At 41.6% G+C, this 72,089-nt stretch overlaps 1 protein-coding gene and 1 long non-coding RNA gene across 2 annotated transcripts; both read right to left on the reverse strand.

Annotated features, from left to right (window-relative positions):
* Positions 1–1,972: 1,972 nt before the first annotated feature.
* LOC118795652 (prothymosin alpha-A-like) lies at positions 1,973–6,305 on the reverse strand. The gene is made up of 5 exons (XM_036554288.1): positions 6,151–6,305; positions 3,341–3,409; positions 3,001–3,091; positions 2,706–2,782; positions 1,973–2,594 (listed from the first exon to the last, which is right to left on the reverse strand). Exons 1-5 carry the CDS (start codon positions 6,193–6,195, stop codon positions 2,550–2,552), a joined length of 327 nt encoding a protein of 108 aa, XP_036410181.1. The 5' UTR covers positions 6,196–6,305; the 3' UTR covers positions 1,973–2,549.
* Positions 6,306–10,983: 4,678 nt separating this feature from the next.
* Positions 10,984–50,793, reverse strand: LOC118796040. Its single transcript, XR_005005836.1, has 4 exons — positions 50,710–50,793; positions 46,512–46,618; positions 11,915–11,993; positions 10,984–11,105 (listed from the first exon to the last, which is right to left on the reverse strand). It is a non-coding gene; the product is annotated as an uncharacterized LOC118796040 (long non-coding RNA).
* Positions 50,794–72,089: the final 21,296 nt, after the last annotated feature.

The raw sequence follows: 72,089 nt of genomic DNA on the forward strand, positions 1-72,089 counted from the left end.
CCATCTTCCAAAACAGGCCGCCAAACTCAGCAACGGGAGGACGACAGCACTGCATGCTGGATAGTGGTTTGGCTTTGATGTTGCAAGAGATCTATCTTTGTTTTGGATAGACAGTGCGACTGTAACAATTGGGCAGCAGTGGCGGAACCTCCTCTGTTCTTTTTCACCTGGTGCAGTCCTGAAAGATGCAGAGGACCACCAACATTCTCATTTGGAAAGGAGAGCGAGAATTCTGCAACAGACAGGAAGTCCTGGGTCCCAGTTGTGGTGGAAAACAGCTCCAGAAACTGGAACACAAGCACACTCATGTATTCAATAACATTGGCCGTTTCACATTAATCTCACGAAAATATCATGTTTTGCTGTATGAAAAAATGTTGATTTTTTTTAAACCTAGATATGTGGCTACCACCAGAAAGCAGAACAGCAAAACATACCTGAAAACATGTCTGAGCATGACTCTCTAGCCCCCTCTCTCAAAGACAGTGTCATTTATCAACCACATTTGAGAAAACACACATTCAAAATAAATCAGATTCTATAGTGTGACTGAACATTCCTATTTAAGAAAACTACAGCAAAAAGTGTTTTATGGAGGCTGTTTTTTCCCTCAAATGTACAGATGTCCTGTTTGTATTTAATAAGTGAGACTTCCATACTTGTGTTGAATTTAAGATCCGGCCATTATCTTAGTGGCATTTCTCAGAACCGGTTGAGTTAACTTTGATGTTCTTACGTAAGAGGGCACTTTTACTACATGTAATTGTTTTTGTTTTTTTTGAGAGTGAGAAATGCCATCAGACAAGAAAGATCAAAGGTGACAGGCTTAAAACAACTTTACACTAAGAGGATGCTCCATTAAAAGTTTTTGTTACTCAAGTTACTGATATATATCCACAATGGGGTATATTTTTATGTTTGTTTACAATGTAAGCAAGCATTGTGTATGGATGCTGAAAAAGGCTAGGATCTTCCTGCTTGACATGAATGACTGCTGATATTTACAAATCCTGCAATAACACTCCAGAAAAAATTAAAAGTGAAGTAGACCTTCCCGTGTTTGCCGATGAATATGTCTTACAGCAACATAAGAGAAAACCATAATCACAGATCACAATTACAGTGCTCTCCAGTGATACCACATGATCAAAGCTAAATTTTCAACCCTGTCAAAGCCTTGTGGTGTGATCAGGGAAAGCCTTAAGGTGGTGCTGTAACAGCCAAAGTTATAAGAATGTTCAGCACTCAGACCTGGGGATGCAAGAACATAGGTATAACTCATATTTTGTTGAAAGGGGATACAGGGGTGAGTAATGAATTGGGTTGGAGCCAGGCTAATGAAAGTCATTCAACTCCTCCTTAAAACGAGACTATGGAACCAGAACATTACAGCCCTGCAGAGCGTGATAAACAAATTATCTGGCCGATATCTGGCCATTCAGCGGCAGGATGTGCATGTCAGTCATATTCAAGGAAAAAGCTTTTAGGATTAATGTCAATTAAGCTGAATGATCCAGTGGTGGCATCATCAGTCTAGTCTCAAAATAATAAAAAAAAGCTCTTTGCACTGCATGCCAGTATCCCACAAAGCAGAACTTCATGTTCCCCAGCTACCTTTGACCTAATTAAACTGGACGGTGTAATATTGCAGTGAAAATATATTACAAACCACAGTAAGCTGTTCTCTGGGTTAATATTGATATTGAATTTGAAGCAGCATGTAGTGTTTTGACCTACTGGCATGTTTTTTGTGGGAGGGAATAAAATTTGTTTTGTTTTTATGGTTTAAAGACGTCACTGTAATTTGGTAACATTTATCATAAATTTCAACCACCAATCCAGTAATGTTCACTAAGAGTAGAAGGAATATTGATGTTGCGTGACTTGCCATGGATCAGTTCTTCTTCCATTTAAAATTTCATGACATGTCAACAATGTAACATGTATGAACAAGAAAAAAATGGAACTCACAAAATAAAATTCCGGTTTATTGTTTGGACAACAAACTTCACACATACAAACAGGCCACAATAAACAATTTTGTAGACAAAAAAAGAGAAGAAAAAGAAAAAAACCTCCTTTTCTTTGGCCTTGCCATCCCATACAAACCAACTACTTATGGTACAACTAAAGTACATACACAAATTTACTGGAATGCTCTGAATTCAACGGATTTTGATTTTATACATGTTTTCTGTTGAGATAATGTGACATGGTCAAACAAGTAAAATCTATTTTATAGAGAAGCATCAACTTCAAAGCACCGTTTGGTCACCAGAGATCACTGTCAAAAATGGCTGACCTCCTAACAATATGTACAAAAATATAAAATGTAAATAAAAATACAAACAAATTCTCCTTTTAAAGTATTTCATTGAGAAGGTAGAGCCTTGAAGTCTTGTTTGCGTTCTTTAAAAAATTTGCAGTTGGGTGTGTGTACACGGACGTTGAACTCTACTGAATGATGACCACGCGTCCCTCCTCTCCTCAAGGACGAGCTGAGCAGGGGGAGGGTTAGAGGGGGTTTCAGCAGGACGAGGGACGGCCTCTTAATCATCATCGTCGGTTTTCTGCTTCTTAGTTTCAACATCATCCTATGGAGATAAAAAAAAACCGAAAGGATGAGAAAAGGTACTTCAAGTCCACTGCAAGCATCTTTCTTGACGTGCACACTTCCCTCCCAAAAGGTAAAGTCATGGCCATACCTCGTCGTCTTCATCGTCATCCTCAGCGGCCCTTTTTGTGCCCCCCTCAACTTCATCATCATCTTCATCATCATCACCTACAAGTGTGAAGAAAATTTTAATTAGTCTGAGGGCTACACAGACAGTTTCTTTGCACTGCTCCATTCAAAACATGGATGGAGCTACTAGAGAGCATAGCATGTGTATTAAATTAGCCATCGAGTGGCACAATGCGGTAAAATGACACATTTTAGCGTCAGAGGAACAGCTAGATAAGCAAGTGTTGAATTAGTTAAGACGTGGGTCCTCCACCAACCTTCTCCATCATCTTCCTCATCCTCCTCTTCTCCCACTTCGTCATCATCTTCATCATCATCTACTTCTGGCTCTCCGTTCTCCTCATTCTCCTGGGGGTAACAGGAACCATTACCACAGGCTGGGGCAAACACACTCTGCTGACCCTGCAGTGTCCTCCATGCGTTCTGATCTTAGTGCTTAGCGGATATTTCTGCATCCTTATTATAGCCCTTCAACCACAAACATTATGCAAAACCTATGAAGGTGTCAGAATGGAAAGTGTGAATAAAATTAAATGAATGTCTTAAATATCTTTCAGTCATCTTTTAGACAGAAATAAAACCTGGATAGGTACTTACTGCCTTCCCATTAGCTGGTGCATCCTTTCCATTCTCTGTCTCTTCCACAAGTTTCTTCTCCTTCAGATCCTAAAGGGGTACAAAAGACTAATTACTGAAGTGCAATAAGGGTTTCACATACACCATAAATGTAAGACCTTGTGTTATAATCAAGTAGATTAAACCATGATTACTGGTTCTGATTTAAGGTCAAAACTGTTAAATTTGCTTGTAAACGGCAGTGCACCTTCAATTATATTAACTGCGACTTATGTGAGGATTAATCAGTAGTACTTCCATGGATGTGTCAACGCCCCCGTCACCAAAAAAGCATGCTTTCATTTTGCATTTGAAATGCGACACCGCCGTCATGAGCATCCCATTGGCTACCGTTCCATCCTAATTCCCGCCTACTTTAATGGAGCTCAACGTGTTGTAATCTGATACTTTGATGTTGAGGAGACGCTCTGGGTACTGTAGTCCAATCATGGCGCGGGTGTCATATGCATTCTAGTAGACACGCCCGGGGAAAACACTGCAACTCCCAGCGTGCATTGCCCGATTATTTAAACATACCAAATGACTGCCTACTGATGCAGACAACGAGAAAGAGGCTGGCTAATTTTGCTACAGTGAAAGGGGACAATAGCGACATTGGGACAGACACATTTCCCTCTAAAACGGGCATTACAGCTTGCACACTATATTGAAAGCAAAAGCTTTTCAGACACCATGAGGTCCAAAGGATCAGGCACGTTCACCAAATCCCATCTAGCTATTTAGGTCGCACCCAACCCCGTTGGATACACCTTCCTTGGTTAAATACGGTGTCCTTTAATCGGGTAGGCGAGCGATGATGCATACGCAATTCTTTATGTAAAATTTCTATCCAGACCTTATACCTTTCATTCGTATATGCCGAATATGTTTATTAACGAAGCGAATCGTTTCTATTAGTTTATGTAATCTTTAGCCGTTAAGCCGTTTATCGGCAACATCACGCCAGCACCGCCTCCTTAAGTTACACCAACACCATTAGCTACATTTGTAGTGCCGGGTAGCGACATTCTATAAATAGGCTACAACATTGGTATAACCGGCTACCTACACCAGGGGTGCACAGACTCGCTCAAGCTCAGGAAACGAACGTTCTCCGCATCCATTCAATTGGAACAACTCAGTAATAATTATCTACTCGTAATCTGAATTTATGAATAAAAAAATCACGTAAACGTGATCATAGTCACATCGTCCGTTAAACCACGCTTTTGGAGCAGCAAGAACCTGATAAATGAGAAGTGAGTAGGGTTACGCTATCATTCGTGTCTCCGATAAAGAGTCCACCCCCTCGGAAAAAGTAGGCTACGGAGGTACAAGGCACCGAGGAGGCATAAGGACACCGACGATCCAACTCTATTTACTTGAAATTGAGCGAAACTGCCAGTTTAGTCGCATTTTGTAGACTACTGGAAATCAGCTCCAACGACGAAACCTTGTAGACTGGCGGTTCTCACCTACAAGTCGCTTGCTAGCTTAGTCTAACTACCGAAACCCTAAACAAAAGTGCGGCATGAACCATTGCAGTATGCCGCAATTTCGCCCAGAGCCGAATTCCAATTACCACTTTGAGTGAAAAGACCGTCATCAACTGCTTAGGCATCCTTTGTGCGCCCTTTGGATGTCATTTGGAAAGGGGAGGGAAAAGTGAGTCAACAGCGGAACTGGGCAGCTGGAAAAGCTCACCCAAACCTAGCCAGCCCCAAACGCCTGGAGTCGCGCTTCATTCTATCAAGCTAGCTACAGGCAGGTACCGTCTGTGAAGCCACGGAATACAAAACCTATACGGTAGAGGTTAAGAGCAGAATTGCCTACTTGATCCATTCAGCGCATTATATATCCTAAATGTGTCGTATAAAAGCAGACATCGGATTAATATAAATATTTAATAATGCTAATATAAACTGAGTAAAGCACTTCAACCGTTGTGGCAATCTCGGAACTCCGCAATTGAAACGCTAGCGTATTCATCAGCCCACATGAAGCCGGTTATCTTTACGAAGTTTTAATCTCCAAAAGTAACTAGCCCGGCTATATAGCCGACTGTATCATAAATTCTGCATTATAAATGGCCTGCCATTCAAACCCATAACTTGATTTATTTTTATTTCACTGCAGTTTAATTTAATACAATCAGAATATTTATAGATATGACATAACCTCCTCCGTAAACTTCGCTAAACTATTACTGTAAATGTGAATAATTTCAAGATTTACAAGAATAAAACGGAAAAATAATCATTTCCTGACACGAATTCAGGCAACATTTTTAGACGAACATGGTAGCTGTGACAAATTGCTGTGTCCTCTAAATAAAAAAAATACTTGTGGGCTAAGAAGAAAACACAGTGCACCCAGAAAATTAACTTTCACAAACAAGTAAAAAATGTAATATGGTGCTGATGGCCAGTTAACAGCTCCGGTTTACGTTGTTGGTGTTCAAACAGGAACCGACACGCTATAAACAAAGAACCCGCGCAGACTGTTACACTCCTAACAATAAGCTCGGCAATACATTCCTATTTAGAGCGAACGCAAACCGCTCTTTATATCTACATTTACATATATTACAAGTTATTAGAATGATCGCCAGTTTTAAGTCCAGATTGAATCCCCAAATATATAAATCACAATGAAAAATGATTTTGCGCGGGTCTCCTCACCGAATTTCTATAACTAGTAGTTTCAGTTCTAAATCCTATATAAATCAACAAAATGTACTGAATTCTGAAAACTGTACATCCCTACTGTATAGCAAAAGTTTCTCCCCTTACCTTGGTGGAGATCTCCGAACCGGCATCTACTTTTGTGTCTGCCATGTTCTGTCTTAACGTCTGATATCTTATGGAGGGCAGAAAAAATATAATAATAGCAATCCACTTGCAGTAATATTTCGGACACGATTATTCAGTGCCTGTGGCAAATTCACGCGGCGAGAGCCTTTAATATACAGTTATGGGCGGAGATAGGGGCGGTAGGTATAACGTGGTTGGTCAACTATTCCAGAAACGCGTCTCTCTGATTGGCTAGACTGGAACAATGGCTAGTATGTCTAAACCAAGAGGCCACGCCTCCCTGCTAACCTCTGACTCAATCCTGTAGCTACCAGCTAGCGAGCTGCTGTACGGTCTCAGCAATGCTGTGCCGGATTAACCCCCCCATCCCCCCCCCCCTCCTCCGCCTCCCCGTACACAAACCGATGCTTTCTGACAAATACACTTGTCTTTTCTATATACGTCATATCAAAATAAATACTTTTGTTTGGTATGACACCAGCTATTAGTTCGATTTCGGAAATCCTCACACTCCAGCATACAGTTATGCTTGACCGATTTAGCGAGCTACATCCGAAAAGAACTCTAAAAGATGTCAGGCAAACCAGCCACCGAGATATAATTTGTTTAAAACAGGATTTAAGTATTTTTAGCAGCTCGCTACCTAACATTACTTGCACGGACCAGCGTAACCAGGGTTTTGGTTTCAACGCCATATTCGATTAAACCCGAAATGAGAATTTGTTCCGTCCTTGCACTTGACTCGCCGAACTCCGTAAACTTCGGGCTATCTCGCCGTGTTTACTCACACCGTTGGCAAAATACACAGCGACGCGGTAAAATGTGGGCTGAAGATAACCTGCTCTCTGTTTTTGGTTTTCTCGGTATGCGTAAAATACTATGCTATGTGGAACACAGTCTACTCAGCTAATTTGATTTCATGTATATTGTAAAACATTGATCTAATCGTTTACTGATCTAAAACATGGTATTATTCAGAAAGCGCTTATCTCCCAGGCTTGCTGTCTCTGAAACGACTTAGACGGACCGCCCCTCCCCTCTCCCTACCATATCAGATTGAAAAGTCCCGAGTGCAAAACTGTGTGCGCATGCCCCTTATTGTTGTAAACTTCGTGTGTAGCTAGCCGACTGGTTTAATAGATAGATACTAACTGAATGTGGGCGCCTCAAAGACCAACAAAAAGAGAAAAACTGCGAATATGAAACTACTTTTTTGATGTGGTAGTCCCAACTATATTTATTATTAAATTTTTTTTATGACCGTTAGCTAACTAACCACTTAGATTTAGTTTGCTGCAGCCGTCTAGCTATATTTCTATAAGCCTCCGAACCCCCTAGCGGTAGATGCAGTGCCACAACAAAAATGGAAGTGCGACTCGAAGGCCTACGCGACTGTGTAACGTCTGAAAACAAGTTCCGACTCAGCTGTTATTGTCTCGCATATTGAATATAGACTACGTGACCAATTTGATATTAACATGAAATATTCTGGCGCAAACCATAAATATAAAGAAAGGGGACGACGCAACTACACTACCCTACCAACATGGCTAAGCAAGAGACATTTCATATTAATGGTGACAAAAGATGTTCTACAAACCGTCTTTGAGATACTTTGTAGATAACTTCTGTCATTGGACGAAAAACTGGAATTTACGCAGATTTGACGCTTTGCGTACATTGATTGGTTCATATGGAAGTCTATCAATTCAGTTTGTTCGTCACGGTCACAGAGAAAACCTGGAAAGTGGATCATTGTGTGGATCTTTGAAATACAGATTCGTGCGCACATAAATGGCGCCTACTCTAGTCCCCGCTGAAATTAACTAATGGTGCCACATTGCTTAAAGCTATAACCATCAACGATACAAATCTAATACTACAGTCATGGATGTATGTGGAACTTCGATGTCGATCAGGGTACCATTTGAACCATTGTAACGCTTGACCAGAGTTCAAAAGAGGGAGACAGTCCTGTTTATTCCATTGCACACCTGCCTCTTGAGGAAAACTAAAACTGAATGTTTTTGTAATAAACGTGATTAATTGCTGTATACCAGCCTATATGTATAATTACACCCAGGCTTGGTTTTGAATTTAAAAAGTTGTTACAGCATTGATGTTGACCTTATTACTATTGTTTCTGGACAGATGTAATTACATTTGAGACAATTAGTGTAATAATGAACAATTGTATAATTACAACTTGCAGTGTTTTAATTTTGGACTAAAGCACTGCTGTAATTTTATTTATATATGAAGTTATTTCAGGTCCATTTATGGGGCCCCACATGAATGTGTCAGCACAATACTCCCTCAAAACAAAGCAGGACGAAGGGTGTTCCATTTCATGTTGTTTTCACCTCTATCAATAATCTTTATTTAACAGGTCCATAACCATATTTCTTTGTTAAACGGCTAATACTATAAAGAGTCAAATGAAATAATTCATTTAATCCTCAATTTTACTTATTTTTGTTGTATACTGTAATGGACCAAGTTTGACTGTTGTATCCCAATGTAACATAAACATCAACACAAGTATACTTGTAAACGTTTCTGAAAAAAGTAGTGTATATATATATATACACACACACACACACACACTACTTCACTACAGCACTACTTCATTCCATTAAAACAAATATGCTAATATCTGAGGAAGCATTCTTTCCATATACTTTCACACTCAATTACGCATAGGCCTACATATAGCATGCATACTGAGCACACATACACCAAACTGCAACTATTAGGCCAAACAAGCGTGCTCACAGCAAGTTACTCAGTAGAATGGCCTTGTTTTTTGTTGTGTATAATTTGCTGAAATCCAATATTAATAATCTAAATACAAATCTCACAAAGCAGGAAGTCTGAGAAGTTCAGATGTTTGAACAGAATACATCATAGTTGCTCCTTCTAGCCCTTACTCAAAGGCTTTGTGGTAGCATTAGCTTGCAGATCATGAGATCAACCACCAACTTAATTCTGATGTGTTTGACCTCATTCACACAGAAAAGAATCCAGTATAAGACTGAAATCTTTAAGTTTGCTTTTCACATTCAGGTGGGGGGTGGAAAGAATGACAGAGGCATGTGTACAAGATTAGAGTTGTAATGGATGACACAAGGCTTTTCTTAGCAAGGCATCATCATGCTGATGCTTTTTCTTCTTAAATCAACAGGTAATTTGTCTTAGACTTGCAAAGTTCATCACTGTGAATGGAGAAAATGGAACCAAAATGTGTGTATTTATGTAAAGTAATTGGGTGACCTTAAGGGAAGCAAAATGTGTGTTACATCATTATTCCTTTTGAAATTAGATGACATACGTAACAGAACTTTTACACTGCTTGTCTAGCTGATGCCCTTGTCCAGGCCTTACATATAATATAATTTACATACAACTTCTATATAATTTCATACAGCTGGATATTTTGCTGAATTACATACATCTTGCTCAAAGGTGCAGGTGTGATTTTCTGTCATTATCTGGATATTTCCAAATATACTTAAAACCGATAAGATTTGAACATTCTTATTGTTCAGTGTTGGGTTATGATAGCTAGTATGACTGTACTGCTTGCGAGTCATGTAAAACTAAAAATAAAAACAGGCATGTTACTCATTTGAAGTCAAAACCCAGGTGAGGTCTCGATATAATGCATAGTAGCTAGTTAAGTAGCTAGTTAAAGCAAATGACACTGCAAACTATTGATGAGTGAGCCTTCATACATATGAACCTGTCAACCCAATCTCTGTGTGAAAACCATAACCTGCTTAATGACCAACTTCTTTATACACTGCATTTCTGTAGATAGCTAGCTTACTTAAGTCATCTCTTTGTTGTTGTTTACTCAGTTGTTATTGCTATTCTTTATACTGAACATATTTAATTTTTAAAAATTAATGTAATTATAATGTCAAGTGTATACTTTTACACACAAGCAATTTCAGTCATACTTCTTATAAAACATGAATTTTATGTTCATACACCTTACTGAATTCCAGTAGCATGTATATATTTCTATATATTCTGTCTTTCATTTTCAGGAAAAAAAAAAAAAACATTAAATGTATATTTTTTGATGTGGCAAAAATTGCATAAGTCAAATAAAGGTGTTATTTCCTGCTGACTAAGTCTGTTTCAAATCTCATTTTGACAGCTGGGGATGAGTAGGACATCTTTACATAATGTAACCTATTCTGTAAAGCAAAACTCCAGCTGAGAAATAAATTATACTATATTTAGTACTTCATAGTAGAAAATCTGTTTTGCCCAGTATCCACAAAGCAGAATGGTGGAAAACATACTACAGCACAATGGTCATCACACAACCATTTATTATGAATTATGATCTGTTAAGGTGTCCATTAATGAAATAGGCTACAGTATACACCATGTAACACATTTTGTTTATATAAAACTGTAGCATACAATAAAGCTTTGAGTTACAACAAGCTACAAAGGTAATAATTGTAATGAACAATTTACTTCCTTACTTTGATCAATGGTTTACATTTACATTTATTCATTTAGCAGACGCTTTTATCCAAAGCGAATTACATAGGTTACAGTTCTTTACAATGTTATCCATTTATACAGCCGGATATTTACTGAGGCAACTGTGGGTTAAGTACCTTGCCCAAGGGTACAGCAGCAGTGTCCCAGCGGGGATTGAACCGGCAACCTTTCGGTTACGAGTCATGCTCCTTAACCACTATGCTACACTGCCGCCCAGGTTTAGAATATGACATACATTTTGATTGGCTATGGCCCTTTAGAAGGGTAACCATTTCTGTTCATAATCTCTTGGCCTTGTTACTTTTACTGTTAGTATATGAAAATGGGAAGTGCAGTCCATCTCAAGCTGTCGAGGGCCTTGAAGACGTTCCCAATCTGACAGAATGTTGAGTTCTGCCCTCATAACCCAGCTGCAGTAGGAAAGAGTTATCAGTAGGTTGGAGTTGTATTTCATGAGCTCTGTGTCAAGAAAACATACTAATGTTTCAGATATATTTGATTTTTGGTACTGATCACACCAATTAACAAAATCATGTAGCATAGAACCATAATGGATTTCATCATTATATAGAAGATGAATGTGTGCTTGGTAATAATTTTAAAATATCCTCATCAACACCTCTCCTGGGCGTTATGAGAAACTGCAGGGGGAGAATGAGAGGAATATAATTTCATGATTTCCTCTCCAGATTTAATGACAAGAGATGCAAGTGAAGCCGAATGAGATTTATCTCATTTAGATACAACAAAGTTTTCAGAATAGCTGCAGTAACAAAATTATCCTTCCTCTTGAAATCAGACTGTTACAAAAATCAGTGATTTCAAATGAACCACAGTTTGGGTATAGAAAAGCTTATGTGTCATTGCTTCTCAAGTCTTTGAGCCATCATTGAAGACATTAAATAAATGGGTTATTCAGGATTTCCGACAGCTGCTGTATTTGAGAAAACTGCCTATATAACAATAGTGTTCCAATGTTGGAGCAAGGCATCTGATTTCTTTATAAGAATAACTGAGATAAACTGTATGACAGATATGCTCCATATGCAGCATCAGATGCTGAGACTCTCTCCAGTTCTTTGCACATTTGCTGCATATTTAATGGAAAAAAGGGCAGAACATTAACTTGAGAGAATGGGAACATCTACCAGTTGTATTGGGTTTTATTGTTAGGTAAAACACTTGCACAATAGACCAGAGCTCAATGACACATGTTCACCTGTGGGAGATGTCTGCTGTCATTTTCCAGAGTCTCGTTCGGGTAATGGAACGTGATGCCAGACATTTGAACTTCAAGACTGTAGGTGGGAGACAAAATAATAGAAACAGCAAAAAATATATGAATATGTATAACCTAATAAGGAGTTGGGCTACCCTTTGCCTTCAGAAAATCTTCTTGGAGTGCTGTTTAACACATTTTGAATGGTTTCTAGTTAGAATAGACTGTTCTTCAAGAGGGGATGCCTCCAGTTCTTTGAGAGATGAAGGAGTTGGAAATCTACTCCAATGATTCAAAGGTTCAATGATGTTTAGATCTGGGGGTTGGGGGGGCCATGGAAGGTGTTTAACTTCATCCTGGTGTTCATGAAACTGCTCACGACTCCATTTAGCAGTGTGTATTGTGGTGTTATTATCCTGGAATATAGGAACATCTTGAAGAGGCAATTTTGGCACCATAGGGTACAGATGTTTGCCAAATATGGCTTCCTATTCCTCAGACATAATTCTAACCTCCAGAAAAATAATTACCAATAGCCAATGACTCCCATGAATTGCTGCCCATACCATAACAGATCCACTAACAGCTAGGAACAGGCAGTGCGGGTTTAAGGCTTCCTCTGGCTTTCTCCAAACATAAACCCATCCAGGAACAACACATCAGACCATATTACCTAATGCCACTGCTCAGAAGTCCAGGTTTTGTTCTCATTACACTAGGTTATATGTTGTTATGTATTGGCCTTGGTTACAAATGGTTTCCTTTCCTCCTCCTGACTCTTCTTCACTCCCCACTCCCCTTTTCAGTATGTGAAACTAGAAGTGTGAGGCTCACAATGTACCCGTTTCTGAGACTGGGTCACAGAGATGTACATCCAGTTCTGTGGTCATTTTTGAGGCAGTTGTTGTATGGTTTTTAGCAACTACCCTCTTAAGTGCTTGACTATACCTGTTGGTGAGATTTATCTTGCATCCACTGTTCCTCATTCCTGATGCAGCTCTTCCTTGTTTGACATATGCTGTCATATTTCCATACATGAAGCGCCAGCAATTTCAACACCAACTATCTGACCTTCAAAACCTGTTAGACCTCTCATATTACTTTAGGAACTCACATATTTATATGTTCATTTTAAAATGTCTTTCACAGCAGAAACACATTGACAATTAAATTTAACATTAATATGAAACACATGTATACACTTTATAATTGCAATTTAGTTCATTCAAAATACAAGTCCTTTTCATTTGGTGTTTCCATTATTTTCTCTGCCTCATGATTTGTATTTCCACTGTGATCAGCATGTATTAACCTACTGTGCAATATTTCAATAGCATAGTACCTTGGTATGCAATAAAGAGTGCGCATGTTCCGAATTTCTCATTCTTTTTCCTTCCCGTTCAGGATATTCTGTATGTAAGGAGAGGAGTCTTTGAAGACGCTTCCTTGTGAGGAGGTGTTAAAAAGCCCTGCATGTGGTGACCTGTCTCAGAGCTGGTGGTGGAGGGTGCACTGCACTGAGAGCAGTTCCTCTAGATATTCTGCAGCGTGCAGTGCGTCAGGTCACGCCTGAAGATTGCTCCTCTTCCCGCCTCATTGGCTGATATGTCTGTTGGCTCTGTTACGACCCCGTCTAGGGTGGGGTGAACATAAACTCCCTTGGCTGTGTAAACAGGTCCCACTTCACCTGTGCCGCCCGAATGGCAGGATCGTGGTGCCCCAGCATCCGCAGTATCTCGCTAGGTCTGCCTGCCCCACGTAAACTCCCAGAATCCACCACACTGTGCCCTTTATGCACTGTTATTGAGGCCTTATTCCAGTCTGTCCGCTCATCTTTCTGTCAACATCTCCCTTTGCTTTAAAGTGTTATTAAAGCACATTTATTTTAACACTAAAAAAAATTAGTCATCCACTATAATGAAATGGTTTCAAAACATTTTTGGGGTGGACTGTTTGTACATTACGGGAAACCTTTACATAACAGCACTGTTTAATTTAACACTAATTTTAGAGAATGTTAAGCCTCGCCACATCATGAGATACATTTCCATTCATAGATTTCCGTTCATACATATTTACACAATGAACTCTGTTATGTGTATCAGCACCCAAGTAATTGAGTTCATTTTTTTTACTCATTACCATAATTATGAACAGGCCACAGTCTGAGAACTGCTGGTATAAAGGCAGTCTAGTGTACAATACATGACTACCGCAGAACAGATACTTGATGGAGTGTTAGCCTAAGAAGCATCAGCCTACATGAATTTTGACATAGCATGTCACTGATCAGAAAGCTCTGCCAACAGAGATATAATCCAGCAGCAACCTTAACCTTGTTTCCCTTGATTACTGTGTATTATGCTCTGCATCATACAGGGGTGCTGCCGGACAGGGCTGTATTGCACACTGCTGTGCCCCGTGGGCTCATTTTAAGAATGGAAAAAGTATGGTTCCCTCTGTCAAAGCATGCAGCAGCTTCATATGCCTACAGGTGCACAAGCCAAGCATACTCCGAGGTTCGAACACCAAGGGAAGAAGCAACAAAATCCAATAAGAACCCAGTAAACTCAACGCCCGTCTCAGTGAAAGCTTGACAAGACAAAAAAGCAAAGGAGGAATGGAGCACATGCAGTTTCCAATGTGAAACACAGCATAAAAAAAAAGATGCTGAAAAGGATCAATGCTCAGAGGGTATCCCAGAAACTGTCCTTGAAAGATTCCAGCAGGCTCATGGAGAGCTAGTCTGAGCCTGAGCATTGGAGCCAGCTGGAGACAAAAGCTTTGGACGGATTCTTGTCCAGCGCAGCCTTAGACAAGGTGGCAGCTACAACAGGCCAGCTGTAAGGAGAATCCATAGCTCATATTGCTACTGCACTCATTTATCAGCCTTGGAGTTGCCAGAAAGTTCAGGTTTATCATGCATAGGCCGTGGAGTAGCAGTGTAGCATAGTGCCACGGAGCAGGCCTCGTAACCAAAAGGTCACTGGTTCAATTCCCCTGCTGGAGCGCTGCTGCTGTACCCTTGGGTGAGGTACTTAACCCAGGACTGCCTCAGTTAATATCCAGGTGTATAAAAACAGATAACACGTAAAAATGTTAACTTACGTAAGTCGCTCTGGATAAGACCGTCTGCTAAATGACAATAATGTAATGTAACAGGCCACTGGTGTGCCAGTCTGCACCAGCCTAAGACACTTCAGTCTGTTTTCTGTGTCAATGCTGGAGAGACAGAGGTCCTGTGATCGGCACAGATCAGCTAGTGGTCGAAGTAAATTGGCAACCTCAGTTCCCACTGACACAGGAGCTCTGACTCAGTGTACACGCTCTCTGTTAAAGTGTTATCTGAGGCACGGACCAAAGGGTGGGATCATCTGAGACTGGTGCCTGCAGCCCCGAGACTGGAGCTCCCCATTGTCCCACCTCTGCGCTGGCAGCATCGAGCCTGAACTTGGAAAGCATAGGGGATATGTCTCATTGTCTGGCAAATCGTGCTGTTGGCTTCATGTCAATAGCAGCAGAGTTCATAATTTGTTGGTGTTGGTGTAGAGTGGTAAACATTGTACATTTGCACCAAATAAATTGAACAAAGTGGACATGACACGAGTATCAACATTGCTGCCCAACTGTCTGGCAGAAATTTCAGCTGAGCATAACGGTGTTTATCAACACTGCTGAAATGTTTTGTTTGAGAAGTGAGTTTTATTCAAACATGTTGATGCTGCTCATTAGCTTAACCATTTAAACGAATGAAATGAAGGTCCAAATGAAAGCTTTCGCTGGAGCCAGCGCTGTGCTTGCTTGATCTGTAAACCCTTCAAAAGCTTGGCTCAACCGTAATCTTACGGCACATTAAGCCTATGAACACCAAACTCAACATATTACAGAAAGACAGACGAAAAGGCTTGTAGCCGGTTCAACTGAGCATTCTAAAATTTTCAGACTGAATGGTAAAAATAATTGCAAATTGCTCATATGTCAAACATATACCAAACTCGGCCTGTTTTCACTGAGAGTCCTTCACCTGGGAACATACAACCTTGATGTCTATGTCCTGCTCATTGCTGAGATCCAGCAGTCCAGTGTGGTAAGCTGTGTCATGTCATGGGGTCAAGACAAAGTAGCCAACATTAGCTCCTGTAAAATGCATTACATACAAAAAGGCATGAAATGTGTCTTCATTAACAATTAATTAATTAAATGTTTCGTACTACTGTAAATATGTTCAGTTAGCATATTAGATGGGTTCTCATGAAAAACGTGACTGATTTCAATATGTCTTTAATTTCAATATTAAGCCGTAAAAGATCAAATAGAGAGCTACCTTTGCTTCAGTAAACTCATACGTCCATATGACTAACAGTCCCCTTATTTGACACTCTTCTGCTGGAGGCCTTCTGATTCTCCCAAACAAACTGGTAAGTTTTTGGGGTACTCAAAGAATACAACAGCTGAACAGTCACCTTCATTACTTTACGCTACATGGCTTATACGATTCACAAGATACATTTAAAACCACAGCAAGGATAAAAGTCACAAAGTACAGTTTCACTCTTTGCTGAAAAAAAACATCACCCTATTACCACAAATGGAATATCATTCCAAAGGTATGACAGAACTCTCATATAACTAATTTTTCACATTTTGGTGCATATGTGGTATAATAATATAGCAAATATTAAAACACATAGCACATTACATTATTGCCATTTAGCAGATGCTCTTATCCAGAGCAACTTCCATAGGTTACAGTTTTTACATGTTGTCCACTTTTACAGCTAGATATTTACTGAAGTAATTTTGAGTTAAGTACTTTGTCTGAGGGTACAGCAGCAGTGCCCCAGTGGGGAATTGAACCAGCAACCTTTCGGTTATGAGCCTTGCTCCTTACCACTACACTACATTGCCATAGCACATAAAGAATTAGTGAATTAAATGATTCACACACATCTCATTTGCCCCTCCCCCCCCCACCAATAGTTACACAACATTTTATGATGGCTATATAGCCTATGAATTCAAACCGAACTGCATTTGTCTGACTTTTGGCATGATTTGTTTGTATGATTAATGCAGTGAAGCACCCCCGGTGTACAGTGGAGCAACAACAGTCAATAGTCAATTCACTACCCATGTCACAGACAAACCTGTGGTGTGACCCAAAGGGCTACATTTGGTTGTTTCCTTCTGTTCTTGTAAATAAATAAGTGAATGAGAGAAAATGTCAATAGACAAACGGCTGCTTAATATGTGTCTGTGTCTCCTTTTTTCCTTGTGTCTTTCTTTTCCTCTCTCTCCAACAACATGTCATACTCTCTCCCTCTAGTGGGGCACTAGGAATATAGCAATTTTCTCTGAAAGGCTTGGGGCTTTTCTGTCACTTGAATGATTTGATACTGAAAGCTGAGTTATCAAAGGTGTGTGGCAATTTTAAAGTATATCACACTATAAATTGATGCTATTAATTATCAGAACAATAGCTGGGTATATACTGAGTTTGGACAGAATACCTTCCAGCCATTTTCAAGACATGTTCCACACCTTCTTGTGATGATATGGTGCAATGTGTTTTACAAATGCAAAGAAAAATCAGTGAAGACACAGTGTATAGTTACTTTAATCACTCTAATGATTATGATGATCTAATGATCTTGTGAAAATTACACACTTGAATACACTATGTAATTAGGATGCTCTCATTCCAACACACAAATTTATGGCATATGACTGCACAGCTGACAAGAAAAAGAAGAAACTTTTTTTAAGCAAATAAAACCATTTTTAAAAAGTACTAATATGAGTACATTTGTGAGTATATTAATACTAATGTGAGTCACCCCACAAAATGGACTTTACTGTCACACTGAAGTAGACTCCAGAAGAAGTGGGAGGTCTGTCCTTGCGGCATGCCACAAGTATCCTGCTGGTCCTTCATGCCTTCAACACTGGGGCAAAAACCACATCAGACTTCCTTTTACTGCAGTGATTTTATTGTGCCCCCCCCCCCCCGCCCACTCCCCATTCTGAGTTAGCCCAACTTCTATTTAAAAATATAGGCTTTCCAGTGATGACGTCACAGTTTCCATGCCCTCTGTTTTCCACAGCATGAAATGAAATCACTACATTTTGACTCTGTCATTTCGTGGCTCTCGGCAATTACTGATGTATCCGATTGTGATTGCAGCCAACAAGACCGGCGAGAGAGAGAGAGAAAAAAAACGGATTCGTTTCAAAAGTGCGGCATCAAAATTTCATACAGTCCATATTCTTATCACTTCAAGTGAATAATTTAGCACTGATTTAAAATGTTAATGAATGTCTCGTATTTGCTGAAGTTGCATGGTTGGAGCCGCCAATTACTTTTTTAAACGACACATCCAGTGAACACTAACACATTAAGCTGGCTGCGCAAACTTACAGACACAGAAATGCTTTTGTCACCATTGAGCTGAGTGTTTTCAATCTGTAAAATCCATCGCAGTTAATATCCATAAACAAAACAGCTAAAATATACAAATATGTTCTGTGCTGTGTTCCTCTTTCACACAGTAACTATTCAGCAATGACTAGGAAATGATTAGCCAGGGCTAACAAAATGTATATTCCCCATAAGATGCATAAATCTGTTTTGGGTTTATGACAATCACATGGGGCCCATCAGGAAGTGACAGGAAGTACAGTGGTTTGATTTACCAAAACTTTGCTATGACTGCAGGAGGAAAAGTGCCATATTCATAATGATAGATTTAAAGAAAATGTTCCGGGTTGGAGTACAAGACTACCTCATCTCCCTCTCTCTGAAGAACGGTCGTTAGTCAGTGCGTCAATTAGAGCTATTCATTTGGTGTGCATTGTTCTGACATTGCCGATTCAAGCCTGCTCCCTCTCCAACACTGTGCTCTTTGTTTACTATTGTAATTGGAAACACTGGAATAATGTTTTTGGAGGGGGGAACGTAACCATCACCCCCCTCCTCCCCCAGCACACACACACACGCAGACACACACACAGGCACACACACACACACCCACAGTGTCTCATACACACAGTCTCTCTCTCTCTCTCTCTCTCCCTCTCTCTCCCTCTCTCACACACACACACACACACAGGCACACACACACACACACACACACACCCTCCCATTAAGGTGCACATTGCCTCCATGCGCATGATTTCACCAGAGATTAATTAAGTTTTGTGAGGAAACGCACAAGATGGTGTGCCCAAACTCCTTGGATGAAATCTGCTTTAGTGTTTCACCATTCTGTGAATATCCCCATGGCTTCGTCAAACACAGCGCAACTGAAAAAGGGTAGCAGTGTTGGGGTGGATTTGATGGGTAGACTGCAGTGACATAGGGTTTGAGGGCTATACAGAAAACTTTCTGCATTTCAAATGATCAAGATCCAGTTTGTCATCACATTTCAGAAGCCATGCTCCCTTCGCAAAGGTTTTTCCATTCATGTTTTGTTCTGCTGATAAGATGTGTCAAACCTCACATACATACCAGAAAAATATAGATTGTAAAGTTACAACATTCACAGAAACACAGAATTTAAGATGTTTGAAGTGCTGCCATGTCCAAATGACATACATAATACTTTCAAATGCAAAACAAATGACCATAACTGATATTTAATGAGATCATTTTTAAGTTTATGTAAGGACTTACATTGAAAGGAATATCTTTTCAGATCTGCTCATGAGAATGCATGCATTGAGCTACTACGTCACAGGAGAAGTTCCCTCCCTGTGATTGGCTAGCAGTTACCCTAATGCCGTAATTACACGGCTGATTAAGAAATAAGCTCGCTCGGCAGGGAGCTAAAATATAGCTTTCATTCATTTGTTTCTACTTTTCTAATTATAACCACCTTACTGAAAACAAATCTCAATTTAGTTTGTGTGTGTGTGCGAGTGTGTGCATGCATATATTTATATATACAGACACATATTGTCATACATATTTAATTATACCTCTGATTAAATATGACAACAGTATCATCATAGATTTACAAAACACTAACTTACAGGGGTAGGAATAAATGTGACCTTCTTGTTTTCTGAAAAAAGTATTATTTGAGAAGCAGTAAATTGGTAAATTATAAGTAAATTAAAAGCATGCTTACAGTGTAACATTAAAAAATAAACAGTAATACACCATCAGTGTTTTCTGTAATGTATTTTTGTTTCTATTTAATCTGGGGTATAAATAAATATGGAGGGCACCGTATATACACATATACATGTGCAAATTTCGATTTGTTTACACACGTACACACACACACGCACGCACACACACACACACACACACGTGCGCACACACACACATAAAGACTAGACGAAAGGCTCTGGCTTTTGATGGAAGGGCTGTGCATAATATCTTTGTGTGGAAAGAATCAAGCTCTGTGTGGGCAGGGGCAAGATGCCAGGCCAAATGGAGCTTAGCTGGCAAGTAACCACACACACACACACACACACACACACACACACCCTGCAGTTCATAGTGTCAGGCTGGGAGTATTTCTGTGTGGGGTGCGCTTTCTCTCAGTCTCAAACATGCCTGCATATTATGGGCTTGTTTTGTCATCCCGAGCAGCTTGTGTTGCTTGGCAGGCCTGGCAAAGCTACTGTAGCTGAGACAAACAATAAACAGGCCCCGGAGAGCAACACTGAGCCCTTCAGCAGAACCCACCCTGGAAAACACATCAACCTCCAATATAAATGCTGCTTCTAAAAGTATGTTGCATGCTTTTTTTTTTTTTCAACGTGAAGAAAAGCTGATATTCACTGGTTTTCATGCTTGCATTCCCTTGCAATAATAAAGTCAGGAAACAACCCGTGTCCACTGTTAGCTAAGAGGAAGCAGGGGAACTGTGGATTGGTGCGACTTCAGCTTCCTCTCACGATCGAGATCGAGATGCAAAGACCGGGGGGCCTCACTTTAACCTAGTGCGGTGAGCTGGTGTAACAGAAATTCCACTTCTACCTTTCAGCTGCATGTATATGCAATACACTGCAAAGGGTGGCTGCCTTTAAAGCTTAGCAGAAGCAATTCACAAGTGCTAGTAGCAAAACAGAGGGCATGCTATTTAAGTGTTGCACAAAATGAAGTCTGTGCATTGGGAAACATTCATTGCTTCTTTGAAACAGTAAAACAGAACTGAAGAAATGTTTTGGTATGCCATGTCAGGGATTTCTGATCATCTACTGGGTGTGTGCTTGGTACCTGCAATACTTCCAACTAAACATTGAATTTTTTCTCGAAAATGCATTTCAAGCTCCAATTTAATGCTGAATGAACATTTTAAGGCAAACTACTGATTGTTTTCAAGTGCATCAACAAATGAATAGCACACTGTAGATATGATGTAGATCCAGCTAGAGGTGTTTGGCTAAAGGTCACATGAGCATCTTCATTCACTGGCATGCTAGCACAGCACTGGAAAACACAAGACAGCTTACAAAATGGTTACATTTAAATCCAGCAGTGATCAAATTAACAGAAAACATCTCTTATTTATCTAATATATCTGTTTCATTAGAGGCTGCATTTCCTCAAAAATGGGTTGTGTGTTGACTATACTTTAATTGCTTAAAATGCAGTTTCTCACCTGTGTGTGTGTGTGTGTGTGTGTGTGTTTGTGTGTGTTTGAGGGGGGGTCTTTACTGGAACCTCAGACAAGGAGAACTAGACCCACGAACCATGACCTATGAGTATGAACAAAAGCCTGCTTCCTATTTCCCTTGAATCTCCTGTTATAGAGCTACTGCTACTCTGGCCAATCGCCAGGTGCACCCAGTTAAGGCAGGGTTTGGGAACGATAAAAATATCTATAAAAAAATGGCAGACAATTGACCAGCACAAGAAGCAGAAAATTAGTTATTATAAGAGATGTTATGCTGTTAGGCTGGGTACAGAGTGAAGTTCTTATCCTTGTTCTGTCCTCATTATCCAGTTAAAATGTATGCTCTCAGCTTGTTAGAACTGAAAAAGTGTAATCACTGCAAGATTCCCATTTAAAGTGTTTAAACTCTTCACTTGCCCAAGCAAAAGCTAAATACTAAAATACAGTAAGTCCCTTTGTCATTCTAGCTACACCGAACAAAAGATATATCAATCATTGGTGAGCTTTAGAGTGAGCGGCTATTTTCAGATTCTAGCAGGCCGCAGTATATCCACTGTGGCTAATCTGAGAATAAATCAGATATGAACATCAAAGCTTTGATAATCAATATTTTAATAAATAGATCCAAAACCAGCTGTTTTCTTCTGAGACTTTACTGGTAGACAATGTCTTAGGAAAATTTCATAATCACTCTTGCTTATACCTGATTGGATGGGTATGGAGGTGGGCAGGATGACATTGCCTAAGGCTCCTGGATCCTCTCATTGAGCACCAGCTTTGCTGCACAGTTCTATGCTGTGTGGTTTCTAGTCCCACCCAAGAGAACAGTGGGAAAGCATAAGCGACCAGAGCTGCCTGGTTCTTACAGTGGACAAGCTTTAGTGAACAACAACACATGCGCATGGTATTTTAAGACAATGCTGCCATGCCGAAAACCTCTCCCTTGATTGTGGCTGCCTCGGGTGCACTGAGAATGGTTGTAGACCCCACCCCTCAGCTCCAAAACCGCTGGGCCCCCCCTTTTATGGCTGCCCTCCCTGCCCCGTCCCCAAAACCCTCAAGGCAGGGATAGAAAGCTGACTTGAAGGCTTCTCTTCTCCGCCTGGCATTTTCCTGCCTGCCTCGATAAGGCCTGTGCTGGAAATCCCCCTCGCTGCTGAAGTCGGCTGGAATCACGTGACCACGCTGGAGTCCCCTGGGCCTGCTGCTGCCTACTGTCAGTCAACGCCCCAACCCAGAACGTCCTCTCACCCGGGACACCACGCCCTTCCTCTCCCAATCTCCTGAGCCTCCCCGAAATCCCCTCTGCTCACACACCAGAGAGCCTGCGAACCCTTTCAGTAAGAATAACCTGTGTAACTGGGCGTACTTATTACATCGGTGATAGAGTGTGAACACTCACGGCTTATGCTGTTGATAACGGCTTAGCCAAACAGCGTAATCATGTATCAACATTATGTCTTTCCACCTGGCTTTGACTGAAGGATAAAGAAGGGGAAAGAAATTCCCCACAGTGAAATAACATGGATGGATTAAGTGGATATGAGAGGCTGATTCAAATATCAAACTGTTGAGAAAGACACCGTTTTAGTTTCTGAAGTTTTAAGGAATATACAACAGGCCAAAAAAAAATCCCTGCAATAATGAGGTAATGGATGGCCAAATTATGTACTTTACATACCTTAGTTATGTTTTTTCCTATGTATTGTTGGTATTGTTACACTTGTGTGTCAAATACATGAATATGCACATCCACATTTTGTGTCACATGACTGTGCGCCCAATGATCTTCAGGGTAAACCCCCACATTTGTGGCGGCTGCATGGGACAGCCAAACACAGCACTGGAGTAGATATCTTTGTTATTGTTCGAAAGCTGAATCCCCCCTCCGCCCCCCCACCTCCGCCCCCTTCCTTGTACACTGTGGCTGTGTGGCTGCCAAATCCCATCCCGACTGGCTGCTCCCCTCGCTCATTTTTCATTTCTATTTAAATATAGCACTCCCCTTGCAGCAGCCCCTGCACTTTTCCCACAGCCCTGGAAGTGGTTTGGAGGCCACAGCAAGGTTTGAAGGAGTGTCTCCTGGCCGCTCACAAAAAAACTGAGAAAATGACCAGCCTCTGCCACTCTCTCAGTTACACAGTGATCACTGCATATTAAAAATAGCCCTCCGGAGTGCCCCAGTGTACCAGTTCTAACCCTTAATGCCGCCTCTGTGTTCTTTAACTCCAGATAATAAAGCTCTCTTTTTTGATATGTAACTTTAAATATTCGCTAGAATGTGCTACTCACAAAATGTGTGGGGTGAGTTAGGAGAAGGTGACCTGAAATGCTAAGGATTTGAGGGATGCGACCACTTACAGTGAAACTCAATACGGTCTTGCCCTCTTCGCTACCGGCTCACACGTCCTGTGAAGAGTCATGTCATCAATTAGGCATGCTGCCCTTGGGGGGTGATCGATGGAAGCCAGCAATGATGCTGATGCGTACAGGAAGAAAAAATTCAAGCCTTGTGTGTGTGTGCACACGTGTGTGTGTTTCACATGTAACAGCAGTGGCTAAAAGGCTCACCTCTTTGTCTTACTACAGATTACATTAAACCCAACACCTCACTTTAAGGAAAGTCAGCCTGATACAGCTACACGGTATCAGTTCTGGAAAGAATCTGACCTTTAGAACAGAGGGGCCTTTTAAGGTGGTCTCAAGATACTTGAAAATACAGTAAAACAAATTCTATGAACAGCCGGCTCCCTCAGGGCAGAGCTCAACAGGTTGTAACTGGTCTGTAGTACAGCAGGTATGAGAGTTGGGAAAAAAAACCTGCAGTTCTGCGTTTTTTTTTTTTTTTTTGCTCAGAGTTGCATTTGACTGTTCTTGAAACAGTTGAGTTTGGGTGACTGAGCAGTTTCCTTCCTTTCTGAAGGTCCGCTTTCATTAACCACTGAAGTGAAGTTTGTGTGAAGCTAAACAATTCTGACTGCTGAACAACATTTCAGCTCCTGGAAGTTGGCGGTGGTTGAAATCAGCACAGTTGGACTTACTAAGCAACATTACTGAACAATTACATTCCAGCTGAGACAGACAACGGTCTCAGGGCCACTGTAGTAGTCAACTACAGGAGATGGCCCTCAAAGCCTCAGGCCATCAAGGTCTTTGGAGCTCAGTTTCCTGGACTTGAATATACTTGAATGACAAAGACTTCACTGTAGCTATTGTAATTTGGATCCTCTCCCAAAAAGGGATATGGCTCCAACATTGTTTGTCTGAAGGCCATTTTAATGACTATATATACCCTACTGTGCAGGGCTGTTGTGTGAATTGTGCCCTGAAGGTATGTGTAATCATGTTCATTTCCCTCTTAAAAGAGAGTGTCCTGGGAAGCCTACCATGGCCTAATAACCTCATGTTAAATCCTTTTCTTTACTGTGACACAAGCTGTAGATTGTGAACATGAGATTAGAGTAACCACTGTCATTTACTTTGGTAAACCCGCAAAGACTTTCCGTATGTTCACATTCCCTGATGTTCAAATGGTCAGAACACTGCATTTAATACACACATTACTTCCCTTGGTTTCTTACCAACAGAGAAAAACTAAAAACTCACCAGCTATGGTCTTTTTTCCACTGTTACAGGAAATTACTTTCATGGACTATACACAAGTGTAAGTTATTTTGAGCCCGTAAACAACTCCCAAATGCACTCTAACACGTCCCACGAAAAGCACCCCCCCCCCCCCCCCCCACGCTTCACAAAACAGATATGAGTAAGTACACAGAAAATATTTATGGGCCAGCAAATTAAATGCTTCATTCCTCTGCCTAGATGGCGCTAATGTGCAGTGTGTGAGCACCGCGGAGCAGAATAAAACTGCGGCACACACAATCACAGGCTCACTCACACCATGGCCCAGGTAAGCAGACTTCTCATGGCAAAGAGGGGAAGCCCAGCCTGGACTGAATGGACTATTTATGCATAAACGGAAAAGGGCCAGCTCGCACACCAGACGGAAACACAGGGTAAGTCACTCTGGCTTTTGTGCTGTTTGATTGTCACCTTCTGATAGATGGATGGTTAGCCGACAAATACAATCAGCGTTCACAGTTGCCGGGGGAAGACTGAGATAATGAATTAAATGTGTATTCCAGTCAGATTTGGCAAGTCTTTATAACAATATTTGATTAAATGAGAGTTAGATGTGAAGCACTACATTGATTAAATGAGCATTTTGCCATTTGTTAATATGAAAAACAAATAATTGAACATATTTGACATTGGCATGTATGGGGTAAACCTAAGTAGACGTGTATATTAATTATATTCAACATTTAACATTAACATTTATGCATAAAATATGCTTCTGACTATCAAGTGCATACCTGACCGAAAGGCAAATCTACATACGCCACATCTAACCCTATAGAATATTTTTCAATATTCACATTAATTTTTTGCATATATTGCAAATTGCATAAGCATATATTGTTGATTTTTTAAAGGAATGAACAATAATAAACCTCTTATATTTTGTGTTAAATAGTCTTAATCATGGCTGATTTTAACAATAATAAACTACTTATAATTTGTATTTAAGATATTAATATATAGTTGATTTGTAATTTAGTGCTTATTAAAGGGGACTGCTTTGCTGCAGGATCTGCAACTGTGTCTGTGCATGTGTCAGCGTGTGTATGCGTTTTGAGGAACGCCAACAGGCTACGTTAAGTTTTCAGCGTCTATGCAAACCATTCTGCTGTATCATTTCCTCTATCGACACTGCTGCTGTCCATTCCGTTCACAGGTGCCTGCAGCTGAGACCAGTTAGCAACAGTCTGAGAGCAGGAAGCACTCTCGCTGCAGCATACCAACAGTCATAAACACAACCAGCGCAGTCATGTATTACGCAGGCCGGCACAAAAATGGCTGGAATACTGCCACTAATATCAGTATGCAGGCAAACAGGATGCTGGAAACATTTGCTTTCCAATTTGTTTCAAGCATCTAATGCCCCATTGTGTTTGACTTCCACTTTTTAATGTATTCTATGCTGTATTTTTAATGGCGTTGAAAAAGAGGGTGTATTTTTTGAGCGAATAAGTGTTATGAAAGGTCTGAACGTATTCTCACTCACTCGTAGAGACTGATCTTTGAAAACTGAGATGGTGTGGAAAGAGTCAGGTTGCGTGTTAAAGCAAACAGAGAGATTCGTTCACTTTGTACAGTTTTCAGTCAGAGAAATGAGTGGAAGAGACACCAAAAACAGCTCAGATGGCAGTCTTTAACACAAAGTGTGTGTTGTGTAAAGGATTGTTCAAGATAGCCCTACTAGATGCGTACAGTATGAGGGGTGCACACCTCGCAGAAGACCTTTAGTCAAGTATTTTGTTCATCATCTGGAAACTTAAACCTTTAATAGATTTCTGAGAAAAAACTACACATATTAAACAGAAATTCAGAAATTATACAGAATATCACTTGAAACAATAATTCCATGGGAACAGACTCTAATGAGAGGAAGCTCATGAAATCCAATCCTTTTTTTTGAACCCAGAATCATACCAGGCTCTTGAAAACACAGCCTTCTAAAGATGTCAGATCAATCTTTCATGGGGCATGCACAGCTTGGCTCGCCCGTGCCCAGCTCTCTTTGTGATTGCCTGAAATTCGAATTCATTAGGGGAGTCAGGAACAAAACGCCGCCAGCGCTCTGGCCCGCGCCCGGCGCGGAGCGGCGGGGAGCCTCATTGACAGCGCCGCTGACATTCCTTGTAAATGGAAACACCCCACCTTCCCTTCCCAAACCGCCATCTGGAAGTGGAGAGAGCGTGCCAGCCAGCTGATAATTCATCACCCAGCGGCCTCCCCGCTGCAATGCCAAGCTGCACTTTACCCCGAGCGCTGCTCCAGCAAACACTAAACCCGATTTGCGGCCCGTTTTGCAAATGCGCCCGCTTCATCAGGGTTCAGGCTGTGGTCTGAGGTCAGCGGATGACTGACAGAGAAAAACAAAACACACAGCCGTGTATGTATTGCGCAGATGTCTGCTAAACTGCTATAACAATGTTAATTGTATTATTTCTATACAAACTCCTCCTCTATTCAAACTTCTTTTTTTCACAGCTAATTTGTGTTTTTACTGATTTTCACAAGCATAAAATGAACCTTTTCTGTCTCAGCGGCTAAAATAAAGGCTTGTTTCCACAGCTGGGTTCTGGAGCGTCATACAGACAGTCTGCTGAGGAGTGCAGGACGGCCTAGTCCGGCCAGGGCTCAGACAGAAGAGAAGGGTGTGGCTTTCTCGCTCCCGTTCCCCTCTCTGAGCTGCGCTGATCCACGCCAAACCCCTCGATCACAGAGTCCAGCCCATCCCTCCCAACTTTTCCTGAATACGCTGGCGGGGGTCCAGGCTGGCGAGCACTCACTCAATTTGTTTCCCAGCCCACTGAAGTACACAGCAGCTGCTGAGTCCTCTCAAGTGATGTAAATGCCTGGACACTTTGTCTCTGAATATGAGGAAAAACACCCCAGTACATAGCCAAGTTGCTTTTAAATATTATCATTAATAATAACACACACTTGTATATGTACTTAAACACATACCTTTGAGAATAACAAGTTGAATCGCAACTACCAATTCCCTTAAAATCTGGCTGTAAGAAATCTACAGCGCCACATTGCTAGTGTAGCATTGTATTCAGAATAGACAGGAACTTAAAGTGGTGTCTCCATAACTTTCCTGAACTGTAGGAGAATGTAGAATGTTCATACATGCCAGAGAGTTCCAAAACATTGAGTAATAGCCGGTGTTTTGGTACTCTAGAGAACACACTTATGTGAACATCATGTGACTGGCCCTCTCTAGATAATCATCACATCTGTTCCAAAAAAGCATACAGACAAAATAAACGCCAACTGGAGGGAGAACACACTAGTTCCCCATGCTATTCTGACCTGATAGGTGAGTATGCCCATATGTTGTGAATAGCGTATCAAACAACGCAACGTACAAAATGAAAGCAGTCCACAGTCAGAATGCCATTCAGGTAAATTGAACATGTACTCAGAAGTCTGTTTTCTGTTTTTAACAGCTCAGCCCTCACAGAGACCATGTTAGAAATGGCACATCTGTGCCGGACCATAAGGTCATATCACCCTCACAGGGTGATTAAAAAAAAAGCATAGCTGTGAATCAGCTTGTACAAAAGGCCTGGTTATATCACAGATGCTATCCCCAGTGTAACTCAAGCCAGAGGCCAGAATCTGTCAGTGCACAGGGTGGGAGTCTGTGTCCCTCCCAGTTCTTCCTGAACAACCTGGCACGGCGCCAGACTGTGACTCCCCCAGCCTGTTCCTTGAGACAAGTAAATACTCCTTCGGGCTGTGTAAATGTTATGAACCTCCATACTCTTGCTTTTCTCAATTCCTAGCAACACTAACACACATACCTTTGATATGCAAAACTGTAGTTGTATTGCTCAGTATTATTAGAATCACAAAGCTTCACATTTCTGATGAGCTTGCAGAGACAGAAATGAGAAGTTTCCCCTGCCTATTTAATCACGGGCTGTTGGGAGCAGTTAGAGCAAAGCGAACTTTGACCTCTGTCTAATATGGGCCTTCCTTGAACGGCCTGGCCACATTTCTTCAAGATTCCTCTCACATTTTCCCTGCTGACAGACCCCCAGTGATTTTAAGGCCTATCATCTTTCACTAATGCAAAAAAATATAGAGAATCAGGAAACATCAGTAGTAATAATTTTAAATGACAATTTGAAGTTCCTCCTCCACCCAACCCCCATCCTAGGTCCCTTTGTTATACACGAGTGAATAGCAGCAATCAACCCTACCCCCACCGAACACACAGATCCATGTCTTTTGTGACCATTTTGAAAGGAGGTTCATTTTAATTTCTTTCAAAAATACTCTATGGAATTGCCTCTATAGCTGACCAGGCTCTCTCCATAATTAGCCATCTAATTTAACATAATCAAAGCACCCATGCTAAATTGCTTGTTGATATAAGCGCCTTGATCTCTCAAAGGTTTAGCTATTCTTATCTCAGTACGGGAGACATTTGCTACAGTACACATTCCATTTTCCACATCTTGATTGTGAAATTGCGGGAAACATTTTTTTTTTTACCATATGATATAAGAACCATAATCAGCCTAAAAAATTCTGAAGTACAGTATAATATTAAGCATGTGTTAACACAATGATCACACATTTGATGCAGTGTTTTCCCCACCACACTATGGCAGTGCTGTGTATGATTTGACTGCACATGAATATAGCTGAGTGTGATATTAAGAAACGGTATGAATAGGGAAGTTTGCTCTATCTTTTGTGTTCACAAGCACACGCCTCTGTTTGAGGAAGTTCAGTCAGTAGCCCTGGAGTACCTCTGCAGCTGGCCTTAGACAGACCTGACACGACTGCATCACGCACACATTCACGGCCCCTCAAAGCTTGTAGCACAAGCGTGTAAAGAGACAGGGGGGGCTGCACTTTACAACACTTTACAACTGCCCTGTAGTGGTGGAACTCAGGTGGAAGAAACACGGCCATTAAACTCCGGTCCTGGGAGCAGTGGAGCCTGAACAGCGGCTCATTGTGCGGCGCGGCACCCCCTCACTGGCGGCCCCTAGTGCACAGAGTCTACAGCACCGGTCTTCTAGGCTTCCCAGCATGCAGCTGGTCCTGGAAATTTCCTCCCAGGTGAGCAGAAGTGGGTACAGGTGCCAGGATGTAGACTCATGGATGCTCAATTTGTTTCATGCACAACTTGTAGCAGCACTTGGTATCTTCCAAAAATTCAGTGTTAGGCACTGTCCACTGTACATAAGAACTGAGAGAATCTGCACTAATTAAAATGCTTATGATTTCATTCTTCGGCCTCTTGGAGATCTTCATTCGGAATGCAAGATGTCACGTGGTGGAAAGTACTGTTTTTAAAATTATATTGCAAGACTTTAAAGAAACTTAAGTTATCTGAAGAGGAAGTATCCTAAAAATAGAATGAATATTGAAGTCGAAGTAATTACTTATAATTTATTGTTCAGTCAGTACGTTTTGGATGTAATACTCTCTTGATAGGAACCAACATTTATATATAGCACATTCAATTTTTCCTGCCCTGGGAAAGTACATGCTTTTCAGTCTCTGGTTGGGTCAGGAGGTAGCAGCCCTAACAAATTCTACTGCCACAGATTCACTGCCTCCATATTTGACAAACTCAGTGACTCACATAGTGAGGTTGTTTCACCACTAGAGGGCAAGAGCTGGTGAAAAGTGTCTATTTTTTAGGTAAATCATCATACAAATGAAACTTCCCAGATTAAATGCTAAAACAGGTTCTATAAGCATGCTAGAGATGTCGCTTAAATCCCAAACTCCCCCACCAAATTGAAAAAAACTCTTTGAATGGATATGAGGACACCACTAGGCTGAGATAGTTACACCAAGCTTAGGCAGTCCTTGTGAGACCACTCATCAGCACACAGCTCAAGGTCTCTGCTCACAATGGTCTTTCCACAGTGGCACCCAGGCCAAGAGCTGCCTACTTCCATCAGTGGTGCTTAAAGCACAGTATCTACATCAGGCCTTCTTTGGAGAAAATGTATTAATCTAAATGGGATCCTCTGGGAAAATGAAGGCTAAATAAAATCCAAATAGATATATGCCCCATCAGTGCTTTTAGTCAAGGAGGGATGTCGGCATCATCAGGTCAGTTTACAATCTGACTTATGGCAAAAGAAGCCACTAGGTGCCACGGGTATCGTGACCTTGAATTCAGGCCTGGTTGGTATTCAATGAAAGTGTCCATCAGGGTTATCCTGCAGGTTTCAGGGCTGAGGCGGATTGTGGAGCTCCAGCTGCCTTGATTCCCATTCGTACTATTCAAATCCCCCTTCCCCCCAACCCTCAACCCACCCACACATTCACCATATGTCAGTAAATCCCCTCCCTTCCCCCAGCCTCCCCCCCCACCTCCCTCCTCTTCTCCTCCCCCTTGTATCCAAAACATATAAAGACATGCGATTGGCTGCAGGTTTTTCAAATGCGGGCCGTCTGATTGGTTGCCCCCCATGTAAAGGGAGATAGTGGGTGTTCCCTGTAATGTGGCACCCCTCTGATCTTTGGGCGCGCTTGACCCCCGCAGAAGAGCTGTGGATTTCGGGACGGATTACCGCTTATCCGCACTAACAGCTGCAGCTCTGCTCCAAAGCCTTTTGGGCAAACAGCATGCAAAGTGGAATTCATTATCGCTCTCATCAGAGGGCCACACCACAGTCGCAGAATGCTCAGTTCTCACATCGAGGAGGGAGAGGGCCAGCGGTGCTTCAGCTGGGAGGAGAGAGGGAGGGACGAGATCCGTATCTGTCCTCTGTCCCTGTTCCCTACCTGTTTTTCATTCTGAGTGCGGCCGGGAGGCATGGTGCCGAAATGCCGGTGTTAATACTTTGTCCTGCTGGATCAATCTCTGCCCCCGCAAAGTGAGTCAGTGGAGCTGGACATGAGGGGAGTAAATCAGGACGGGCCCCCAGCGCTCTGATAGACCATGACGGTGCCTTTAACCCCGCACACACGCTGGGCTTTTGAGCCGCCCTCAGACCAGCTGCAGCCAGGCAACTGCAGTGTGAGGACCGGGTCCCAGTGCAACCTGGCCTCCTTTCAAAGTGTGTTACATTTGATATTTATGGCAGCCTCCACTGAAGAGGTCTATAACATAAATTACATTACATTACATTCATTTATCAGGCGCTCTTATCCAGAGTGACTTCCAGCACATAAATGGCAGGTATTTCAGTGACTTGATTAGGACTGAATCTCACATCTGGCCAATGAAAATATCAGATATGCATGATAAAGTACATAGCATTCAGAATGTGTAAACAGCATTTTGTGGGACATTCTCTACTATTCTGTCCCTTGTGCTACGTGAGCATGTTCCTCAGTCTTTGAGTATGTGTCAGACTGTCAACATAAAATGGTAGATTGAAGCTTTCAAGTGGCTCAGTCAGCCAGACAATCATCTTGAATGCAAACTGAGCCCTATGGTTCAGGTTTGATCCTGGCTGTGTCATCCGCTTACAATGACTTAGAGCTCACAGCAGTGGAGCAAGTTGGCTTTGGTGGGTGTGTTGGCAGGGTTTCCTTGTACCTTTCAGATTGCTCAGATAACACTGGTGGAATAGCACCTATCATCCAACTGGTACCTAATTCACTGTGGTGCACTGAGGGACTTGAAGTGTGGAAAATAGCCGTTCATTGTATGTGAGTGTATTGGAGGATTGAATTCATCTCTCTTCAGTGGCTGTCAAGGTGAGCCAACTCTGGTGGGCAACTGGCTATTCTGAAATGGAGCTGCACAAAGAAAAATAAAAATTAAAATCTACGGATAATGCAGCATGCAGACTCAGATTGGAGAAGATAAGTCATCCAATTAAAGTATAACCTGCTTTATTACTGACATGAAGTAACCATGGTATTTCCTCAAACAAGTGTGACCGGACAAAGAAAGTGCTGGGTATGTATTTTGATTGTAATAATGTAATTCCACCTAAAAGAGATTGTCTTCCCTGGAAACCGGTGCAGGTTTAAAGAGAAGTCAGGAAACACCGGGGCACATCAAACTCAGATAACATGAAGCCACAAAAGACCTGCAAGGCTAACCACATCAGAAGTTCCCATTTTATACTGTGCCAGCTTCATGCAAAATCAATATGACACATCGAAAAGCAATGTGAGCAAACTGATACCCACCACCCATCCGCAACACCTCTCATGAGCAAAACATTTGCTTGTTTAACTGTCAGCCCAACCGGCCAACACACCCAGTTTCTGTTAAACCAAACTTCACATTAGCAGTCAGTAAAGACAAGGGGAATTTTCAATCCCCTGCTGCTCATTGGTTTTGTCCAGCCGAGCTGATCATTCCAAATAATCATAGATTTGATTCACAGCCAGTTACCTGCAGGGACACCAGTGGCTTTTTGACTTAATGGAAAAAAAGTAATGCTTGTTTTAAAAAAAAAAAGCACAAATAGGGCCAGAGGAGTCCAGGTGTCAATCACCTCACATTAGATACATTATTCATTTGCTTAGGAGACACCCTTATCGGTACAAAGTAGACTGATTACATTCTACATAGTTGTTCTACAAGTGGATGGTTACCTCTTCATGATAGGTAATGTACTCGAGGCTCAAGGGTACAGCAGCAACTCCACAGGTAGGATTCACACCCGCAAGCAGCTGATTACAAGCCTGTCATCTCACCATTACACCATGTGCTCACCTGTGTCTGCGTATGCACGTGGATGTGTGTGTGCGCATGCGCATACCTATGCCCATGCTGTGGATTATACTAAACCAGCCAATCCCATTGAGAGCGTAGTAGAGTCTCCTTTCGTGACTAAGAATAGGGGTGCATACAGGAGGCCTCCTCCTTTCACAGCACCTTAATCCAGTCTGTCGAGTTCCCCTAATTCCCCTCTATCAAGGAGAAAAGCACGTCCTCTCCTGGCGGGAAGCTTATGATTACAGGTCCTCATAAGCCTCTTACACTGACCCATTGTAATCTTCTGTCAACACATCCAAGCAAAGAGAGGGAAATCAAGTGCAGCCACATCTCCATACTGTAAGAAAGCACCACACACACACACACACATATACGCGCACACCGAAAATTCCAGAGATAGTTATGCTGGGGAATGTTATTGGTGCACATTAATTTGACAAATTTTCCTTTGAGTGCCTCCATTTTTACTGCCATCCTGCCGAGCACCGTATGAGATTTGTAAGTCTGCAACGTGGCAGCTTTCCTCCACTGCCTCTCTCAGTTGTCGGCCTGGTGAGATGAACCGCTGGCTGTTCAGAGATACAGATAGGATTACCCAGGATTTTAGAATCATTTCAAAAACATGTTCAACTTTTTTTTTTAGCTTGATTGCACTCGCTGATTGCTATTTTGTGGCCTGAGGGTACAGTACTGGTGTATTCTATGCAGTATGTACTGAAAAAAAGCCCCCTTTGTCATAAATGCACAGCACAGGGCCTTTAGCTACAAGTCATTTTCAAAGGGAAAATACAGAAATATTAGCACACAAAACCAGAAAACAGGAAAGGAGACTATTTTCTTACAGGCTTGGGTCACTGAAGGCTGTTGAAAAATGAACCACTTCCCCACACTTTCCCACCATGAATGGCTGGCGACGGGGGTTGAATGTCTAGGATTAGCACAGTTTCATATTGTTTGCATTAATGAAACAGGCCATTGTGCTCCTGTGTAAACAGGGGCCTTGCACTACTCTTTCTATGGCCAAACCTGCACTCAGACAAGGCCCCGGGGCCAAATCCTCACACTTCCACTTGTCACTTTACCTCCACTAACCGCTATGAAAGTGGATGTCTAAGGCTCTGGGACCATTGTGCTGGTCTTTCCATCAATGTAATGCTAGGATCTCTTAAGTCAGACTGGTCAAAGGGTCAAATGGAAGGGTCCGCACTAAATCGCAGACATATTCATGTTCGGCATAAACTCTGGAGGCTGAAAACTGGGCCTTTGTCACTCGGTCTGAGCTGACTGTTTAAACAGGACAGGCTAAAGGTTTGAAGGCCAGTACAAACAAGAGGAGAGCTCAGGAGTTTCAGTTTTTTCATGTCAGCTGGGTTGGTCTCTAAATCAATAGCAAACAAGACGACTAAATGTCATTTTACACAAAATACTCTATTATCAATATTCTTGGCATACACCCCCATCTAATTTGACTTGTACAGATGGCATTCTTACATACTAGCCATTTATACAGCTGGATATTTACTCAAGCAATGAAGGTTAAGAACTTTCCTCAAGGCTGCCACTGAGATTTAAACCAGAAACCTTCTGGTTAAAGCCAAGATTAACCACACCGCCTCCAAATGTTATACTGTATTACACTATGATGTAATATAATGTGCACAACACACAATTCACAGAACGGCTCTCGTAGTAATTTCTAGTTTTGAGACAGACGGATGGATTCAGAGCTGAGAGTTGTGCTTTTAATAGGCGGGGTTTAAACAGAACTGATTTTTGTTTTTTTATTCTTCCCCTCGCCATGGAGAAAATTATTCTGTGTTCCTTGTGGAGGGAAATTTTGAGAGCGTTAGAACTGGATTTCAAAGCAAGGGATGAATTTGTATTTATTTCAATGAAATAAACATATTGAAATATATCACAAGGATCACTGCAGCAGAAAGGTACAAAATAAAGAAATCCTCTTTCAACACACTAATGTTGTGACTTTTCCCATCATTTTGTCCAACATAATATAGTCACTAAGCCACTGAATGAATCATTTGATGAATCATTAAGTCAAATGATTGCATTAAATGCACCACCAGCAGTCTGTGGCATTTTACAGACCCCGGCTTTCTTTTAATGTCACTGCAGTCCATCAGAGCCACTCTGACAAGTTGCCATAGACACCACATCGAAGAGAGAGTACAGTCTGACGAAGGGATAGTGCTCAATACTTCACCAAATCCTGAGGTTTTTCCGATTCTACAGAACAACCAAAGAGGAGATGATACAACCTCTAGCTCTCCCACAGCGAGCGTGAGGACAGTGCGGTCCAAACCACTGAAGTGCTGCCATAACGTTTTACAGTTTTCCCGATTCATGTTCTCGGCATTATGGCAAAAACTCTCACACACTCAAAGTCATGTCCTTGGCACCTTGGGACAGCCACTGTAGCAGGGCCAGTTGACCGTATCAAATGCCTCCTTTGCATTTCAGAGTAACAGGTGTTTAGTATTTTCTGTGGCATAGGAATCACGCTGAACAAACGGCAGCTGTTTCCTGAAGCCCATACCCTGGTAAGAAACCCCCTTTGGGCAGGTCAGATTAAAGAGTGTATGACAGTCTAGTTTATTCAGCAACTCTCTACTGATTATTTTTAGGGCGGGGTTTGCTAGGCTTAGGTGCCTGTGGCTGGAAGTCTTGAGAAGATTTTTGGAGGAGCCTGCAATGTCCAAAACCAGGTTGAAGAGGGAGATTTCAGAGGGATTCCAGTATTGTTTGTGGAATTCTAAGTTCAGTTCTGTGTTGGAGCAGATGGCTGAGGGAGGGAAGAGAGTTCAACTTCCTTAACAGCCCGGTGGATGAAGCTGTCCCTCAACCTTGAGGTACGGGCCTGGAGGCTTCTGAATCTCCTTCCAGATGGGAGGGGACTGAAGAGCGTGTGCAATGGGTGAGTGGGGTCACCAGCAATACTCTGTGCTTTACGGGCTAGGCGTGTGTTGTAGATGTCCAGGAGGGAGGGGGGTGAGGCACCAGAGATCTTTTCTGCTGGATCCACTATGCGCTGCAGGGTTCTCCTGTTGGCGGTGGTGCAGCTTCCAAACCACACAGTGATGCAGCAAAGAGTTAGATGCAACCACTCATGAGGTTGCTAAACAACAGCTGTACAGACTGCAGCCTCTAGATTGCCCAACCTCACACAGAATGCTGAAAATGTCCACTGAATTACATCACATTATTGGCATTTAGCAGACACTCTTATCCAGAATGACTTACACAGTTTACAGTTTTTTTACATGTTACCCATTTATACAGCTGGATATTTACTGAGGCAATTCTGGGTTAAGTACCTTGCCCAATGATACAGCAGCAGTGCCCCAGTGGGGATTCAAACAGGCAACCTTCTGGTTATAAGTCCTGCTGCTTACCACTATGCTACACTGCCACCTGAATTTTTGGGGGTTAGTTGTGATGTTTCCCTTATGCCTGGTTATTTTGGCTATTGCTGATTTTTCCTTGTCCCGTTTTAGATGGCTTGTTAATAACAGTCCAGTTTTCCCACCTAATTTGAAACGGGTTTGGCTTGTCGCTGTCAATACAGTCTGTGTTTCCTCTGTGATCCTGTTGGGTCGGTTCCTTACATTTTACAGTTTACACAGCTGTAAAATATTAGTTTTCTTAATTTGGTGTGTTAATATATTCCAATTCCAGTTTGTGTAACTGCATTTTCCAGTCCGGTTTATGTTCTTGCATTTTTATTCCCCTTGCAGGGTATGCATGAGAAGAGCATCGCTTTCAGTTTCTCAGACTCTGCTGTGCGGGAGCAATCAGATGAGTCACTTCTCTCCAGAAGGATTCTCCATCCTTTCTGGATGAAAGAGCTGAAGCCATGGTTCATCTGCGGTTTCCTAAAGTGCCATCATGAGGATTTCTGGCAAGCGTTTTAAAGTACCATCCGAAGATACATTGGGTAGCGATCAGAGCGTGCTGTGGGGTGGATTTTTAGTTCTGGTTATTTTAGGGTCAGTTAAGTCGATTTGTGATGTTTTTTTTATGCTTCTGGCATACGCTGGTGGAAGTGTTTCGACATGTTGCGATCGCACAGCAGAAGTTCACAGACTGAGCCAGCAAGTGCCATCACTGTACATAATAAGCTATGCCATAGCTCTATAACAGGGCTATTCAAGTAGCAGCCTGGGGCCCAAATGTAGCCTGCCACAAATTTCCTGCTGGCCCTTCAGCCACTGAAAAACAAAACAAAATCAAATATTAATATGCCTGAAACACTGCAACTGCTTGTAATTGCGCTATAGACCCCAAGCTAGGTACCACTATAACCACATCAAACGCAACCTTCACATTTTGATTGTGTGGACATTCAAATCAACTAAATATCCTTTATGTTCAGAAAACGAGTGCTTTGAGCAAACACAACTGCCTGTTACTCCTAGCAGTTTGATTTCCTAGATGCTATTGATTGTGGACCTAAAATCTGTTTTTCCCAGTATTGTTTTATTTATTTAATAGATGCTTCTCTGTTTTCAATTAATCATTTACCCATCTTAAAAAAAGTCATTGAAGAGCTCTTCTCTGTATAGTTGTAGCACGTCAGCTATGATAAGTGCCTTTTCCAGAACATTTTATGATTTTGAGCTCACTCACAGTTCTGCTGCTTCCTATTACTGTGGGCCCCCCATTTCTATAACTCAAACAACACCATGAGGAAGGGGCGGATGATCTTTGCAAGTTTGCTCGGATGTCCATTAAGTCACTAGAAGAGGAAGCCTCAAAATCAGGGGGGTGAAGCTACAGTGGAATGCACTATCACCGGTTCCACTCGGTTTCCGTCTAAACAGCCGCAATCTTGTCTGTGGACCTCGGAGTCCCGCGCTTCAAAACAACAAAAGCAACAAAAGGGGCAGCTTGTCACCAACTCTGACCGCCAGAACTGGCCACCCACAGGCTGTGCTATGACATCATGTGGTGAGCAAAATGACTTTTATGTGGCTTTCAAATCAGGTGCAGGTTATCTGCAGGAGGAAGAGGAAGGGCGTCGGCCCAGCTGGTAGAGAGACAAAAACAAACTCAAGATCAAAAAAAAAAAAAGAGACTGGAGGAGATGAGACAGTCATGATGCACAGACGAGACAGCTTTAGGAATATCTCAGCTCTCGTGCATGTGAGAAAAAACCAGGGCATGTCCATTTTACTTCACTGAAGAGAATATGCAACATCAAATTCATGCAAACGCATTGCAATATATTCAATTTATTTGAGTGATTGTGTTTCTGTATCTGTATTTACAAGGTTTCAGATATTACAACAGGGATCCAGGCCTACTTTCTAGTGCCACTCAATTATTCAAGTGCATGGAGGATTGGAGTGTTGTTTTTACTCTCTTACAATTCATCACTTTGTTCCTACTGCATTTATGCAATTGGTTTCGACAGCAATAATCATGAATAAATAATGGGCTGATTTTCTGCATATCGTTGTCAACCATCAAACAGAGGTTTCTGTATTAAGTGCATCTAGCATTGCAATATTCTAATGGCATTCTCTTCAACATTTTTCACGCATATAACCAATAATCACTGTCATGTCAGTCTTTGCAACAGCTATATTACACACATTCATTGCAAACACTGGTCTATCTTCCTGACAGCAGTACAAGTAGACAAACATGTGAACATGTGCTTGCAGTGAGACATGGCAGGTTGATGTAAACATACTAAAACACATCCATTTGTGATCGTCAAGGCCACGGCTGGGGAACAAAGCTTTTAGATCTGTTATGCTGTAAATCTCAAAGCAGCTCCGGATAAGGCTAAATCCTGATGTGTGATGTCCCTACAGACACTGAGTGGAGCGCTATCGTCCTGGTAACGTCGAGTGGGAAGAGGCGCAGTGCTGATCAGAGTTGTCCATCAGAGTTGAACAAGGGGGGGGAGCGTTTCCATACCAGGATACTGCAGCTGCAGGTCTAGCACCTCTGTGATGCGCACACACATTTACACACACACACACATCATATGGGCACACACACGCACACGTGCGTGCACACACACACATACAGCTGTCACAACAGAGCACAGCCAGCTCCACCTGCTCTTCTTCATAAGATCTCCTCACACACAAACACACACATACACAAACACATGCACATAAACAAACATGACACACACACACAGCCATATCCTGATGTGATTCCTTGCAGGTCTCTTTCTCTACATGTTTCAGAACAGACCTGTAAATATTAATTCCTCGTGTTGTGATGTCAGCTGAACATGACATGATGTTCAGATTCTGAACGTTTTATACATGTCCGGCAAAGGAAAATGTTCCAAGGTAAAAACATACTTTGAACTTGAATGGATACATTTCTGTTCTTTTGTACTGGAAGTGACTTTGGATAAGAGCGTCTGCTAAATTAATGTAATGTAATGTAACAGGAAGGTTGGCAGAGATTGTCCATGCATGCTGCATTTGCCATTCTGTTTAGTGAGGCCAAAGCATGTATGCATAGTAGAAATATCCAGATCGTTGCAACAGAAACGCTTTCACGTTTGAGGGAAAAAATTTGCCACACAAGTGTCTACATTAAACTGGTTTGTTTGGGGTGTACTTTGGACAGCCCAGACATCACGTCGGAAAGACTGGTGTTGATTAACCAATTTTGTCTGTGAAAACAGACAGGAATGCACTAAAATTGCCACTACTCTTCTGTGTTCATTGAGGCCTGAAGGCTGTACTTTTGTTAACCCTTTATTGGCACGGTGTCCAGTTCTCAGAGAACTTCTTAAGATTTAAATAGAACCCGTGAAACTAGCTTGTCAACATCTGAGTCCTCCAATGACCAACTGATTATAAAGAGCATTTTTGATTTCATTTTAAAATAACTACTGCCAACAACAAACGGAGAGAAATTTTTTTGATCTGCTGAAACACTGGAATGACTGCCTGTCCAACAGGGATGGTTTGAAGCAGAGGAGTCAGACTGAAAGCAGGGGGAAGCTACGCGCCCAATAGCCTCTGGGATATAACTACGTCAATATTTTTATTTCACACAACAATTTACGCGTAGTTTTTCTTGATTATTCCAACAGGTCTCAGCATGTTTGGAATGAAAGCAAGAGAGGGAAAAAAAACAGCAAATGACTAATTTAAAAGGACTACATTCAGTCCTGCGAAAATGTAAGATCAATGCAAGCTAATTGCTCTGGAGGTGGAATCCTTGGCACAAGCCTCACAGCCATTGCTGGCTGTATGTTTTGACAGGGCAGGTAAAAGCACTACTTATACCTGCATGTCAAGGCCTCTTATCCCCAAAATCTGGGTATCCCTGTTACACATTTTGTATGTCACACGGTGAGTTAAAATGTGAGTTGTGTTGCCTTTGGGTATTGAGCTTCTTTTGAGAAGAGTAGCAACTGGAGGTTATGTGTTATTCCTATGTACAAAAAGAATGAAGCCCATGGTCCCGGGTCTCAGCTAAAGTGCTGCCTTGCCTTGTTTTTCACCAGACTGTTTTTGAAATGGCGACACAGAAATTTTCCAATCTGGGCCCTTTTCCTTTTTGACCTGTAAAGAACAAACAAATAAAAGGGCAGGTAAGTGGCCAACGAACCTGAGCCCTGCTCCCTGGATGAAAACGCTCTTTGAATGCGAGTCCAAGCTAAACGGGCTGGTTGTTGCGATGGTGTCGTAACCAGACCAGATCAAACTGGAACAGCCATGGCACTGTTGCTGGTTTCCTAACACAGCCAGGACATAAACTCAGTATGGACTAGTGGTTTAGCAGGGAATTAAATAAACAGGGATATGGCATCTTTTGCAGGCTGTCAAATGCCAACAAGCCAGAGGTTCTCCTCTAGGAACAGACCAATAGGAGCCTTTGCACTTCACTTTAAAAACATACAGTATGCAAATTAGGAAACCATTCATCAAGTTGCATAAAAACAAGCCAGTTTTCTGAATTGCAAGTGAATATTTGATAGAGTTTGGCAAAGACATTGTAAAATATTGTTACTGGGAGAAAAGTGTAGTGTGATGAAACCTGTTTTTTCTGTTTATTTTAGCATACAAAAAGTACAACCTTTGACTCTTGCTCCAACCCAGTTCTTTTGTTTCATTTAAAAATTAGGCTTCTTTCCTGAATGTCATGTTATTGCAAAGGAAAAGTTCATGAACGAAGATGGAATAAATGGCCTATTGTCATTATTATACTTTCTTATGTTCTTACATTGTCAGGATTTCATGAGAATGTAGATTCATGCTTGTCTCTGATATTTTGGTTGGGGATTTGATTGTGTCCCCTTTTATTATCTGCCTCAGACATAAACATCATCTTGCCTTTAAGCTGTAATAATGAAAGAAAAGTTGGTAAATAGCATGCATCTCCATACTCTGAGTCAAAAAGGTACAACCAGACAGTGACAAAAGGCCCATGTTACCCTCTCCAGCCGCATGACACTCAGGGTATTGATGTTGGTGTCCAGGGCACGAACGCAGGGCATGGGCCCAGAGGAACTGTGTCAATAACCCCTTTCTCTGAAAGCTTTTAACTGGAGAGCGTGTCCTGTGTACCGCAAGGCAGCGGACGTGTTTTTACCCGGTGAACAGGGAGACATCTCACTGCTGTTTTTCGTGTTTTCGAGGAATTCTGGAAGGGTTTTTCTTTTTTTTTCCCCCCTCTCCTGAACCTGCCAGACATTTAAAAGGGCTCTTTTGTTGAGCCGCAGAGATGGCGGTGTCAGCAGGTCAGTGGGAGAGGGAGGTGTATGTGTGTACTGTAAGGTGCTGCTGCTTCTGTGATCGCTTTTAAGCACCATGTATACACTGGCACTGTCTTCCATCTCCACACTTCCTATTCAGTACCCATGCCCTAGTTCTTACTACTGCAACCTCACGTACCATTACAGCCTTGTAAATCAATAATAATAATAATAATAATGTCAGCATCAACAACACCAACACCATTATGAGCTTTCCTAAAGCATTGACCAACACCAACAGTACTCTCAGTTTTCCTAAAAAAAATCAACAACACTAACAGCACTATGACCTTTCCTATTGCATCCACCTGTTATAACCAGCAATTGTTATCATTTTTACTACAGCATCAACAACAACACACCAATAGTGCTATGAGCTTTTGGGCAACATAAAAAACACCAACAATGTTACATGTATACTATTAAATCAACAACAGGAACACTATTCTTGACTGTTCAGCATCAGCAACATCAACATTGTTGAGGGCCTTACTTAAACAGCACCCACAACAAATGTCACCAAATGGGAGGGAGAGACTTGAACTTTACTATCAAAAAAGCAACATTAATAATAATATATTTGTTATATATATAACAACAGTAGCAACAATGTGTTTTATGACTTTTACTGTGACAACAGTCACGAAACCAACAAGTCCCATTTAGTTTTTGTCACTGCCTGTCTGACTATCTTTGTCTTGGCTGTGCTCTCCACAGGAAGCTGCTCAGCGTGACTTCCTCCTGGTGTGGTAAGTCAATGCTGCACTCAGTGGTGGACAGACCTCTACCACAGACACTAAGGAGAGAAGTACTGGGTTACAGCTGCCATACCCAACACTCTGGCATCCCCTAGTGGCAGGATCACTAACACACCCAGTCCTGTCTCATCTTCTAACTCTCACAGGTGAACATCAGCTCCCTTTGATCCCTTTGAGGGAGAGAGGATCATGGCAGACCTCTGTGTCAGTGTGAAACTGCACAGGCAGGACTCCTCTGGTGTGGTACAGAAGGAGATGAACTACACCAAATGGTTAAGAAAATGTGCATCTCTTCGAATTTGAAATGAAAAATACACTGTACACATGATGTGCACATTAAATAAATTAAAAAATATAACAACTAATCATTGGCTAATGTGACTCATCAAAATTAGTCAAAGAGTAAATATAGTTGATAACCCAGCCCCCACGTTTCTAAGAACCTATGAATGCATGGTATGAACGCAAGGATCACAGGAGCATACATGTCAGAAGTTGGCACCCTGTTCTTCAGGGGCAGTCCCCTCAAGAGATTCAGACAGCTGCTATACAACAGTATCTCCATGGGAACAATTTAGGGGGGGGGGGGGGGTTGAAAGACAACATAATTCTATATTTGTCAAGTCAACACACACATTCAAGCATGAAACGGAGGTCATACAAGGTGAGTGAAAAGAAAATTGGACAGACTTTAATGATCTTAATACACTTTGGTGATGTCTGGATGCTTAAAAGAGCACTAAAACACATCTGGTCAAACATAATATCACCAATAGTATATATAGTCCAGAGGACATGCCAGCAGGTGAATTCAGCAAGCAAAATATTAGGCATCTTTTTATAGAGGGGAAAAGATGGGAGGTAAAATTCTGTCCTTGTTAAAGAGAACTGCATATCTTGCTCATCACTGTGATGAGATGTTTTACAGTATTTGACCTGCTGAACTCACCTAGCTTTGCTTCTAACAGAACAGTCTTTAGCAAGAACTGCAATCGAATGTGTCCCCATTTGAATAAGTAAAATATTGAAAAACTACTGCTGTCATTCACTGCATGATTGCACACCTGGTGGTATATTGTATTTAGACACACCCATTGCTCTCATTTCCTGTTTTTGCAAGATGTAGATTCATAATATCACAATTTGCCTCCAGCAAGCATTTGATAAAAATAGAAAAGAATGTGAAAACTTCTTATTTAAAATGGAAATGTACTATCTGGCTAAGACTGCTACTGTACCACAATTCTTGACAGTAATTGGCAATATTTGATGTAGGAAGGTTTTCTGACATCACAAACCTGCAGTGCATCTGTGTAAGCATTATACCACTTAACCAATAAAAGAGAATCTACCAAACAGTCTTAACTTTTTCAACATGACTTATTCAATCTTACTAAAGGGTTGATAGCTATAACGAGGCCATTTAGGTTTTTACACTAAAATACAGGCAAAGTCCTTGTAATTTACTGTTTCTAAAGACATCTTTGAATAAATGCCACACTACTACAGGTTTTTCCTGAATGGGCTGGGTTAGAAAGTCACACCCACAATCAAACAAAAGCACAAGGTTACACGTATCCATATAGTCAACAAAAGTTTCTCCTGCAAACCGGCCCATCAACCCAGTCTTCCTTTTCTTCTTATGGTTTATTAAGTATGTGACACAAGATAATTACCCCCTCTGGGTATCTAGCTTTCTTAAGAGATTATCCCAGGTCAGGTTATAATGTCTTGTTGCATGAAAATAAGAAGTTTATATTCTGACAAGGACAGATGAAGATTTTTAAGATTAATTATCACTAAATTTAAGGTGGCGCAATCTATAGCAAAGCTCATCACTAAAAATAAATAAGAATCTGAAATTTAAAGCAGCACATTTCTGCTTGCCATACTATTGGTCCCACAAAATAATATTATGATAGTAAGATTAAACCACTGTAACAGAGTTTGTGCAAAGGTTGCATGCAATTACTTCCACAAAGCATACATCGGCATGCATCACAAGCATCAAATTCATGTCAAATGGGTGTTTTTAAATGCGCTCTTGAATAGGAAGAGGTGAGAATTAATACCCTGGTGTTAACTTCAGAATCTCAAAACAGCTGCATATTTGCATATGTGACTGTGACACAAGTTGGCTGGCAGAAAATGTGGAATTAGCACAACATTGTTACAGAATTAATTGAACTTATTTTTGGATTTGGATGACACATGTTGAGAGGTAATGCAAAATGAATGCATTTCCAGATTTGACAAGCAATGTTACCAAAATAATAGGATACTTATCTGCTCCTACCAATAATGCTGTCCTGAGCTGGTATTGGTCAACTGTATATCAATCTGACCCAATTACACTATTAGTGATCAACAGTAACAAAATCAGAGGAAAAAATGGGTTACAAGCAACTGCCATTAAAAAGTTATAAAACCACAAATGGTTTATCCATCACTTTAAACGCAGTAAGTGTCCTATCATTAAAAAACAAGGCACACTAACCTGGAACCAGTGTTTGTGATAAATTAGATACTTTGGAATAGTAGATGACAGAAACTCCAGTTACCACAAAGCAGCTAAAAAGCATGATCACAAACTATACTGAGGGGTTCATTGAATAACAGTGTATTGTAATGCAGGATCAACAGCATCTTATTTCACCAAACTGCTAACCCCTTTATATGTAGATATAATGAGCTCATCTGTTTCCACCTGAAAACACGCATATTTCGGATATGCCTTCACATTTGATACGGTCTTGATACCCCTTGTAGTTCAGTTTAAATGTGTCTTAAATTTCAGTAAAAGGTTGGAATTCACTAACCTAAGTACAGTTCTACGGTTAGATAATTGGGCAATTGCAGTATGCTTTGCAACCCGGCATCCCGCATAATAACATCACAGCCTCGCCAACGTGTTACATTCAACGGGTGATAACGACTTGATACCTGAATATTCAATGAGTGCGCAAGGAGAAAAAAAATGATCTGCCATTCTCGACTAGAGAAGCGGAAAATTATATCAAACAAAATTACTCATAAATTACACTGAATATTTTGACATGCAGTTATACAATATTGACGGAAATGGAGGGTAAATGGCACAGAGGATGCCATATTTCACCATTAGTCATTCGGCGCTGACGATCAGATTACTCACAGGAGAGCGTCTGTCGCGTGTGGGTAATGAGACCCTTAATCCCCTGGCATAGCTGGTTGTCATCGAGACGCTGCGAGCTATCGTGCCAAAAAAATCCGCTCCGCTCCCTAAATACAACGACAGCAGTTTAAAGTGCAGTTTAAACAATAATGCGATCACAAAAATTCTGCTTCATAGCGTATAATTGTACTGGAACTACAAAGAATCGCAAATGGAATGGGAAATTTCACTTGTCTCCTGTTCCCGTGAAACACTTAATGTAGGGTAGTTGTTTAACGTATTGTTTTATTAATACTGCTTATCATTTTCCCACTTTCAAAAATAAGCCTAAGTCATTTGAAATGTATAAACTGGGACGGTAACTTTTATGTTTCCATAAATAGACCTGCCAAATTGCGTTTCATCAGAATTAATTTCCCATGCCTTTAGACCTCTGTGAACCAGCTGGCTGATGCTGATGTCTGCATCGGCCTGTACCGAGATCAGCGCCACCCTAATGTACGTAGTAGATAAGGTTATCTACAATACAGCTCATGATAAGCCTATCATATAGGATACTCCAAAAGTGACAACACGCTCGCCAAAAGCGTCCAAAAGCACTTTGTGAAAGCATTTATCACAGTTAACACTCATTAATAGTAACACTCATATAGTCATTTTACTATAAATAACAACTATGGTAACGAAGCAGTCCAGGATTGTGCTACTGTTTCAGAGGGTTCAGTGCGGAGGCTTTGTCATTTCAATGATCAAGAGCATTATTAACACGGATGGCACGCTTTGGAACATTATGCTATAGGATTCCCGGTTAAGTTGAAACATGAACACAAACAACCACTACTGCTGAAGTGCTGCAGCAATTGTGTTTCTTTATTTATGATTTCGCACAGTAGCCTAAGATCACAGCTCCATAGGAATAGATTAATCCTTCCATTAGCTACCTCAAGGTCAGAACATGATGCCCGCTCTCCTGAACAATTTCTTAGTGTCATACCTCCACCTAGTGGTCATATGTCCACATTGCCGAAGCCACAGACTACAGAAGACGCTCACAAGAATGATGAATGCTATACGCGGGGTACTGTACAGACCTTGTGTAATTGAGTAATTACAGACCAATATTTCATACAGTTAAATAATAAATTAAATTCGTTTTTTAGTTTTCATAGGCCTGGGAAAGTATGAAAAGGCCGAAGTCATTAGGCCTAACTAGAGAAAAGTGGTCCCTTGCTTCAATTCACGCAAAAGTTCCAATGCACGCAGGTACACCAGCTTTAGTCTACCAGTTTAAAGGTTCAGTCTCGCCTTTAATTACAAATGTGACTTTTGCGTCTAGTAATGTTTATTTTATCTAAGAAGAAACAATAACAACTTGTCCCTTTTCTGACAAGTCTAGATTTCAGGAGGTACCAGTCCAGTTGTCGAAAAAACGGTGATCACATTCCGAATTATATTATAGCTATTATATAGGCCTATAATAATTATATAATATAGGTGATCATGATGACCATAATACTTTTCTTGTGGGCTAATTACTTATTTTAGTTTTCTTACGTTTTACTGTGATTATATAATTTATATGGATACCATGGGTAGCCTACTTTATTTTGATGTTTTAACAGCGTTCATAACCGCGATAATATGGTGGTTGCAATACAGTGTTCCTTGTTGTCATGGATACTTAAACGCTGTAGGCTATCATAGTCAACGTCCAAATCGTTATAGGCTACATCCCTACTGTGATGATGATGATGATACATTAGTCTGTAACTGGAATAACTAACGCATCACGATCAGGGGTTTAAAACAGCGGTAAATTATAACGATTAATCACTTCAACAAAGTCACACGAAGTCCCTCTATAGGCTACGAACACGACTAAAGAAATGACTAGACAGGTCTACTTTTTCTCATTAGCGGACACCCTTACTAACAGCCTACCAGCCGAATTAAGTCACGATGTCAGTCAGCCATCTACATGGCATTTTTTTTTCTTCACTGTTGCTTTACTAGGCCTACGTTTTGATCTAATAGCGGCAGATAGTTAGGCTACTCATTAACCCCCGCACTGAGTGGAAAGCCTGACCTCTGCTGTTGTTTAGAATACGTAGCACTTTTGTTTAATCTGCGTAACATGATACTCGCCTACAGTGCTTGAATTTCCAATGCAGGACAGGTTATCACAAAAAAATGTTTTTATAGAGAACAGCAGCATCGAAATTATATGTTAATTAGGCCTAATACATGTCTGTCCAGTTGTGATACTTATAAAAATTAAAATCCTAATTTAAAAAAACAAAATGAACCGCTAATACATCAAATGGCCTAGGTATTAAATATTGTAGCCTAACTAATAGAGCCATAAGCCTACAGCATCTGCGAGAACTATATTTAGCTAATTAACCAGTTGATAAACAGGACATACGAGGTGTTTTCCCAGCATTCCTGGAAGCTTAATATTTGTTACATCAAACATTACTATTTCCACGAACTGCTGGACAATAGTATAGGCCTATCATTATCGTAAGATTAAACTGAAGCTGCAGAAAGCCTCTTCCAGTAATACCAGAGGGGATAGTTAAAACAACAAACGTATTGCAAGATACTGTTGACAACAGATCTAGGTACTGATGTGCCTTTACAATACCTTTAAACAACTCACACTTCTAACAGGACAACATTGGGTTTGACTCGCTAACTACAATTAGAGACCGTTTTTCTGATCATGCAAGATTAAGATCAGTGGCGCAGTTTGATTTTTTTTTTTTTTTTTGTATCAGCTACCTGACTCTTTCAAGACTACTGGCCGTAATTTCCAACCAATGAGATTTTTTAACTAGAGACCACATCCCCCCTCCCCAACCGGACTCGAGCGTTCTACCGCGCAGTGGTTTCTGCTCAGAACATGCACACTGGCGTAAATGGGGGAAATGGGACGTGAAATTCGGATGCAACATTCATTTGTGTGAACATTACTGGCAAGGTTTGGAAAATCCCGGTTAGGAATTTCAAAGCACTTTTGAGTTTTTCTAAACGTGTGCATTAATAGCCTATTTATTGATGCTTGACTTGGTCTATTCATAAATATTTGTTCATGATGTAAAATATAGGCTGTCCAATAGATTACGCCTTGATCAGATTTCACACGATGAACGCTGAGCACCAGCATCGGCTTGAAATCATTGGGTTGCGAGGTGATTAGACTTGCTCTCTTTAATTAAAGTGTGAAATTTCTTCAAACATAAAATGGAGACATGCAGCCCTAAGAGTTACTAGTTGGCTAACGTAGCGAGACAACTGAGTTAGAGACAAGGCTTGTTTTGGTTTTTCAAAATAACTAATGTGTACATCAACACTCCCAGTGCGTATACCACTGATGCAGCAACTTAGTCCTATTTCCAATCAACATAACTAGGTAATTTTATAAATAACATTCCGCATACACGGTCTCTTGTGGAGACATGCACCGTCCGGTTCAACTCGGTATCTGTCGGTGCATTACCGTTCTGAGAAAAGACCAACCGATTCTAACACGCCCACCCAAATTAAAAATAATAGGCTAATAATTATTATTTAGGAAACGATAAGAACGACTTTTAACAAAAAAGGAGTGAACGCTGTTTGACGTCTGGTCATTGTTGTCACATCAGCGAAATTCCATTCCGAGCGCGAAAATTCAGCGTCTAACTTCTAAGACACCGTCTGAAAAGACCTAGCAACCAAACCAAATACGTTTCCTTTCGACAACAACCGGCTTATATTATAAACCTGAGTTTGAGAATGTTTTTTTAAATAGTCAGTCATTTGGTTTAGAGGTCACAGTCAAAGATTCGACGCAAATTCCAGTCAAGATAAATCAACGTAGCCAGTTTATGCGTCCAGACAATAATGATGCAAGTATCTGCGACTGTTACAATAAGATAACATTTTACTCACTACTCGAATTTTCAGTTAGGTTATTCTCAATAACACAACGTTCAGATCTGTTCGCAGAGTTTCGATTCAATTTGACAGGACACAATTTGAAATGTATGTAAAACCCCGCTGAAAAGTAAAGCTGTTACGTTAACCACCGTATTTTGACATAGGTAGCCGTCTATCGCATACAAAACTTCATTTTAGATCAACCCGATTTATTACAGAAGGTAGTTAGCCAGATAACTCGATATTGCGACACGAATACACTTAGGTTACTTACAGAATATTTATGACTGGTCATGCGATGGACAAATATTAACTTAGTCCCGAAACACATGAACATAGCTAAGTAACGTTACATCTGTTTGCTAACTAACAGCGTTTAAAGCCTGAAATGCATGTCTTCGCAGCTGGCAACTAAATAACCAATTCAACGAATGAATCGATCGTCGGAAATTTTATCTAAACTGACTCGTAAAATATTCTTGATTATTTTTAATGCCACTCCATTCGATTGTATTTGGCGAGTTATACTTGTTTTTACGAATTTATGGAAATAAAACATTCACATAAAATATCATTACTGCAGACAAAAGGCATCTAGCAGCTCGCCACTTATTTAAGAAGCAGAATACAAAATGGAGTTTCAGTAATTGCATTAATCACTAATGGCGCCACCGCCGGAATACGCCGCATGTCGTTTTCTACCATTGGTGTCTCAACAGTAACAAAGGCCATTTGTTCCTCCATGACAGAACGCGCACATTTCTCAGCAATGCGAAATGGCGGACTGAGGTGGAGACAAGGACAGTGAAATCTGACACTATAACTCTGAGAGAAAGAAGATGTGGAGCACGATCCAGGATCGGATCAGGACCGACTCGATAGACTTATGCTCTGGCCTGTGTCTCATGCAGTTCCCGAATAGGGCTTGCTGGTCCATTTTTTCTTGGTTAATGCAACGATTTCAGACCCAACTTCTCTTTACAACTTTTGCATCAAAAGAAAACAAACAAAACTACAACTAAATATGTTTTAATTGCCTTGACTGGTTACCAATAAACATGCAGCATCGGTGCATTAAAATAGAATGCCCATTGATGCTCGTATGTATTTGTCGTGACATACAAGAACAAAAATTAGGTGCAGTCACCTCAAAGTAATGGTATGGTTTACTTTAGACCGAAGACGTTTTAGCTTTGCATTTGCAACATTCTGCAACATGCAGAATTTTCCAGCTAAGTCTGTTGAGTAAGTCACACATACTGTAATTTCAAGACCACACCAAACAAAGCAAAGAGGATGATATGTTGTTATAATTAGCCTATTCACTTAATAGGGATGCCAGAGAAAGATCAGCTTTCATTACAACGGTGACCTTTTCAAAGGGGTTTGGGTTGATATTAACACCTACCCATCAGGAGAGGCAGCCACTGTCATAACATTGAAAAAAAAAAAAACATTTATGGCAATATTCAAGGATTCCAGGGGACAAGAGTTATCTAACATAGAAGTGGGAGAGGTTACATTTCCGGAAGGAAACATTACCATTTAAACCAAATCGTGGCTCTGCGGATGGCCAAGTGGAGGAAGGGGAATGTGAGTTGTACTTGCCCACATGCCCAGACAGGCCTGTTGTAAGGTGAGAGCGCAGCATTCCCGGCTTTCATAAAAAAAGAGCATTTTTCAAATCGCAGCCAGGAGGCACCCCTTTACCCCCAGTTGTGGTGTCTCACAAGTTTGAGCGTAAACACTTGCATTGTTATTACTGGGGACTATTAGCATTTACATATGTTTATTTGAGCAGTTCGTGCTTAATTTAGTCAATGAACATGGTTTACTGGTATATTTAATACAATACATTTCCGCAATTATGAAACCCAACATTTCTTCAATGTCATACACAAAAATAATAATAATAATAATAATTATTCACAGTACTCTGAAACAGTACAATTTCCTGGAATACTGGTTTACTCCTGACTGTGATGAAAAGTCTGCACTGTTTTGGATACATGTTTAATTATTTTAAACACTGGGGTGAATTTGATGAGCGCTGTCTAAACCCAACAAAGGAGCCCTCTTCCTGTTGCAATTGCCGACGTGTTTTTCTTTGATCCTTTGCTATTACCTTGAGTACACAATATAAACTGCAAGACTGCACTAAATCCCACAGTCAATGTTGCCAGTCCAACTGGCTGTGGCAGTGTTTATTTTCTAAGAGCAGGTGTTTTACTTCAGAAGGTGCTGGGCAGTTCCTCCCTCAACAACAAAGACTGAGTAGGCTAACAGTGCGGGCTGTACTTGTGCTTCGTTAAAAAACAACCGGGCTTCTGAAGGAATTGTTATCCCTGCTGGTGGACCCCAGCGCACTCAACATGGCCCTTCATGGCACATCTGCTCCCTACACAAGCAGAAGGGTCTTGCAAAGGACCAAAAGAAAGGACTGGGACTTCATTCGGCATTGTAATTCTTTGCAAATACGACATCTGAGCGTGGACCTCCCAACTCTGTAGGTTTACAAATGTGCTCCGGTTTGCATTACAGCCTGCTAAAAATATCATTACGGAACTGGATCAAAAGCTGGATGGGCCAGTGAGATAAGAGAGGGTAGAAAAACAATTTTTCGTATGGTCTCATTCTTCTTTTGTAGACATTAGTCTCCTCCCTAGAGTAAACAGTTCTCAAGTTAATTTCGCCAGTGGGGCCATGCTTGCATCAGCCCCTCCCCCACACTTTTCACCAGTCCCTTACCATACATGGGCTTGGGGTAGGAGAGGAGAAAGCCAGTGGAGGACGGCCCTGCAGCTACAAGAGCAGGAGGAAGCAGGAGACATGAAGGCCAGTGTGAGATGGGAGGGCCCTGTAATATTTTTCTTCGCAGTTTTGGGGCATGGGTGGAACTCTCCCTTTCACTCACTCACTACAAGTTATGAGTATGAAAAAAAAAAAATAAAAACTACCGTCAGAGCAGTAAAGAAACCTTGTTTTTGTGAGCTGCTGGGGGGAAAGCAGCATGAATTGTATCATGATTCAACAATGAGGAAGTGTTTCTGTTTATCTGGCAAAACCGTCCAGGGAGTTGTTTTTAGAACTCGCTGAAATGTTCAGCGGCTTTTCTGACGACAGATAAATGCCTTTTCCCAGAGTGTGATCTCACACAAAATGAACACGAGTTCAGAACTCCGCATCTCAGGTTGCATGCTTGTCTCACAAGAATAATTCTTCAAGATCACTTGCAACTAAGAAAAAAAGATTTTTACTGTATTCTCTGAGACTTCTTTTGTCTCTTTATGACAAAGATTGGTTGACAAAATTTTTCCCCCAAATTATTTCAGTGACATCAACCTACCATTTCAACAATCCCTACATTGTGTAAACCCCCTACCATTAGCATTTATCATTTAACTGAAAGACACTGCATACATTAATTGTGTATACTCCTATTTAGTTTGAAACAGAGATATAAAGACACTACTTGTTTTAATCTTGAAAGATGGTTAGTTGAATATGTATATGACCTTTGCCAGGTATGTGCATTGAAGTCTGAAAGTGGCAACATCTGTTACACTGCTCTTCAATCCAGCAGATGTCCTTCTTGTAACTGAAATACCACGAGGCCAGCGAGTACCTGCCCGTGTTTGGCTGCATACACAAATGACCTTGGTCTCAAATGGTGACCTAAAAAAGAATAAAACATTCTCAAAAACATATTGTTTCTGAATTAGCCAGTACACTGTGTTCTGCAAATGTATAAAACAGAGACAAAAAACACGTTACACAATTTTCATCATTCTGTAGTTTTTCATTTCTACAGTTGAACATATGGTTTTGTGCGTAATAGACATGTTTGGGATTTCCACGAAAGCAACTGGTATTTGTCACCACGCTCTGTACACACAATGAATTGCCAGGAGAAATGTAGTGGAATGGGTCAGTTTCACAGAACATGTTTTCTGTAATGCCCTCGGTGTCATGGAACAGGAAATGATGCTATTCAAAAACATGTAAGCTCAATATTGTATATTTAAATCAATGAGGGAAACAGCAATACAGATTTTCTTTTCTCTGACCTGGAACTGAGGTGAGTGACTGCACTGTGCTATTTTGAAAAAGTAGGGCAGTGATAGACAATGGGCCTGCAGTTTATAGCTATACCAGTACGCTGGAGGTATTTCCCCTGCAACTCATGAACCAAACACATCTCTTCCCAAGGTGTTCCCAATTACACAAAACAAAACAATCCCACTGTTTTACCGTGCATAAACACAATTCAGATGATAAATTAAAACAAAGGAACATCGTTTGAACAGCTCCTCTTTTCCAACAAGGAACACTTTCACTTAACATTGTATACCTTCATCTCTTCCAAGCAAATGAGCCTGAGAGAAGAGAATTTACATCAGTGGGTCTGCCGGCTCAGCTAATGTGGCTTTTAGCTAGGGTAATAGGCCCACATTGCCTGGGGCGACCGTACTCCTTCTTAAAGGAATTTACAGCAGTACTGCAGCCTTCAAAACGACTGCAACCTTTAAGTCCACAGGCTTCTTTTCCTTTTGTGTGTGTGATTTATGCTTGTGCCCATATTCACAGATTTACTTTACAACTGATCATCCAACCACACTCTGCCAGGCCCAAGGCATGTCAAAACATCATGATAAATGTAGAATGCAACTAAAACAAGAAATTGTGATTCAGAAAAAAGCACAAACACACACATACACATACATTATCCTCCTTTCCTGATGCACTTAGTGGTCTTAAAGGTGAAAGCGATTCATGACAGCTGACACATTCTCTTGCAAACGTACACATTACAACTCTGGCTGGCTATACGATCCGTACTCTGAAACACAATATATTTGGCTTGTCTTGAAACTGAAATCTTAACATGGCTCCCTTCTTTTTACTTTCAGTGTTTGTGTTGAGTGCTTGGCAGTTCTCTGAAAAAACTTGGTGTATATATATATATATATATATATATATATATATATATATATATATATATATATATATATATATATATATATATATATATATATATTGTGTATACATTGAAACACCTAGATGTATCTGTGGATATATGTTAATTACATTTAACAATCCTCATGATGTGTTTCCAAAGAGGCTTTCTGTTAATATTTCTAGTTTACTATGATTGAGAAAACAAAATACTTACCACACCCCCATGTACACAAATGCCTGTGTCATTACCTTCTACGTGGAAAACAAGTAGACTCAAACTGATAGGACTTGGGGGAACAAGAAGTATGACTAGGTATGCATCAGTGCGTACAACAATTTTTGGTTCCCCCATATATGTTAGACCATATCGGGGCAATTTTGAGCACTTGCTCTTGTGTGTATTTGAGTTTTGAAGCCATATTTATTTTTTTTCCCAGAATGCAAGTTTCAGGCCTTTCAGAATTTTTGAATAATGTGTGTATGTTACGATTATATATGTATTTGTCTTCAACTTGTTGCCACATATTTGGTATGAAATATCAGAAACATGTAATTGGAATTAAAGAATAAATCATCATTGTAACAACACCCCAATAACCTTAAACATTGCCCATAGGACATACAGTATATTACAGTAATTATTTTAACTTTGGTTAAGATGATTAACGCTGGCATAGAATAAAATTAGATTTAATTTAATCACAAATAATGTTTTAATGACCACATTTTTAAGCATAAAGAGAAATGGGAAGTTCTGTATAATTACTTTTCATATAGCCTATCATGAAATAGTTACCATAACAAGTAACAGAACCTCAGTATGTACATGCATATACATCATCTTCATTCATCAAAATGAATTAAGAACATCATGTGTCACAGAAGTTTAAAAACACAGGTACAGGAGAGCTACATATGAACCACAGTTAATCAATTATGAATGATAGGATTGCAATTGATCTCTGCTTGAGCCTTTAATTATTTATTGCTTTCTAAGGACCTTCTGTCCCTAATCTGAAAGCCTTAGCTGATGTGTGCTGTTTGACTATAATTAGGGTTTTTTTTTTTAAATATCCATCCCAAATGCTTCTCACGCATAACGGTCCATCTATTCACTTGGATGGAAACCCCCAACACCCACTATTTTCTATACATTCAATGTTACAGTTGTGAGAACTTTTGGGGAGGGGGGAAATCCAAGCACAGCAAATCTCATTTCAGTGTTACCTCTTCAGTTACTTACACACCCTTTCATTATGAATCATGAAGTTGAAAACAAAAATAAAAGCAGTATAAGTGATGGAAAACAAATGAACATAATGCTGCCTCAAATGTATAACTGAAAATTTCACCATGTTGATGAAATCATTTAAGCTTTGCAACACCCGAATCAACCACTCTGTTAATTTTTTATACTTAAAACCACGTCTCCCCAACTTTTGGTTCAAGTTTTGAAATACTGCATCTGACAGGCCCTCATCATACAAGGATTTATAAGTATAAAATACACCTGTCTCTTAGGCCTACTGCTAGACAGAAAAGTTTTATATTTTCTAAGCCATTAGTTTTAGTTGAAAAGCACTGCATTAGGAACAGGCCTTTGCAGTATAAATTCGAAGCCTTTGAGGTAAAAACTTTGAATCTCTCCCTAGAGGATTATTAGTCTTAAGTCATTTCTGTAGCCTTTGTTTGGAATTTTTCACCTGAGGGAGAGGGGAGAGGATTATTTGGAAGACTAGTCTGGATTCATAGCAGACGCATCTCCAACATGCTGCGCAGGCCTCAGGCTCACATGCTTGGTTAGACAGAACACATGGCAGGGCAGTGGCGGGCCGCGCGTTTTCACCCACAAGGCAGGCGCGGAATGGAATGATGACCCCAGCTGAACACGGAGAGAGTCCTCATGTGGCACCGCTCAGAGGCAGCAAATATGGAGCAGGGGCTTTGCGAGCCAGATTTGTGACTGGAAAGCAACCGATTGAATCCCGGCTGCCTGGATGAACGATCGGTATGCTGCCCTAGATAAGGGTGTCTGCTGATTTTATTGATAGTGTTATGAAAAACAACGCCGTGGACGTCATTGCAGCTTTATGAATCAACAGGATATATGCAGCTTTGAAGCACTGGGTATATACAGAGTGGCTTCAATGTCGATATATTTGCTTGGTGTGTAACAGTCTGTTTTGTGCACATTAAGATTTTTCAATGTGCTCATGTTGGTAACGCAGGTATTTTATGTGAACATGGACCAACAGAGATATCCCAACCTATTATTTAACACTCCGGTTTACGCTGGGCAAAACGTCAGTTCCCTGCCTGAGACAGCAAGCTCAGGCCTGTGCCTAGGCATGCAGGCACTTATTGCTGGGTTTGACAATGTGTTTTTACGACCGATACTCACCCTTGGAAGTATTCTGAAGCACTGTTGTATCATCGCTCTTTTCCCTGCTGTCCTCAGGCTCTGTGCTCTGTTAGCCTCTGTCATTGACACAGCAAGAGCACATAGCTTTTCTGTCTCTGATCGATTCTTCTTTGACCCTTTGACTGCCGAAAACAAAGCATGGACAATGAAGTGGAGGAAACTGCAGTCGGTCCGTTGGAGGGGTGGGCCTAGTCTGACACTGGCATTTGATAGGTGCCAGAAAGAGGATGCAGGTTCCCTGATTCGCAAACTGTTGCTTGTATTTGGAGTATAAGTCTATTTATACTCCATTTATACTTACCCTCGGGGGCCACTATAAAGGAGAGGAACAAATAACAAAATATGTTTCCACTATGTTTTCATGAATATGCCATCTCATAAAGGACAGAGCGGCTAATGCACAGATTGTGGTGTAACCCCCCGTGGCAGTCGCGGTGTAATGTTACAGATGTATAGAGGGGTTTGACATGGGTATGTCTTTACCCTCTCCTGTTTCATTTCCCTTTTCATTTGGAGTGAAACGACAATAACAGCCCGAGCAGGTTAAAAGAGAAGTCGTCTTATTGTAAAAGTCAGACATCCATATTGAGCTACTATCCTATGACCTCATCCATGGTGGCTTGTGGGAATTTCCAACTTCTGAAAGAGTTTTTCAGGGGAATAACCGTACTATTGTGCTATAAACCACAGTGGCTTGTCCACAGTATCAAATTTCAGTCTTCAAGAAGGGAGATGTTGAAGAGAAAGCCAGCCAGGACTGTAAGGACAGACAGACATGTAGTGTATTTTCAATTATTGTATTTTATTCATTTTTTTATCCAGGAATCATGGTTCATTATTATGATTATGTTGATGATGATGATATTATTGCTGTATAACTTTTTCAAGACCAAAGACCTTCACAGTCGACAAACCACTGGGCAGACAATACAACACTGTACACATTGTGGTGGTGGTGGTATTTATTCCCAAATTGGAAAGCTTGGCTGGATTGCTGGTGTTGTACAGGCAGCTACTGTGGGCTTAGCAAAGCTCGTCTAATTGGTGACCATGTCACATGCAGTGATTAGGTCCATCACAGCACAGAATTAGACCTAGATGGCTGTTGAAAGTATTCCTGGATAAGGTTCAAGGGAATATCAACATGCCCTGGCATGGAATTACATGATATATTTGTGTGCTCTTTGGCAGATGAAGAGAATCCACCATAGCCATAAAAAGCTTGCACACTTATGGGCAGCAATGTGGAGAGGTGGGTGGGCTGGAGCTCAGGTTCAGATCCTGGACTGAGACAGATAGATGGGATAGAACTTGACCTGAATAAAGATTTTGTAAAAAATACCTTGACTGAAGAATCTGCTGCATACTTAGAAACAGAGTGTCAGCCTACAGAATGCATTAAATGACATGCACAGCTGTTTCTTGGTGCTTTGAAACATTCTTCAACCTTATCAGTGTGCCCTCAGTACATGGCCACCGTCCCATCTTCAGTGTCATGTGTTGTTTTTGACTCTATTTGAGTCATGCAGGAAGAATACACCGTCTGGCCTGAAGGAGACCTTCAAGTCCATGTGACTGGTTTAATCCTCCAACATCCAGAAGGGTTCCCCCAAAGAGTTCACACAATGCCCGATCAGCTATATTTACAGACCACTAATGTGATGCATTAAATATAGCAAGAGATGGGCATATTCCCCCCTCCTCACAACAGCTGCCTCGCTTAATCCCCCCAAGAGCATGTGTCTGGCCCAAAGGGAGCTGCTGGTTTAAGTCCTCCCTGTCATTTTCTGGCTGCATTGAGAGGTGTGAGTAGCGGTCTGAGTGATGGCAGACTGACACTGCCGCAAGGAACTCCTCTGTGATTTATACTGAGTTCCTGCAAGAATGAGGAGCTCAGTGACCGCTCAGAAAAGGACGCATCAGGAAACTGCAGCCTCTGCAGTGTTCTCTGCTGCTACTACCCGTTTTCAGTTCGCACTGCCAGGCAGACTGCAAGCTGACAAAGGGCGACATCTGCGCTGTCAGAATCAATAGTCAGCCACAAGCCCTCTGTTATCATTTCGCTATACCATTATGTTCTTTTCAGTCTTACATTACATGAACCTCATATGGGTTTTTATTAAAATGTATCATATTCTTACAGCGCTAAAATATGACGAGTCCATAAAAAAGGAGAGGCTATACTAGCAAGCTGCAATTCCCCTCATAAATAACTGCTTCTAGAGAGGAAGCAAGCAATGTTTTGAGAATCAAATGTGGAAACAGAATTATCTGTTGAGCAGTGAGGCTATAATGATAGTGATCACAGCAGGCTTAGGTTTCGCCTAAAGTACCTCCCCCTCTCATGGCCCCGCCCTCCCAGGCGCTCTCCACACAGGTGAGCTTGGTCCACTTATCTACTAGAATTACAGCTCAATTGCATGAGCCAGCTTTCAACTACAGCTGAAAGTTCTTGTTACATTTATGATACCTCGAGCACACCTCAACCCAGACTTATCTGTGACTTTTCTGTGGAATGCACAACCATAAATATCTTCCATGAGTAAATAACAGCGAAAAATTCTGTCCACAGTACATTTTATTGTGTTATAATGAGAAAGAAAAGTAGAAAAACTATTATTGGTAACTGCCAGTTGCTCCATTCCACAGTCCCACTGTAATGGGGTCCTCCCAAACTGTGTGAGAATGCAGAGAGGTGTGACATATATATGTAGAGATGAGTCCAGCCATCCGTCCTCCTAACAAGCTAACAGCAGCCATGGCCATGACCTCCAGGGAAACCACAGGAGTCACATTACCACAACTCTCTCCTGACGGCTGCAGTCATATCCTGCCGACACATTCATAAAATATTCATCATGTGTGAAAGGCAGAAGGAGGGGAGGTGCTCCCCGCTCATTATCACCCCCCCCCCCAAAAAAAAAAAAAAAAAACTGAGGCAAATATTAGCTGAAAAACTCACTGTTTGCAATATCATATTTTCAGTGTTGACAGAGGTGTGGTTTAACCATAACCTCTTTTATGCAACATTAAAACAGATCTGCAGTGTGCTCTTGCTGTTTTACCTGCAAGCACTACACTGTCTCACAGCAACAGAAATGTAGACTAGTTAGCTAGCAACATTTCGCAGATACCACTGGCTCCTAAGGGCACATATTTCAATTACATTGACACTACGAAGATAAAACCTCAGTTCTGCACATAAATCTTCTCCTGTTATCATCACGCTCAATCTTAAGGCATTCTTGTAAACGAAAGCACTCATAATCAGAACACAACCTGAGCAGGCATTGCTCAACTTTGCAGGCCTTTTTGTCCTCTAGCTCCCTCTACTGAGCAGCTCCTGTTACAGCAGGGACCACTCTGTAAGTGAATGAGGGGGTAGCTGTGCAGCGGACACCACTTTTTAGGGCTAATTCCAGCAAGGAGATGCACTGTACTGTCGTTTCTCCACTGATTAAATGAAGAAGAAATAGTATACCTCTCCTCTGTCTTCAGTCCTGATGGGCGTGCGCAATTTGTCTTTCATGATGAAAAAATTCATTAAAGGCATCCTTGGAGAATCAACATTCACCATATTCTATGAACAATTGTACGCATTGCCTTATCTACACAGCCCGTCATGAATGTACAGCTTTCTTTCTGCATAAGAGGTATGTCTCGGACACAGCCACAGAAAAAAGAAATTTGATTGTTTTCTTCAAAGAGGGGCCTTCAAGTTAGTCTTACTGTGCATATGTCATACGAAAGGGGAGTAGTAGATTTTCCCTGGTTTACTCTCCGTGGGAGGACTGCAACACAGGAAAAAAATCTCATTCATCACCATCCATTGCTCTGCTCTCCTCCTCCTCTCCTGCCCGACCAAACGATTGCATCAATGGGGCAAAGGGCAGGCTCCACTCATAATCCTGTACCAGGATCAAGTCAGCAGGCAGCAGTGGGAGCTCACTGTGAACAAAGGTCTCAGCCACTATCAGGAGTTAGGCTGCTTTCACGCTGCAATCCATTTCCTGGTCTCGTCCCATCCCGGAAAGTTCTAGAGGAGACAAATTGGAACAGCTTGCTTTCCAAGTGGAAAATGTCCATAAGTGGAGATGTTCACACACCTACTTCAGGTGCCTGGAGAGAAGACTCTGAACTTTCAGGGGAATACTCCCACACACTGTGTGTCTTGCAAAATCCACACAAATTTATTATAATAATCATGAAGCAAAAGTAAACTTTTTGCACAGCAGTTCCCTGTAAGCGCATCAGTGTGGAGAATCCAGCAATGCCAAAATTTAATAAAACAGGTCATGTAATATTTGGTTTAACTTTATTTTACAGGATCGGAGCAACCTGATTTCCAAAGAGTATCCCTGTGTTAATGTACTGAGATAGTATTTATGAGTTTTTACTTATGATTTGCACTGTTCAGTATCTCTTATGAAACTTTTGTGCTCCAGGATTCATCAGTCAGTCATAGACATGCAAATGCGAACAAAGCTGTCAATCACTTCACATTTAAAATTCAAAGGGATATTTAATAGTTCAATTACCTCCATAACTACTGCAGTGTTCTTAAAGTTCTTCTCAGACTCCTTGACTACAGACTGCAATACAGACTGCAAACAAGAATTTAAATATACAGTGATTCGCAATATATGAATAGGATTTTAAAGTGTATATGTCTGTATGGCTATGATAGTTAGCATAGAATTTTGCCTTACTTGAAAAAGGGGCTTATCACTGTTATACAGCAATACATTCTGGTAGGTTCTGGCAGGTCGCCCTACAATCTGACCTCACCTTGGCACCTGATAAATTAAGTTCTAGAACAATTGACGCAAATTCAAGGGCACTTGCAAGGCTAATTTCTAAATTATTTACAATCCACCATGTCCGTCAGTTGTGAGAACACATTTGGTTTTAACTGTGCTCCAAACTCAGACAACATGAGCTAAAAGATCAATCTTCCAAAAGCAGAAGCTGAGGCACCCTCACAGTCGGCGCTAAGTAGGAATTTCCCATTAAAATTTAAAGTTTGTATCACTAGATCACCCTTTTGGTTGGGGAAAAAAAAGGACAGATGGATAATAAGCAACCAGCCACCTTGCAGTTTGGGGTAGCTTGTATATACTCATCCCAGCAGAGTGCACTATTGTTACTAGACATTCTGTATGTAAAGTTTACTGAATGAGGCAGGTAAGGAGAGGAAAGGTAAGACTGGCAGTTCCTTATCTCCGCCCTTTCCCATGCCAGACTCTTTAGAATGCTGACATGTTTGAGACTTACAGCAAAAGCACTTGACGTGCCAATAAAGTGCAATCAGCAAACCAGTCCGCAGGTCTATTTTGATCATGAGGGGTGGTGCCTGAATATACGTACAACTAAACAACAGCTGGCAAAGGACCAACATCGACCCATTGTTTTAGGCCAAGTGAAACTAGGGCATTTTCCACACCATGCGGGAAAACAGGATTAGTAACCTTGGGAGAGCTTTAAAGGGCTTAACACAGCTGACAACAGCTAGGCAGAATATATACAAAACTGTTTACTCCAGTAAAATATTACCTCATACTCCTGAGCTGAGTCATAATTGGGTTAAAACATGTGATGGAGGTGACAGGAGGGGGCTGGTACAAACACATCAGTCTGTACAGCATATTCAGTTATGCACAATCAGAGGGAGTCAAAAGGATATGTGTGCACCGCATTAGAGCTACGTCACATGATCAAAAGGTCTCATGCTCTCAGTCCTACATTCTAAAGACTTCTGTCTTTGAGTAAATCACCCTCTCTGACATCAGCCTCACAAAGCAAAATACCCTTAGTCACCCCAAACACCCACAGTATCAGGGCCTGTGAAAAATGTCATTCACTCGGTGTTCAGAGTTTCTGTCTGTTGCTCTATCTACAGTACCCATAGCACTTTCCCTGGGGTACATTTTCAAATACCTTTTGGTTAATCCTTCCAGCAAACCTCAAGCAAGCTTCAATTATGTGTGCACATTAAATAATATTTGTAAGCTAATATACTGCTGATTTCCCTGGGCATCCTTCAAAACATCGCATGTGACCTGCGTCTCTGACGAGGAGGCTCACTTCACACTGAAACATCATTAGCATGTTTGCTGATTCTGTCTTCAGTGTTCCACAAACGGGCAGGCAGACTGCTCTGCTTCCCAGCTCTCCTCTGAAGTTCGCCAAAGTGATGCTTTGATCACAGACCTACCCCCTCCGACTGTCTGTCTCCTGCTTTTAATTTCAGTCCTGGCCCTGAGGAAAATAAAGAGCCGAAGCCGATGCTTTTGAGTTCTTTGTGCCATTCCAGATGACCAGGTCTACAGTACGCTGTGAGAGGCTGGCATGTGCAAGGCCTGCAGCCTGATGATTTCAGAAGGGTGCTGCAGTGATGAGTTAGGTGTTTAGAATGACTAATGCATTAACCTGTTATTCCTTTGTTAGAAGAACATCTGAAACTGGCATGTTATCACCCGTACTCACACAGGGGAAGTGTTATGGCGTGCTCTGTAAAGTACATATGGGGATGACGTAGTGGATATGCTATATGTTGAAGTCCTTTATCGGCTTTCCTGGGACTTCTGCAGAACCTACCTTGAAATTCTCAGGCCTCAAGACAGTAAGAAGCTTGTGAGGACAAGCTATAGTGACATATCTTTAAAAAGCAGACAATATGGCTGTGTTTCCATATAGTCTGTTTTTATATAGCAGTGTACAAAAGATATAGACCCTTGGGAAAAAGAAAAGCAAGGAACAGAAAAATAGGAAAATAAGTAGGAGGAGAGTGTAGGTACAGATGTAAAAAAAAATGTGTGGGGAGGGGGAAAATGATAAATGCTTACATCTGCCGAGAGCCTCTTCAGTGACTTACATCTGTAGACAGGGCTACAAAACAACTGGGTGGGTATCATCAATACTGAAGATAAGCAGGGAGTGTATTTAAGTATCTGTGAGTACATACGTGCATGTGTGTCATATACGTATGTGTGTACGTGTATGCGTGTGCGTGTGGTGGTGGACGCTCGCAGGGGTGACGGTAATGTGATACTGGCATATGGGGACGTTTAGCAAGGGATATTCCATGAAGTCTTCAGGTCTTTTTGGAATATCTGTTCAGGTGTTCAGAATTTCATTAGCCCTCTGGCTACCTATGGTCTGAGAGGGCACAGTGCCAATTCGAAGCCACACACACATGCGACAGTCAATACGCTTTTCAGATTCTAATATATTTGACTCAGCATCTTGCTCAAAGTCAATGAGTATTCACTTTAGGTCAAATGTATTTACCTATTCATTGGTCTGGGAGTGTTGTTAGCCTGGTCTGACACTGTTGCTTGTTTAAATTAAATGGATACACTATTGTGCTGGCAGTCGCTCTGGATAAGAGCGTCTGCTTAATGTGTGATGTAATGTAATGTAAGCTCAAGTCACATGGTTTGTTTCTCTTGTCATTATTACAATCGTGCTGCATCAGAGCTAACAGGCAACAATGACAAACAATTCCCAGTCTGTCACTGCCACAAGACATTTCCTTGCGGAGGAATTTGCCCCGATGCACAAGAGCGTCTGTCCTCCGCTGTTTTTCGATTGCTCTCTCCATGTCGGAAACACTGAGGCCCTCCTGTTTGCGTGAGATTGCCCGGGGCCTTATCTGAGAACCTGCTGAATCTGTCTGACATTGATTAACTCTAAAAGAAACACGAGGCTGCAGATTACAAATGTTCTCCGCAGCACTCCTTTATTCCCCCTCATCCTGTCTGTCAAAAACACAGGCATTTTGACAGAACGCACGTCACATGATAAAGCAGTCCACCAGTAGGCCTCTCCCAGTTAGGGTTAGATAGACTCTTACTGGAACCTGCATTAACAATGGGGTGCTCCAAGCTCGAGTCTGTTGGTTGGGTGGCTATGTAACAAAAGGGAAAAGAAAAGGCACATTTTTATCTTAATATTCTACTGTGTGTGTGTGTGTGTGTGTGTGTGTGTGTGTGTGTGTGTGTGTACTTGCATGATGAAAACAATTGCAAACTAGCTGTAAACAGAACATTCAGGTCCTGACCTTCCAGCCCACACTGCAGTACTGACTGCAGCCACACAGTCCATCTACTGTGTCAAGCATGATGTTCCCAAATACAGTGAAATGCACACAAGTTTTCATAGACTTACTGACAGAATGCTGCTTCATAAGAATATAGAAGTATGTCAATAAAAATCTTTGTCTAACACTGTAACAGCTTTTTGTGTCATTACTGTCATTATAACTATACGTGGTAACACAATAGCTCTCCTTCTTTGGTCACGGCAGTGTTTTAATCACTGGTATAACATCTTTTAAAATGCATAATAACAAAATTATTCAGATTTGCGTAGAGATGGTACTGATAAGTACTACTATGCTTGTGCATAAAAAGGGTTGACTGATCACTTTATTACCCAATGTAACATGTAGGTAGAACAACTGAAGCCACATTTTCACTCCCAAATACTCCCAAAAGAAATGGGGGTAAAGCGGTATTTTACCCTGGCAATCTACATCAGTTGGACCTTCCCTGTGTCAGTGGTTAATGCAGAAAATGTCTCTGGCTGTGAGTAATACTTGCACTGCGTCTGAGGGTCATTAGTCAAGGTCCTGTTTGTATTCCCATGAAAATGACTTAGCTTCACAACAAAAGCTAAATTGAAACAACCCCAGTCACACCCCTCTCCTTCAGAACTTTACTTTGTCCTGTATTTTGAAAGAATTCCAAGTTTGCTTCAGGATCATGGGAAACCCTTCCAATGATACTCAGGCAAGTGATGGTCAATGGTAAACTGATGATAAATGGTAAATGGTAAATGATACATTGTCAAATTACAACAAAACATCTCTTGGAATGAAATTAATATGTGTTCCCAAAATGCATGTAGTTCAAGCTACATGATGAGACCACGCTGACTCGTTGTAATTCTCCACCTGTTTTTTATGCCAAATCATTCCTGGATAGCAGTTATCCTTGGAGACACATTCTACTCCATGCCTTTGATGTCATTATCTTAATATTACAGGGGACAACAGCTCTTCCAGTTCACACCGAAACAGAATTGAAGGTTTGTATTTACACACACAAGAGAGTTCAGTTTTGGTAATGGTTTCATTTATCACCAAACTGCGCAGTGTACAACAGTGGGGCCCATGTGGCCCTTACTCCCATTTTTTTTTCCATTTTTGGTGGGTTAATCACTGAAACTCAGAGCATCTAATATTACAGACATATAATGTTTTGTTTTTTACAATGAATATATTAAGTTTAGTCTTTAGTCTTTAAGTCTTTTGTTTTTTTTCTGCCACTCCTGGATATGGCCCAAGACAAACCAGGTGGAAAGACATAAAGAAATAACAGTGTACATTAACCCTCAAGACTGAAGCCGTTGTGTCGCGTGGCTATATCCCAAACCAAAATTTGCTTACAATTATTCACAAGTGGTGGCCGAACTGGTTGCACCGTGTGTCCTTTCAGAGTAGCGTGCCTTCAACTGACTTCAAGGAAGGTCTGTGGGTTGACGCACGAGCACTGAAAGGACTTCTTTCCTGGAAGGACAGATGTTGGCGAGAGACGCAACAGAAATGAAACCAATCTGGGCAAATATGCAGACGGGGAAGAAGTCATATGGTGACCAACGTGGAATGCGCAAGACCAATGTGGAAGACACCACTGGAATGCAAATTTAATACCCACTTGGTGCGGAAAATGCATACAAGGATTATCACTTTGTGTTTAGACTGATCAGACCCTGAAGGGCATTCGGAAGGTTGCCTACAGAGGCTACAAATTAATCAAATCAAGGTAACTGTGATGAAGTAACTCCAATGAAGACAAAAATGTCAACAACAATGATAACAATTTTACTGCTGCATCATAAAGACCTTACACAGGGCAGACCTGCATTCTGTCTGTGGAGAGGTGCTTCACAGACAGAGCTGCACGACATCCTCTGAAAGGGTGTTATTGTGCGGGCCCTCCCTGATCACCCAGGGGCAGAGCTCAGACCGTGCTGTGTTCACCAAACGTGGCCACGTCTCTCACAGCATCCGCGGAGGGCCGATGCTGCTCACCATCTGGGCGAGATTGAGTTATCGAGAAATGGCATCATTAGCGGCAATCTAATAAACACTCACAGAGGCCCTTTTGAGGGCAGCCCCCACCAGCGTTTTCAGATGGAAGCCAGAGGCCTCGGCCCACTCTGCTGCAGTTCGACAACCTGCCCAAAGAGCTCTGCCGCTGGAGTCAAAAGCTAAGGAAGAACCCCAATCACCTACAGCAGTATCCAATAATGAACTGAACACCAAGATGTGCTGTGCCTTCTAAATTGCCACTGCCCTTCTTAATTTGCCCCCAAAAAACTCAAGGCCCTGCAGAGGCCACTGTCTGCAGCAGGGCCATTATTGTGTGGATGCACCATAGAAGCTTCCTGTTGGAGCTCTGTTTGCTTGGACAGGGGGGCTACAGTAAGCCAAGACAATGGAGAAACGGAATCGGACTGACAGAGAACAGCCTCCCTGGGGAACAGCAGTGAGTGGCGGTTGAGTGTATACTCAATAGCACTGCTGCATGTCTAATCGACGCCACGGCTCCAGAGGGCTGCCGTGACCCCCCCGGCCCCCTTCCAGCGTGTGCCCCAAAGTCACTGTGTGTCGCGACAGCTGCAGCACTTTGATTGTCTCCAGCAGGACCGGGGGGGGGGTTACTTGAGGCACGCCGTCTAACACGGCGCACTGGGAAATGACTCAAGGGGGGTATGGATAGCCACACGAACCCACACTTTCATTTTAATTAATTTTCCTTAGCCAAACCCATTTTGTAATCGTGGATTATGTGGCAAACACCTGGATAATTGATTCATGATATTATTGACCTATGGAGAACATAACTGAAGATCTGATAACCCACCCACAGATTTCTTCCTTTCATGTAATATTCATAAACACTGTAAAAATCTTAAGGGAGGCAAAAAAATGTGTGGCCATATATGTAACATATGGTATGTTGATGAGCATATATATTCCATACCCTTCTTCATGGAGATTAACACTTTATATTCTCAAAGACACAGCATTATGACATGAGATGCCTTCCTTCTGAGTGGGGAGAGAGACTTTCAATGCATCCTTCCAAGCCCTCGGGTCCTGTTAATGTAGATACAGCTCAATGTCACTGAAACACTGAACACATGTCACTGAAAATATCTGATGTTACACGGTGTTTACTGAACCCTTTCTTTACCAAAAGAAGAAAAAAAAACTGAACTTCAAACCCTGAACATGTTTATTGATTCCTCTATTCACAGAAAGACAGAAGTTGAACTTCAGACCTCAACTGCGAGCGTGCTGGAAAAAAAAGCAAACACTCGAAACATTCCAGCTTGAATTCCTTTTTCCACTGGGGGACAAAGATTAGGCTGCATGCAGAAGATCTGGAAGCAGGAAATCATGAATGTATACATGAAGCCATATAAACCAAAATACCACGACAAAAACAACAACCACTCATGCTATGTGCTTCCTTCTTATTCCTCACCCTCTCCTTCTGGCTTGTAACAACAAATGAGATTAGATGTACTGTACGTGTACCTGAATGCATAAAAAAAAAAAAATCAAACAGAATTGGTTCATTACTGTGGTGTCATCTACATAGCTACATAGGCCTCCATAATTTGTGAGGATGCTTCCTGTTTTTATTTACAGCAAAAGAAGCCTGGCTTGTTTTGTGATATCACACAGCCCAGCAAAAGTGCTATTCTCAACAGATGACCTGTGCACCAAACACAGTGTGCAGAGCGTACCAAATAAAGACACTCGCTGAACTAGGCCACAATTCTCACATCCCATTTAGCGTTTTAATGACTATACCAAAAAAAGCAAGTTAATTAATCCACCTTGCACATTTTAAGAGGGGGCCCATCTCTGGCTGCTGACGCAGTTCAACCGCCTGCGCCCGCAAAGGCAAAAGAGAGAAAGAGGGAGACAAAAAAAAAAAAACAATTTACTTTAACCGACCACCTCTGGAGGCAGGAGCTCAACCTGAAAAACCGCAGGAACCTCTGCAAGGCCAGCAATAACCTGATTGCCCCTCAGGTAATTGCCTCCGCTTAATGAGCGACACGGAAAACCGCATTAGGGCACCTTACAAATGCGTTCGGCGCACAGCGTTCGGCGCGGCTGTCCGAGACATCCATCACCGCAGTGCCGCAGCTCTGCTGCCGCCAGCAGTCCCGTTCTCCCAATACTCACATCCCTCTTGTCTGTTCTGCTCCGCCACCCCCTCTCACCCATAAATTTGAGAGGGCTCCCAGGCTTGGGTACTGGCAGGATATTAGCTGGGTAGACGTACATGGGACACAGAGGAGATGCACCAGCCAGAGGCGGGGAGGGAAGGAAGGAGGAGGGAGCGCTTTCTGGAGAATGTCAGCTACAGCCATTCCCTGTCAACCTATGACCCCTTTTCTCTTTCCAGCAAACAAGATACTTAAGCTTCTTCTGTATGTGTGTATAAATCACTGTCGTACATGTTGTGCCTAAAATGCAACACTGTGTATGAGGAAAATAAACTGGGATGTTAGTACGGTGCACGGTGAATGAAAGTTACCGGTTGTTGTTGAGAGTGCGCGTCCCGTATCATTGTGGTTTACCTATGATGTGCAGAGGACTCATTTTTAGTGTTGTGTGATAAATGACACGGCAGTGGAGCTGGGCCCCAGCGCAAGCTCTCTGGATTAGACACACTGCTCATAATCACTCAGCTGTCCTTGGAGGGTCAAAGCGGTTTTGGAGCTGAGCTCTCCTCTCCTCCCTCGCTCTCTCTCTCTCTCTCTCTCTGCCTGACTCCGCGCATGTGTACTGCACGCTCAGGAGCTCAGGCACGCTCCCGCGTCCTCTGCTCCAAAGAGGATTGGAGGGGGGAAAAAATGTAACAGTAAGAACGCTACAGAGGGATCATGCTAACTGCTGACATGGTGGAACCAGCTTGCCTCCTTGTTTACAGGCTCCTTCTGACACGTTAATATTCACACACACACGCGCATGCTCACATGCTCGCGCGCACACGCGCACACACGCACACACACACACACACACACACACACACACACGCAGACGCACACGCACACGCACGCACACACACACACAAACAAAATGCAGATACATGCATGTGTACGCACACACTCCCTCAAATCCTAATGATCGTGTTTTCCTCACAGAGAAAAAAAGACTAAGCCAGGGGATTGCAAGCAACATCATGCTGGGAGGGGGGAAACAAAAACTACGCACTAGTAACCCTAAGGTACTGCAATCAGGAGAGGGTCACAGAAAACACATGCTCTCCCATATCGTGCAGAAAATGGAAAGCCTTGACTTTGCTCAAAGCACTGCGCAGAAATAGCTGCTGAGCCAGTAGGTGTGGTACCATGGCAACTGGGGCTCGGGTTTGATGTCACGGCTGATCGCCATGGCAACAGGCCCAGATTGCCTGTCACAGCATGAGGTCAATGTTTCCATGGCGACGGACCAGCTGAGTAATAATCTTGCCTTGTTTATGTGCTGCGGTAGGGGGCGGGAAAGGAACATGTCAGAGAGCTTGTATATTTAAAACTGCACAGCCATCCCTGACTTCTCTTAAGACGGCATTTAAATCCAGCCAAGACAGGCGTGTGCTCAGCAGCTCCAAGATAAACTATTTACCGTTTAACCCAAGCGCACAGTAATATAACAAATCTAGGTCATGGGAAAACGTTCTGCTTACAGCGTTTTCTCAGTGAATAAAACGTATAACATCAGAATCTGAACACAAAGAACGTGTTTACACCTTTAAAACCACATATCAAGCATTGTGTTAATACTGATTGCCAATATGTATACATCAGTGATCATTGCCGTTTTTAGGTTTAACACCTTACCTGAAAAACACCTAATTACCCACGTACCCATTAATCTTTAAAAAGCTCTCTCAAGCTCCTTTGAAAGCATGTACATCATTGCAAATACATGCTAAAAGAAGGGGGGGGGGCAGGCAGGAATTATAAAGCCTATTTTTTTTTTTCGGAACGCGCCCACAGTTGGCCACCCGGCTCCCAGGTCCTCATGAATATCCATCAGGCGCTCACTCCACCTACAGCTGCACCGAGGTTTTCGGCGAGGGGGCGTGCGCCGCAATTCATGTGTATGGCGCAGTGAAAGCCCTCGTCCCCCCCCCCCCCATCGGCCGCCATGAGACACACACGCGCGCACACACTCCGCA

This window comes from Megalops cyprinoides, chromosome 20 (assembly GCF_013368585.1).
Source record: "Megalops cyprinoides isolate fMegCyp1 chromosome 20, fMegCyp1.pri, whole genome shotgun sequence".
Taxonomy (NCBI): Eukaryota; Metazoa; Chordata; class Actinopteri; order Elopiformes; family Megalopidae; genus Megalops; species Megalops cyprinoides.

Excerpts from the sequence above, each read along its gene's own strand:
- LOC118795652 (XM_036554288.1), bottom strand. The coding sequence starts at position 6,195 with ATGGCAGACACAAAAGTAGATGCCGGTTCGGAGATCTCCACCAAG. Across the intron at positions 3,092-3,340 it reads CACCAGCTAATGGGAAGGCA|GAGAATGAGGAGAACGGAGA; the intron begins GTAAGTACCTAT and ends TGTTACCCCCAG. Across the intron at positions 2,783-3,000 it reads TGAGGAAGATGATGGAGAAG|GTGATGATGATGAAGATGAT; the intron begins GTTGGTGGAGGA and ends TCACACTTGTAG.